Raw genomic sequence first — 72,089 nt, forward strand, 5'->3', positions numbered from 1 at the left:
ACTTCAGTGAGGAATAACGCGCCTATAGAAGGGACTCTCAGGGCGTAGGAGAATTAAGTCTGCCTAAGTAGGCCGCCCTGTATTGAACATGTCTCCAGCTAAAACAACGGCATCTACCAGAGTTGACGTTGGCTGTGGTTGTTCTGGCTTTGGACTAGTCCATTTTCCATGTACTTAGTTGCACTGGGAGACTTTACATCACTTTGATGCAGAGATGGGGCTCAGCTGCATTATGAAGGAATTATGGCTGCCAAATTCAAACCAACACTCCCAGCCATGATGATAAGGACATGCTCTAGCCGTCTGCTAGTGGGCAAATATTTTTTTTATGTCTACAAACATTCTAATTGTGTAACACTGTGTATACTGTGGCAGCTTAGTACTCGCTTAGAAAGGACTGAGCTTTGGAAAGATCAGGCCCAGATGTGAGGTGACATCATTGTTGGCTTATTGTGATGACATTATGTATGCATCAGAGAGGTCTCTTATCCTTTGGGTGAGAACCGGAGGAGGGCTCTTCAGGGGTGCCATTCCAAGGACATTGATATGTAGGTGTAGGGTGCTATACTGGGAGGAGAGGAAGGGATGAGAGAAAGGGTTTACTAAGGCAGAGTGAGTCAACCCTAAGCCATATTGTTCCTTTAGTGCACCTTGCTTACTTGCCCACTAGTGACTCTCCAGCAAGCAACCACCCATCTGTCTCCAGGCCTCATGGGGAAGAGGAGGTGGGGAGGAGACAAAGAAGGTAGCCGCATCTGGTCAATGTCTTTCCCAAAATATCTTCACCTTGCTGTTTCTTCCCAGACCTCAACCATCTCTTCACTCTCAGTGTCACGTACCTGATGGGAGACTGAAATGACGAGGTCGGCCTCACTTGTGTCACTAGCCCTGACCCCCATTGGAGTTGGAACAGAGGGAGTCTAGGAACCAGGGGAGCAAGAGCGCCAGTAGATGTTGTTTGCAGCTCTTGCAGATGATGACCTTGGAAGACTGATGATCTTCTGATTCAGGCACAGTAGTAAGCAGAGTGGGTTTTGTAGACCGCCAGACGTGCACCAGAGCAAGGCAGGTAGCGAGGGTAAGAGACAGCAGCAGTGTCATAGGAATAGCCAGGATCATCAACAGGCGGACAGCACGGTACAGAATCAGAAGCAAAGCCAAGGTCAGGAGCAGAGCCAAAGTCAGGAACCAGTATCAATCAGGAGAGCAATCAGAGTCAGGTCAGGAACAAGCTGGGTCAGCAACAAAGGAATCACACAGGAACAAGCAGGACACGGGGGATCTGAAGACCAGTCAGCACCTATAATGGGCAGAGGTACTCTTTAAATAGCCCGTCTGGCGCCAATCTTCGCCGTGAGTGTGCACGTGCGTGTGCACGATCGCGCATTTCCACGATTCTGACCACTCTTCTCCGGCCGTTTCTATGCGCATGCGCATTCACGATTCGTCTCACCGGAAATCCCTTACACTCAGTCTGTGATCAGCTACTGTTAACCTTTTCTCTTCATCTTTATGTTGCATAAGCAGTAAATGTTAACAGAACTGTTGCTCATAAAACAACATAAATTGAGTCAGGTATCACAAATAGTGGCAACAACAAGAATGTTGTCTCTTAAAGTGTTACTAAACCCAGGACCCTGCATTCACTATATCTGGTCTCCCACAGTACACAGAACATGGAAATGAAATTATTTTAGAACATATAAACTGCTAAATACCTTTTCTAATCAGCAGTCTATAGCAGTCATGTGACTTCTATCAGTGTCCAGCTGAGCACTTGTTAATCTTGTAGGAGGAGTTTTCATTCTGCTCTGACTGACCTGTGAGGCTGCATGACCCCTACCCTTATGTCTGGACAGTGCACAAGCACCCTCCCAAAGGAAAAAAAAGCCATACATACTAAACTGTGCAGAGTGACTCCTAGGGCTCTGTTCTATCAGGAGATATATTGAGGACAGTAGAAGAAGGGGAGAATCAGAGAAGACAGGATCAAACAGCTTTTTTACACAATGCAAAGGATTACCCCTTAGGTTCCACAGAGAGTATAACAAGCATGCTTTACTGCATATACAGACTGATTTTACTATTGTGGGTTTAGTAACACTTTAAGGCCAGTGACTCAACACTATAGGATCTATAGAGGAGGCATGCTGGAAAACAATAGGGGGAATACGGTCAACTATGTCATATTTTTCTGGATAACGGAACCCCAACATCGATGACATAGCTACTTCTCATCCACAGAATCTCTCTTAACTGAGGAAATCCACAAATCAGAGAGAAAGAAGACCACATAGGGAACTTCTTTTGGGAGAATAATGACATCTGGTTGCAGATCCCTAACAGTTGCACAGCTGGATTTTGAACTGTACTGTTTACAAATTTCTATTATAAAGTATATGGGGTAATTTCAAACAAGTCCACTGATGTCCCACAAGGTCAACTTCTAGCTCTTTCCCTTATTCTTACAGCTTTGCAAAAGTCTTGATTTTGGACTCTTTCCTGGTAGCTTGTTAAGTAACAGGAATGCTAGCTGCGCATATTGACCAACTATCGTCCAATGACTCTCCTGGATGTGGAAGTTAAACTGTATGCCAAAATTTTGGGGATTCGCCTCTTACCCTTGATTCCTACACTCATAGCGCTAAGATAGATGGGCCTTGTCTCTGGCCAGGAGGCCAAGGATGATACTATCAAGAACATAAATGTACAACTCTGGGCACAACACTCAAAGACTAGAGGCCTTCTCCTGTCCTTAAACGAAGAGAAGGCCTTTGATCAGGTGGTGTGGGATTACTTAAACCCTTGTTCCATAAGCATATTTTGGCATTACACTGGACCCCATCGGCCAGAGTGAAGGTAAATGGCCACCTTCTGATGAGTTCATTTTTCACAAAGGCACGGGGCAAGGTTGCCCATTGTTGAACCTATCTTGCGGCAGTTGCATTTCCATCCAGATACTAAGGGCTTTAGAATAGCGTATAAAGATTATAAACTATGCACATGACATTTTGATGTTAGTGACCTATATAATTTCTCATCCCTTTCAAACCTACAGCATGCATTAATTTTGAGTAATCCTTGGCTCCTAATCCTGGACTAACTCCATGAGAAGTGTACTACTGCCAAAGGAACTTTCATTTTACATGGCAATAGGAGGCGATAACATATTTGGGGATTGAGATCCTGGTGGATGTCTCCCAACTCTGCGTCCAGAACTACACTCCACTATTGCAGTGTATACAGAATTACCTGAATAAGTGGGATCTTAAACCACTTTTGTGGGGCAGCATTGAAAATGAATGTGCTCCCATGCTTCCTGTATGTTATGCAAACTGTGATTATTTTTCTGCAACAGGGATTTTGCAGAACAATTTGCCACCTGTTCCACACCCCATCTGAAGGCAAAGGGGGTATAGACCTTCCCGATCTATGGAAATATTATTTATCTGGTTAGCTGACCAAAGTGGTAGATTGGATTAGTCATGTGGCATGCAAAGATTGGGTTGGATTAGAACCAGCTTTCTTTGAGATGCCTGAACATTGTAAACTGTCCAACATCGTCCATCCTCTGATTTAGGCAACCCTGCATAGCTTCTGGTCAGTGTGTTCCACTCATCAGATCTCATCCTGGATCCCTTAACACCACTTAGACAGAACCCCGCATTTGAACCGGGCATACCTGGGTCTTTCTTTTGAACCTGCTAGCCATTTGCCCACCCACATGCCTACAAGTTCTTTCATCGTGGGCCACTGATTGGCTGGGCAGCTCTGGGTAGCCGAGTGCCTGAGTTGGCTGTCTCTTTCTGGACCTACATGTAGCTCCAGCATTTCTTACAGGAGACAGGGTCACCTCTTTGCAGGGACCAGACCCCATTTTAATCGATGTGTACATGGACCACCCCCCAGAGACATTTGGTTTCAGACATCTACAGCCTATTGTTTAAGAACTATTCCCCACAGTCTGATTTATCTTGCATAGCATAGAAGAAACATCTGGGCTGCCACTGGTGGATGAGGAGCAGGAGCAGATCAATCTCTTGGCCCACAAGAGTACACTTAATGTGCATATTCAAGAGAATGCATTTAAAATTTGCTCCTGGTGGTATCAAGCCCTGATTTGCTCCATCGAATATTTCCGACGACCTTTGATTGCTGTTTGCAATGTGGGGAAGAAGAAACTTACTTTCGCATCAGGAAGAGTTGTCCCCACATTACCCATACTGCTCTTCAGTACATGAGATAGTCTGTCGAGTCACGGGCTACAATATTGAATTTTCCCTGGTTAAATATTTGCTACATCATACCAAACTTTCCATTCGACAGTATGGTCGTTCTTTATCACTCCACATGAATAATGCTGCCCAGCTGTGTCACCTTAAATTGGAAAGATCCTTCCCCGCCAGGGATGCGTGAATGGTGTAAGCGCTCAGACAGACTGGAGGAGATGGAGGAGCTAATTTATATTGCCCAGGATCGAATTTCTGCCTTCTCTACCACCTGGGCTTGTTGGCAACATTATAAAACAACAGATGACTATAAACGTCTTATGGTGTAGACTTGACTGCTCCCTGAAGGGAATATCAAGGGGGACCTACCTGGTTAGACCAATTATTATTGGTGTTGGATACTCCAGAGAACCTGAAGTCTGATGGAGATATTTTACCTGTAGCTGGAGTTCCTGGCTGGTGAGCATGGGTAGGCGTTGGAGGAGAGAGAAACACAATTTATGTCTTTCTTGGTACCACCTCCTCCTGTAGCTGCTTCATACTTATGTCCTTCTTTTCATCTTCCCTTTTCTATTGTCTGCTCATTCTATTTGTTTTTTTTTTATGCACTCTCCCTGGAGCCTTGGCCAGGGGCTGGTGGCAATGGGGGTTAGTCCTCCAGTACGGCCTGGACTCTTTTGTGGCAACGCTGGGCAGGTGCAGCTTAGTGGGGATGAAATACAGTATGGTCCTGTTGAGGAATCTTCAGCAGATTTCATAGAACAGGATTAAGCATGTACTACTAAGGTCCCAGTCACCCATCCAGGGCCTCCAGGAAAGCGCAAACAGCTCTCTCTTTCATGTTTTACTTTTTCTTGTTTCTCTTGTCCTGTTGTATATATTTGGTGGCAGCCTTCGCAGGCCTGCTGTTTTTGGTTTATCTGTTGAGTTTATGATTACCAAGATCTGTCTTGTATGATTACCATTTATTTAATAAACCTTTATTATGGAAAAAAATAACAGAATTGCCCTGTCAAAATGTCTTCTTTAGTGCACTATTTATGAAAACCCTGAATTTAAGATGACGTTTTTCATGTCGTTGTTCTGGTGTTGTTCTCATTTGGTGAGCTCAAACTTCACTTATGTTTAAAAACAGTCCTGAAATTGGCTCTACTTAATGATGGCTCCATTGCAGTTTATACAGTCATGGCCAAAAATATTGACTCCCCTGCATTTCTCTCAGATAATTCACCACTTCGCCCAGAAAATTGTTGCAATTACAAATGTTTAGGCAATCTCATGTTTATTTCTTTTGTTTGTAATGGTATGACACAATAAAGTGGAGACACAAAAAGCCAAATCTGACACATTCCACCCAAAATTCCAAAAATGGACTGGATAAAATTATTGGCACTTTCTCAAAATTGTAAGAAATAATTGAATTCTAAGTTTGTGATGCTCCTGTAATTTGGAATTAAACTCACCATATCAATTAACAGATACTGACAATATAGAAATTACATGGAAAAGAAAAGGAACAGCAAAGAATTTTCTGAAGATTTCAGAACAAAAATTATGGAAAAGCATGGACAATCTCAAGGTTACAAGTCTATCTGCAGAGATCTTAAAGTGTTACTAAACCCCGGACTCACTCTATCTGGTCTCCCACAGTACACAGAACATGGAAATGCAATTATTTTAATAAATATAAACTGCTAAATACCTTTTCTCATCAGCAGTTAGAGCAGTCTTGTGACTTCAGCAGAGCACTGGTTAAAGCTTGTACGAGGAGTTTTCTTTCTGCTCTAGGAGGATGCAAAACCCCTGACCCTCTGTCTGGACAGTGCTGATTGGCCCTTTGCTGATCACATGCACTCTCCCAAGAAAAAAAAACCTCTCTAGCAATACACACCAAACTGAGCATATGCATGTGGCTACGGGTTCAGTTTGTCTTATCAGGAGATAAGACGTGGGCATTTGAACAACAGGAGGGGCAAAGAAGAAAGGATGAAACTGCCTTTTTTACACAATGCACTATGTTCCACAGTGAGTATAACAAGCATGCTTTACTGCATATACAGACTGATTTTACTGTTGTGGGTTTAGAAACACTTTCATGTTCCTGTGTCCACTGTACGCTACATTGTCAAGAGGTTTACTGCCCATGGCACTGTAGCTAATCTCCCTGGATGTGGATGAAAGAGAAAAATTGATGAAAGATTGCAACAAAGGATTGTTCGAATGGTGGCTAAAGAACCTCAATCAACTTCCAGACAAATTCAAGTTGACCTTCAGGCACAGAGTACAACTGTGTCAGCTTGCATTATACATCGCCATCTGAAGGAACGCTATGGTAGGAAACTTAGGAGGACCCCACTGCTGACACAGAAAATAAAAAAAGCCAGATTGGAGTTTCCCAAAACTTACCCAAGGAAGCCAAAATCCTTTTGGTAGGATGTGCTGTGAAAGGATGAAACAAAATTACAGCTTTTTGGTAAAGCCCATCAGTATTCTGTTTTCAGAAAAAGCAATGAGGCCTTTAAAGAAAATAATACAGTCCCTACAGTCAAACATGGTGGAGGCTCACTGGTGTTTTGTGGTTGCTTTGCTGCTTCAGGCACTTGATGTCTTGACCGTGTGCATGGAATGATGAAATATGAAGACTACCAAAGAATTTTGGGGTGCAATGTAGGGACCAGTGCCAGAAAGTTGGGTCTCCGCAAGAGGTCATGGGTCTTACAGCAGGACAATGACCCAAAGCACACAATAAAAAGCACATAAAAATGGTTTAAGACAAAGCGCTGGAGAGTACTGAACTGGCCAGCAATGAGTCCAGATCTCAATCCCATAGAGCACCTGTGGAGAGATCTCAAAACAGCAGTTGGGAAAAGGAGCCCTTCCAATCTGAGAGACGTGGTGTCATGTACCTGATAGAAGTCTGAATAGACGAGGTAAGCCTCTCTTGTATCTCCAACGCAGGCCCCACTGAAGGTGGAACAGATGGTGCTGAGGGACAGGAGAAACACGAGTGCCTGCAAATGTTGATTGCAGAACCTGCAACTGGAGGTGTAACCTCATTGAATCAAGCAGGGCATCCAGTCAGGAACAGAGGAGATTCCAGAACGGCCAGCTGAGGTTAAGGAATAACTCCACTGGAACTGCAAGATCTGGGTACGTGGCTTGATGGAACTTCTTATAAGCGTGAGGCCGGAACACACCGTGACAACCGGAGCTGATATAATAGATAGCCAGGACAAGCCCTCGGCAGGACTGTAGAGCCAAACTAGAGCGGAAAGCGTAGTCAGAGTAACAGCCAGGGTCAGCAACAAGCAGGCAATGAGGTACCGGAACATCAGACAGGGACGAGGTCAGGAGGAAGCCAGGATCAGAAACCGATGAGCAGAAGCATAAACAGAATCCAAGAACAGGTCAATGGCAAGCCAGGTCGGTAACGGATAACACAGAGGATACCGCAGGACATAGGGAATTAGCTGAAGACCCGTCAGCACTGACAGAGAGTAAGAGCCTCCATTAAATAGTCCGTTTGGCACCAGAAACTGTGAGCATGCTCCTGCATGTGTGCACCCGTGTGTGTGTGTGTGCATTCTTTCGCGCATGCGTGAGCCTATGCTCATTTTTATTAGTAATGCGCCCATGCTCATTTCTGTGCACGATGTTGCGAGCATGCGCATTTCTATGCACCAGTCGCCGTACAGGAATTCCCTTACACCTGGGGCAGTTGGCGAAAAAAAGAGTTATCCAAAATTCCAGTAGAGAGGTGGAAGAAACTCATTGATGGTTACAGGAAGTGTTTGATTTTTATTTTTTCCAAGGGGTGTGCTACCAAATATTGATTTGAGGGTGCCAATAATTGTGTCCAGTCCATTTTTGAAGTTTTGGGTGGAATGTGTCAGATTTGGCTTTTTGTTTCTCCACTTTTTCTTGTCATACCAATAAAAACAAAAGAAATAAATATGAGAATGTCTAAACATTTGTAATTGCAACAATCTTCTGGACGAAGTGGTGCATTATCTGACAGAAATGCAGGGGTGCCAATATTTTTGCCCATGACTGTATTTGCTTTCCTTTTACTCCCCTGCTCTTTGTTAACTGGCAGAAGCTTACAGATAAATGAGGACTCTTTCCTCGCCCCCTTGTGGCCCTCCTTGGCAGACAGTCACCCAGCACAAGTAGTATCACACGGAAATAATGGGGATCACATGTCTCCGATACCTGAAAGTACCATGTATGCTTTCTCTTTGGATGAGCAAAGCACAATTTCTCTTTAAAAACCAACATATTTAAAAAGTTTCAAAACTTACTTTCAAGACAATTTTTTAAAAACCAACATATTTAATGCATTAAAAAATTACATTGAAAGTAAGTTTTGAAACTCTTTCAAAATGTTTTTTACATCTGTCTGTAATAACCAAATATTCAATTATCTAAGGAAACCTGGCATGCTCCAATATTTTTCATGCTATTTCATTCCTACCACTTGCAGGGTGTTTTTGCTGTGTGTGGCGGTGGCAATGGTTACTTTGGAATTAAACTTCTCTTTAGCCTTATAATTTCCTAACTGAGAGTGAGAGCTGGCTCGTAATCCATCTTTCTTCTGCGGTACCTCAGTATGCTTCACTCAGCTCCGGCTGAAGTCCTTGGCAATACTCTTTGGGATCAACAGACAAAGATCTTGCGATTGGCTGTTGGTTCTTAGTTATGGCCTATTTATGGGGTGCCCACCAGCGGAGACTAATTAAGGTACTGGAGGTCTATTCTGGACATGTTCCCTTTTTCTGATCTGTGGGTCAGACGTTGGGCAGTAGACCAAACACTTTTTTCTTTTTTTACTAGGGCTCTAGTTTTCTGCTGAGAAAAGCAAAGACCATCTTTTATAACCCTGAAACCAGCACTTAAACCAAGGTGGAAAATAATGTTTTTCTGACCACGTATGGCGGCTTGGAGTCTGTCTAAGGGGGGGGAAGTTTGTATAGAAATTGTGTCTAGTACAGCAGAGGAATCTTGGACTCACACCTAGAGTGTGAGAGAGCTGAGAGCTCAAAATGGTTTTCCGCTCATAACAGGTTGGAAAGGAATTTGAGGACAGCGAACCTAAAGAGAACCTAGGCTTATTTAAAAATTGAATCTAAACTATTGTAAAAAATCCTGCAACACTACACTAATACAAGGTTAATGAAGCCATGAAAAAATGTACCTGTGTACTTGATTCAAGAAAAAAATGGCAGCTGTATTAAGTGATACAATCCAGAAATTTGAGAACATATGGTCTCCCTGGGTAGAATTCTATCTTCCTGCTAGCTTTGCCGGGTCTTTGTTACTTTTATAGGTTTATATCATTGAGGGTATCGCTTCCATAAGTGTGGTCTTCCGTGGGATCCCATCTTCGGTGTGTTTTCTTTTTTCTATCTCTTTCTTCCTTCTTCTTTTTATCCCCAAACCCCCCTTTTTTGTTTTCCACATAAGTCTAGTAGTACTTTCCTTCTTATTCAGGAATTTGATATGGCATTACTATCATATCCACTATTTTACTTGCTACTTTGTAACATTTTTTCCACTCTGTGAATCCATGCTGAATCAAGAGGAGGTTTTTTCGGGAGATTATAAGGCTTTCTTTTTACCTTCTACACATTGCCACTTATCTATTGGAGCTCTGGGGTCATACTTTGGATACTGTGTGTTCATTCTTGCCATCCCAATATGTGAATCAATCTTGAAAACTTGTGACTGTTTGACTGTTACTAATTGCTCTATGGATAATGAATACCAACTGGATTTATCATATCTTTATACATTATGCTATATCGTAATTTTTTTCTTTTTTTCCTTTTAGTACTGCTAAAACTAAAATAAAAATGTGTTTAAAAAGAAAAGAAAAAGGCATCTGTGCCCCTGATAAAAATATATGGAGCTGAAATCCGTAGAATGGGTGATGTCTGTGTTTGCTGTTGAAGCAGTTGCAGGCTTTTGCCTTTTACACTGAAGCTGGCATTCATAGTGCTGTTTATGTACTCAATGAATTAACCACTTGCCCTCCTGAGGATTTACCCCCCTTCCTGACCAGTCCATTTTTTGCATTACGGAATTGCATTACTTTAACTGACAATTGCGCGGTCATGCAATGCTGCACCCATATGAAATTTACGTCCTTTTTTTTCCCACAAATTGAGCTTTCTTTCAGTGGTATTTGATCGCCTGTGCATATTTTATTTTTTGCGCTATAAAAAAAAAAGACCGCCAATTTTGAGAGAAAAAAACAATATTTTTGACTTTTTACTATTAAACATGTCCAGTAAAAAAATGTAAAAAATCAAATTTTGTTATAAATTTTCGCCAAAATGTATTCTACTACGTCTTTGCTAAAACAAAAATCCCAATACATGTAAATTAATTGGTTTACGTGAAAGTTATAGCATTTACAAATGGCGGTATAGATACTGGAATTTTTTTTTTTTCTAATGATGGTGGCGATGAGCAACTTATAGCGGGACTTCAGCGGGCATTCTGACACTGGGGGAACTGACTTGGTGTCACTGACATCCCCAGTGACACCAGTACAGTGATCAGTGCTAAAAAAAGCACTGACACTGTACTAATGGCACTGGGCAGGTTAACAGGAGGGGCGATCAAAGGGTTAACTTGTGCAAGGAGTGTTTTACTGGGGGGGAGGTGTGTTGGTGTTTCACTGTAAGCACACTGCTCTGGATGGCTGTGATGTACACAGCCATCCAGAGCAGTGTGCCCGAGCCGACACGGAGGAGGACTGTTAGTAAACAAAGGAGCCCTCCTCCCCGTCGGAGATCCTCAGTAATCACCGGGTGCTGGCAGGGAATCATCGGCTGGGACCCGATGATTGACAGCCGCTAATGGCAGCACAGGTAGGGCGCGTTAACGGCTCGCACGCACCGCCTACCCGGAAATCACATATATATATATATATATATATATATATATATGTGATTTTGCTCACCACTGCCACCCTGTAGCAGTATATCTGCTACAGGGCGGCGGTGAAGCTGTTAAAGCGGTATTAAACCCAAAACCAAAATTTTATATATTGCAGCTTACCAATCATTAGATGTGGTGGCTGCATCTTTTTTCTTTTCTTTGACTTTTTCCGTCTGTTTTCACCTGGTGATCTGGCCAGTAATACACCTGCTGTATTAGTGAGACACCACTCTGGAGGAATGAGCCAGAACTCAGCAGACAGAGGCATTGTCAGTTTGCAAGGAAGGTTATGTGAATTTTAATACCAAATTTTAATATAAAAAACAAATTGAAGCCAAACTTCAACTAACACTTTATAATCATTTAACAGGTTTTTTTTTCTTTTTGGGATAAATATTTTACATGAATAAATAAAAGTTGATCTTTTTGATCACCCTTGTGAGTGGTAAACGGTTTGTTTCTTCCATGTAAACTGATACATTCTGCTGGAGAGCTTGTTTTTCAAATGCACAACTGACTAGCTGGCTGACTTATTTGAAGAAGATAAAAGAAAGAAAACCTAAAAAAATAAAACAAATGCAGTCATCACATTTAAAAATTGATGAGCTGAAATATAATAAACGTTTGCTTTTTGGTTTATTACTACTTTAATGTTTTTTTATTGATGATATTAAATTAGATTATAGTACAAAGCATTCTATCCTTGTCTGAGCCAATTCATTATCAATATGTAGCTTTTGTGATGGGGAATCTATAGCATATGAGGAACTTTAAAGTGATTTTGAAATACTGTTGGTTGTAAGGAAAAGTGAACTTTATTTGCTGTTGAGTTGAGACTCTATACCTATAATACGGAGATCAGTATATCAGGTGCGTCTGTTTCCAGCAGACTAAGGGCTCATATTATGAAAGTTTGTTGCAGGTGGATATATTTCCTAGGAAGTTTCATATTCAGCTGACATTTCTGATGTGCACTATATACACGTTTTATGGGTCATATATGTGAAAATACGTTTGTGTAATACATGTGAAACTTTGTTAATGTTAATTTTGTTCTGGATAAAAGTGATTGCTACTTAATTTTTTAGAATATATCACTTTAAAGTAAACCTGTCATGGGTGAAACATTCTAATACATGAATATGCTTTGATCTAAACCATTCCATTGCAGCTCTGGCTGTCTGTTTAGGGTCGTTTGTCCTGCTGGAAGATGAACCTCCGCCCCAGTCTCAAGTCTTTTGCAGACTCCAACAGGTTTTCTTCTAAGATTGCCCTGTACTTGGCTCCAACCATTTTCCCATCAACTCTGACCAGCTTCCCTGTCCCAACTGAATAAAAGCATCCCCATAACATGATGCTGCCACCACCATGTTTCACGGTAGGGATGGTGTGTTCGGGGTGATGTGCAGTGTTAGTTTTCCGCCACAGAGAGTGTTTTGCTTTTAGGCCAAAAGTTAAAATTTTGGTCTCATCTGACCAGAGCACTTTCTTCCACACATGAATTCTCGCAAACTGCAAATGGTGCTTTCTTTCAGCAATGGTTTTCTTCTTGCCACTCTTCCATAAAGGTCAGATTTGTGGAGAGCACGACTAATAGTTTTCCTGTGGACAGATTCTCCCACCTGAGCTGTGGATCTCTGCAGCTCCTCCAGAGTTACCATGGGCCTCTTCGTTGCTTCTCTAATGCTCTCCTTGTCCGTCCTGTCAGTTTAGGTGGACGGCCATGTCTTGGTAGGTTTGCAGTTGTGCCGTACTCTTTCCATTTTCAGATGATGGATTAAACAGTTCTCCGTGAGATGTTAAAAGCTTGGGATATTTTTTTATACCCTAACCCTGCTTTAAACATCTCCACAACTTTATCCCCGACCTGTCTGGTGTGTTCCTTGGTCTTCATGATGCTGTTTGTTCACTAATGTTCTCTAACAAACCTCTGAGGGCTTCACAAAATAACTGCATTTATACTGAGATCAAATTACACACAGGTGGACTTTATTTACTAATTAGGTGACTTCGGAAGGCAATCGGTTCCACTAGATTTTAGTTAGGGGTATCAGAGTAAAGGGGGATGAATCCAAATGTACGCCACACTTTTCATCTATTTATTTGTAAACATTTTTGAAAGCCATTTATCATTTTCCTTCCACTTCACAATTATGTACCACTTTGTTTCGGTCCATCACATAAAATCCCAATAAAATACATTTACATTTTTGGTTGTAACATGACAAAATGGGGAAAAATTTAAGGGGTATGAATATTTTTTCAAGGCACTGTACTTTAAATTCTTGATAGGCCTAATTTGAGTTATTTGCATACACCCAAACATACAAAACAATTTTTAAGGTCATTTTGTCAATGATCAGGATGTAAGGAAACTTTATAATATATATAAAGTATAAGACAAACTCCTCTAATGGAGACTGATGTCCATTCAGATAAAAGATGAAAAATCCAATCGAACTTTGACAGCATCTGTTAGCATATGTAGTGTATGACTGTTTCTATTGTCCTTAAAGCATCCTGGAAGTTTGACACACGTGGTAAGTGTATGAATGTATACATTTTTCAATTTTGATAAATTGTTTCTTGGAATTGCCATGATGGTATAACTGTACATAAAAAACAAAGGCTCCATAAAATGTGTGTCTGGGACAGGAGCGCTGAGCAAGGGATGGAGAACTGGTGAACCTGCATTTTAGGAGCTTGGATTATCCAAATATAGATACCACACACTCAACACAATGTGGAGATTTATTACTAAAACCCTCATACAAAACCAGATCATCATATTTAGAGTCCATTCCCATCTCTCCAATGCATGGCCTTGCATTAATGCATGAATTAACATGCATGTTACTGAAACACACATTAACACATGATGCATGCAGTAGCGCATTGTAGTGCGATTGTGAAAGACACCCCAAAGCAGTAATTCAACGCACCTCTGAAGAACATACTTTGCAGTGCATCACAATGCAAGATAACACAACTATCATATGTTGTGGGGCACTGCATCTGAAAAATACAGTGCATGCCCATTTTTTTCATTCGTTCTGGTGTGTTGACAGCTATTATTATTGAAAGTCCAGAACAATGATACATTGACACTTAGGGTTCCCAAAACAATGACGCACTGACATTTGGTGGTCTCAGACTAATGAAACTTGGGTGTCCTAGAACAATAACATATTGACCCTGGGGGTCCTAGAATAAGGAAATACTGACACTGGGGGTCCGAGAACAATGACCCCTACACTGGGGTCCCAGAATAATGATACAGTGACACTGGGTTTCTATTGTAGAATAATGACACACCAATGTTCAAACTCCCAAAACAATGTCATGCTGACAGTTGGAAATCCCCAAAGGCACATTGACACTTGAGGGTCCCAGAATAATGACACACTGAGATTGCCAGTTCCAAAATAATGACACACTGACACTTAGGGTCCTAGAACACTGAAACACTGACACTTGGGGGTCCCCAAACAATGACTGCCTGACACTCGGAGTCTCAGGACAATGACACACTGACACTCAGGGTTCCAAAACAATGACACACCGGCACTTGGTAATATGAAACCTTGGCTTTTTTCAGTCAGAACGTAGTGGAACTGAGTTCCACCACTCCTGGCACTAGCCCCTTGCATCGCCGCTCACTATTGTCCCATATAAACACAGAAGTCTGACAGCAAACCTCTCACATAACCCAACCTACTTTACACATGACATCAGGGGGGGGGGGAATATACACAGATGCACTATCCTCCAGGCTGCTGTCCTTGTGATGCCCACACCCGCTGTCTGCACTCTTACTGTAAGTTGAAGTTGTTCTTCTGCAGCAGCTCCTCTCTGATACTCTGTAGGTGGTGGAAAGAGTGCACCCTGTGTATAGCGCACTCCTGAACTCTGCACCCTGTGTATAACACACTGCTGAACACTGCACCCTGTTAATAGCACACGACTGAACACTGCACCCTGTGTATATTGCGCTTCTGAACCCTTAACTCTGTGTATAGCACACTACTGAACACTGCAACCTCTATGGGCGTGTTGATGGCATGCGGTGCAGGCGTGTTTGAGTTCCTGCATCTATTCTATAAGAAAAAAAACCTGTTTGAAACCATTGCAAATATGGCGTTCTAATTCTGCTGTCCTATGCATAGGACCCCGGGTGAACACAATCCCGACTGGGGGTAACCTTTTAAGCTTTTTCTGTAGGTGGATCACACCCCGACATCTGACTCCTGCAATATTAGGGTTTCAGAAAGTAAAAACACTGCACTCTACCAACGATGGTATATTAAGCATATATTTCAAACTGGCATGCTGCAGGCCTGTTTTCTATGTGAAATGTATATTTTAGTTTTAAATTCAGTGTATTATACAGCTCAAAACTGGCTTGTTTTTTTCTGACTGTTTTAATGCAGCAAAACACACATTGTGACTGCTCTGAGTTCAAACTTCTCAAAAATCTTGTTAATAAAAAAGTTGCAGAGCCAAAACCCACAAAAAATAAATTCTTTCTTGGTTTCTGGCAGAAGGATTATTTTTTTATTTATAGACGCTGGACTTCACGCCTGTTCAGAGGTGGTGGCAGAAATTTGTGTTTGTGAAGAACGGCCCACCTCTTTGGACTGAATAATAGAGCCGTTGATGAATCTCGTACCAGTACTGGGAGCGGCTGTGTTCCCAGAATCCTTTGCATGGCTGATCTAGTTTGATATTAATACTTAGGGTGGGTACAGGTTGGGGATCTTATGAGAGTTAATAACACTTTTAAATTAATTTTCTGCTTTATTTCTCATCTGGTTGACAGTTTCCTTACACTTTCTAGGTTTCTCTAGAGATGTGAAATATTTACACAGTATGAATTCTGCAGTAAAGGCACACTGATACTTTGGATATCAGAACAAAAGAACAATGATTCATATTAATACTGCGTTCTCAGTATTTCAAAGCATATGGCGGTGAATAATAACAAATATACATATGCAGTACATCTCTGAAATACATGTATATCTTGACATGTTTTATCATTTTTAGACTCTGCAAGTACAGAAAAATACTCATTGATCTGTCAAAAAAGAACTCAGCTTTTACTTTCTTTTTATTAAACATGACTAAATGCCTTTTTGTGGACTGAAATCCCAAGACTTGGTGTCAGCCCTGCCCAGTTGTCTGTTGCTAAATTCCTAATTAGGGATGAACGTTGGCTCAGGCTGAACACTGGCTGTTCAGACATTCGACTTATCTTTTTGAAAGAGTGCTTTTTAATTACTTTTCACGATGATTGAAGTGCATCTACATTTAAAACTTACACTGATCAACCATAACATTATGACTATTCACCATATTGAATAGCTCTGAAGAAGTCCCGGAAGTGGGAAGGACGAAACGCGTCAGCTAACACGTGCTCTCCGCTCCCCCTGACATCAACATGCTATCTCCACACACTGTGGTGCATACCTAGAACTTCTGAATTTGAGGACTGGCAGCCATCCACAGGAGTGCAGGCAGATTCTTTGCTGGACTTGGAGGATTCACCGTTATTTCAACCGTTATCATCACAGGATTCAGGGGTCTCATCGAACTGTGAGTACTAGTGATTTGTGATGCAACCTTAGTCATATCAGCTGTGCAGATCACAGGCTGGACTGGTCATACACATTCATGTCGCTGATTTACTCCTTCAATATCCTCTATCACCTAGGCTGGCTACCGTGTACTATAGTACTGGACTCCCAGTTACCAGCTGACAGTCCTCATCCCATTGCTGTCATACCTTCTTTGGCTATTAGCTGATCGATTTCAGCAGGCTGCACCAGTGTCATCCACTTTTTCACAGCTTTTCCATGAATAATCTTTCATTGCCTTAACTTCATTATTGCCTCCATTCATCTGGCTCTGGTCACACAAGAGGTAATTTATACCACGTCTTGCAAGAACTTTGAAGCTCTTGCCCTGTACAATGACTTTATACCTTGTTATCCTCTTTGGCCAGTGGCCATGGCCATACTGGCCTTTGCATATTGCTATATATACTAATGCTCTATGTATATGCGTTTATGTCTGTCGTTTAGCTGTGTTTAATATCTGTATGGTTGGCTCATCTAGGAACCTCTGGTGTGTGCAGTAGGCTCATTTCCATCTAGTGGGTGTTGGGGGGTTGGGGGTGTCAGTGGGCTGGTATTATCTCCCTCAGTACCTCTATCTCCTTTGTGAGGGGTGGCGGGACGGGAGGGTCCTCCATCTAGGGGAAGGGTTTCTTGTGGGTCCATGTGGGGGTATTGGGGGGTTGATAGGGCTGGTGGGGTGGTTTGTGTCAGGGGTTGGGTGTTGGAGGGTTGGGTCAGGTCAGTCCTTCTATCCTTGGTCCATCCTTGAGGGTTTCCTCTTGATATCTCGGGGGGGGGGGGGGGTAGAGTCCTCTATCATGCAGGATTGTCATGTCTCCGATGGCTTATAACTGCTTGTGGTGCTTAAAAAAATTCCTATGAGTTTAGCCTTTTAGGCGTACAGCCTTTTTTATTCCTCTCTTTTTGTTTTTGCATATTGATTAGGTAGCACCCTTCCAGACATTCTGGTGGCACCTTTACTTTCAGACACTTACGTTGATTCCCCAAAGTTTCCAGAGTTTCCTAGTCATCTAGCCATTACAATTTGGCCCTTGTCAAAGTTGCTCACATCCTTACATTTGCCTATTTTTTTTGTTGCTTTCAACACATCAGCTTCAAGGACAACATGTTCACCTGCTACCTAATACATCCCAAACAAACAAAATATTTCCAAGCACACAAATTGATCCTGTATAACAATTCACATTAAAAACAGAGAGATTTGTTTGCACACATTTGCAAATATATATGTAAGTCGTAGTATTCATGTCAAGGCTCCTCTGTATACTGCAGTCCTAACTCTATAAATTTCAATCTCTTTAAAGGCAAAAGGACGCATGTGATGCCCAGCAAAAGCACATTGGCAGCTGAAGGTGTCCAGTGAGTCCCTGCACCCATTTTAACCAACTGTACAAAAAACTGGCAACCACCCAAACCTATAACTAGCTTTTGCAGTAAGGTCAGGGGCGTACTTACAGGGGCTGCAATTGTGACAGGACCCCATGCTGCAGGGGGTCCATGCGGCACCTCTGTACATCTGGATAGGAGGAACGGCAGGGTGGCTGCATACAGGGGAACTTATCTCTACACTTTCTTCCTGCAGCTGCTTAATACCAGCTTCTCCTCCTCCCCCTCCTGCAGGCAGTGTATGCAGCCGCTCCTCCTATTCAGCTTCTTTCTGCTGCCCTCCCTGCCTGCTCTCCGCCCCTGTGCCTTACGGCTCCCCGTTATCTCCGCCCCTTGTACTCCTCAGTCCCTTCGGGCTCTCAGAACCCCTCTGCTGTACCGTGTTCCCCCCTCTCCCACCGGCTGCTATGGGGGATCTGTCAGGATGGAAAGCAGGGAAAGGGGCAGTAAATGTGTCATTTACTGGTCCCTTCCATTTCTGAATGGACAGTGAGTAATTGGTATCGATCACTGACTCTTTCCATTCATAGCTGAAACATAGTAAACTGTGTTTACTATGCTTCAGTTTATGAATGGACAGGAAGCTCTGTACAGAGCTATTCCTGTTCATTCATTCTGTGCAGCTGAGGATGCAGAGAAGGAGATTGAGGGCCGTGTCCTCAATTTCCTTTCTCTGTCCCAAAGGTGGAATATCAGATGCCTGTTTAGACCCCTGATATTTCACCAAAGCCTCCCAACGGGGCTCCTAAAAAACTGTAAAGAAATATTGTAAAAAATAATGGTTAAAAAAAAGAATAAAAAATATAAAGTAACAAAAATAAAAAAAACTACAGACACCAGTGGCAGAACAACTAGGATCACAAAGGTTACACTTGCGACTAGGCTCTGGCATTCCAAGGGAAGGGCCCTGCCTGGGGGTCAGGGGGGCCCTTCATGGTTCCTTGCACCGGGGCCCTGAAGGTTCTAGCTACACCACTGAGTAAGGTGCATATGGAAGGGCAAGGCATTGGGCGCGGGGATGCACTGGAGGGGTGGGCTCCCTCCAGGCACACCTGACCTTAGTCTTTCCACTGCTATATGTGCTCCAACTTGGGAGACTCTGAAATTGATAGAGTTAGGACTGCAGTATACAGAAAAGCCTTGCTGTGGGCACTGCGGCTTGCGCATTTACTTGTAATTGTGTGCACAAAAAACCCTCTGTTTTTAACGTGAATTGCTAGACAGCTCCAATTTGGTTATTTTGCAGGCTGGCTGGTAAGTGTGTATTTGTCACGTGCATTGGCCTTCCATGTGCACCTTACTGCAAAGGATATTATAAAAGAGAAGAAAAGATGCCACTCACAAACCCAGTGTCAGGGCTCCAGGGTATGACCAGAGGTATGTGACTGACGCAGGGAAACGCAGGCTTCAGATAAGTTGTAAACAATATAATTTATTAAAGACTAACAATACAAACATAAACGCAGTGCAATACTAAAACATAACACAGTGCAAACGAACCAAACCACCGACAGTTAATACATACAATGCAAGCGTCGTCAGGCAGGCCGGGTCAATAACAATCGGACAGGTAGGTACAGGGGGAGCAAGCGGAGAATGGTCGGGGTCACAAGCCAGGTTCAGCAGGTAGCGGGCAGCGTGGTACAGAGGGTCAGGCAGAGGGATGGTCAGGAACGAGCCGGGGTCAGAGCAGGAGAGGGTCAGCGTAATCAGAACACGCAGAGTTTGGCAACAAGGAAACGTACTAGCAGGAACACAGGAACAGGAACAAGAATGCAGGATTACAAGATACAGGGCCCAGGAAAAACACACACACCAAGGCAAAGACTGCAGGTCTGGCCATCACTTAAATACACCTGCCTAAGCAGTTTCAGGTGTTTGTCTGGCTGCAGGGTTGAGTCTCTGATTGCTGGGAGCACCCGCTGGCCAACCCTGGTACTACAGCCCACCAGGCAGGTGAGTCCCACCATTACTGGCAAGTCCATTCCTAACACCCAGTGTATTAGTATGTGGATGAACGTGGCTCAGCCAGCACTGCCCCAGCCACGCCCCCCCTCTGACATGTTTTGGCTTGGACCTCTGTGACTAGGCCCTGGTGAACAGCACAAAACATGACAGGGGGGTGTGGATGGAGCGGCCATTTGGAGTGGTCCGTACATTTGCATGTGGGGAGAGCCATGGCTGCGGTCTTCATCCTGTGGTGTTGTCCATCCTGGAGGTGAGTGGGTATTGTTCAAAAGAAACACCATCATTTGGGGTACTTATAATGTTGGGTGATAGATGTCATGACAAATTGCTTTGCACTGGAGTGTGTGTGTATGTATGCACTGCTCAAAAAAATGAAAAGAACACTTTGAAAACACATCAGATCTCAATGGGGAAAAATATAATGCTGGATAAGTAATGCCCGTAGCGTAAAAGAAAGAAAAGAAGTAGCGCAGGGCAGGCATGACTAGGCCTAGAGTGGGTGGGAAGGAAGACTAGAAAGGGTTAAGTCAGTGCCAGGGGGTTTGAAAATATATAGGTGGGAGCTGGTTGGTAGAGGGAGAGCAGGGGTGGTCACTTTGGCACCTTTGGGTGGGGTGTCCTGGGTGGGGGGCAGTCAGTCGGAGCTGGACGTTGGTGAGTGAGCTTCCCTCCCACCCTGCCTACACCAGCGTATTGTTCGGGCCTTTTCCCTGAGGGTCTCGGTGCAGACAGTGGGGCTGTCATGGATAGACTGGTGACCCAGCTGCTTGAGGCGGCAGCCTCACATGGGATAGAATGGCTGCAGAGCCGGGTCTCTGCCTTGCTGCAGGACCCAGGCTTGTCACAGGACCCGGGCTTATCACAGGGCCCGGGCTTATCACCAGAGAAAGGGGGGCGGGAGCGCCCACGTGCTCGGAGGTCTCGGCCTCCGGAGCGCTTTAGCCAGGACTCCCCCAGAGCTCAGCGCCGCATCGGAAGCCCCGCTCGGGACCCTCCGGCCCCTCAGGCAAGGTACTCTCTGGCCTCTGCTCGCGGGGGAGCCGGGAGGAATCCCCATCTTCGGCGGAGCTCGGTGGGCGGGGTTTTTCGTACGGAGGAAGCCCCTCCCCCCGCCCGCACGGCAACAGAGACAGGATGGCAACGGCTCCTCCACTGACCAGGTGCCTGTCAGGGAGGGAGCCCAACGTGGGAGAAGGAGCGCTGCGGCTGCCGGGCTGTCCCCTGCGGCAGTCAGCGGGCCCCCTGGGAAGCATGGAGCGGCGGCTTCGAAGAGGCACAAGGAGAAGAAGGGCAGCGCTGGGCAGAGCGAGTGAGTGTGCCGGGACGGAGACCAGGGACGTCGATGGGAGTGGCTGGTGCCGGGAGGCGGAGTCAGCAGCGGCACGGCACAGAGGGACCCGTGGCTCCTGGGATGAGGAGGCCATGCAGCCGTCAGGAGGAGGACGTGAGATCGGAGGGCAAGCTGTCGGAACTCGATGCGGGGACGACAGCTGGCCACTGGGCTTCGCTGGAGTTGGGACGCGTGACTGATGGGACATCTCCTGGGCAGCCTGGTGAGTTCCCTGTTTCCTTTTCCTATGCACTTCGGGACCTGTTGGGGGGCGGTGGGGGCATGGCCTCTGGGGAGAGGGCTGCAGGCGTTTCCGAGTCGGGTTTTAGGGGGGGGGTCTCGACGATTTAATGGTCAGTTTGCGGGATTTGTTGCGGCGATTTGAGCGGGGCGCTGGTGGGGGCCCTGGGCCTGCTTCGGCGTGGCTTCCGCCGCCGGGTGGGAAGGGTTCAGGGTCCTTGCGCAGGAGGGCGGGGACGTGCGGAGCTCGGGGGTTTCTCCTCCTCCGGGTTCTGCGCCAGGGGTGGTTACGGCGGAAACGGGTGCTCTGGGTTCCGCGGTTTTGGATGGGGGTGCTGGGGTCTCCGGGACGGTCGGATTAGCGGACTCGGCCAAGTGCGAGGTGTACGTATGCTTCGAGGGCCCTTTGGGTGCGCACTTACCGGCGGAGGTTCGAGAGAGGAGTTGGAGAGGGGAGTATGTGGAGATTTTCACGCTCTTGCCTTTGGAGCGTTTTCCTTTAGATGGGTCGCGGGTTGACGAGGGTCGGCGGGAGGAAGCTGAGAAGCGGCGTTTTCACTTTATCCCGCGTACCTTTGCGAATTGGACGCAGGCGTTTGCGATCATGGCTAGTGTCATTGGGGAGAAGACTGCTGAGCATTGCTCAGCTCTTTTTTGTTACCTGAACGCCATTAGCGAAGCTCACAGGGTTTACGGTGGGACTGCATGGCCTCGGTACGATGAGCAATTTCGGCAGCGGCGGGCTGTTCGCCCTTCGTTGCATTGGGACCATAAGGACATTGGCCTTTGGATGCGCCTCTTGACTCCCGCGAGAGCTCCTGGTCCGTTTTTTTAAGGCGGGGTCGGTGGTTCATTTTCTCCAGGACAATCGGCCTCAAAGCGCAGGGGTTTCTGTTGGCAGTTCCAAGAGGGCGCGTGTCGTTTTGGGGGGTCCTGCCGTTTTACGCATGAGTGTTCCGGTTGCGGCGGCTCCCATCCTTTATCGCGCTGTTTCATGCGGGGTAGAGGCCTTCCCGGAGAGCATGCGGGTAAGAGGGACGACTCCAGTGAGGGTGGAAAGGATGCGGCCTTTCCTAAATAGATATCCGGATCGAGCAACCGTTGAGCTGCTGTTGGCTGGGTTTTCGGAGGGTTTTCGTATCCCGTGTAGTTTGACTTCGATCCCCCCTTTAGCTCGTAACTTACGGTCAGCCATGCAGCATGCTGCGGTGGTTTCGGCTAAGTTATGTAAGGAAGTGGGGTTAGGACGCATGGGCGGCCCGTTTTTCTTGCGCTCCGTTTGCTGATCTGGTGGTTTCCCCCTTAGGGGTGGTGCCCAAGAAAGAGCCGAATTCGTTCAGGTTGATTCACCACCTGTCTTTCCCGAAAGGGGGGTCGGTGAATGACGCCATTGATCCAAAGTCCTGTTCGGTGTCTTACACATCGTTTGAGGCGGCGGCGGTTTTCTGGGTTCGTCGTTATGGGCGCGGTTCGCTTATGGCAAAATCGGATATTGAGTCCGCGTTCTGATTGTTGCCGGTTCATCCGGACAGTTTTCGTTTTCTGGGTTGCCATTGGCAGGGCTCGTTTTATGTTGATAGGTGCCTTCCCATGGGGTGTTCGATTTCTTGCGCGTTGTTTGAGCGGTTCAGTTCGTTCCTGGAGTGGGTGGTGCGGGATGTCTCCGGGATAAATTCGGTTATCCACTATTTGGATGATTTTCCTTGTGTAGGTCCGCCCGCTTCCAGAGTATGCGCGGTTTTTGCTGGCCATGTTGCAACACGTTGCGGATCGTTTCGGGATTCCGCTGGCTTTAGACTAGACAGAGGGCCCGGCTTCTGTGATGACTTTTCTGGGCATTGTTTTGGACTCGGACGCTATGGAGTGCCGGCTGCCAGGGGACAAGCTGTTGCCCCTATAGGGGGAAATTCGTGGGGTACTGCGTAAGCGCAAAATTCAGTTGCGGTCCTTACAGTCGTTGTTGGGAAAACTGAACTTCGCTTGTCGCATCCTGCCGATGGGTGTTTTGCCGCCGGCTGGCAGTGGCGACGGCAGGGATTACTTCCCCTTTGCATTTTATTCGTTTGACGAGGGAGCATCGGGAGGATTTGCGGATTTGGCACACTTTTTTAGATTCCTTTAACGGACGGGCTCTGTGGATTTCGGGACCAGTCAGTAATTTTGACTTGGAATTGTTCACGGATGCGGCGGCTTCCGGCGGATATGGGGCCTTTTTTAGGGGGCGGTGGAGTGCGGCTCCGTGGCCTCCTGCTTCGAGACCAGTGGTTGGCTTGCTTCGCCATTTAGTGTTGCGTTGCCTGCAGCTGAACGTTTTTCTCCATGCTGTGCATCTTCCCGGGGTTGAGAACACCTTGGCTGACGCTTTGTCTCGTTTTCAGTGGGACAAATTCCGAGCGTTGGCGCCGGCGGCGGAACAACGCGGGGTTCCTTGCCCCGACTGGCCGTGGGAGATTGCCTTGGGGTCGTAGCAGCCTGGATCCGGCGGTCGGTGAGTGAGGCGACATGGTCGGCATACTCTAAGGTCTGGCGGGAGTTGCTCGACTTGTTACAACAGGTCGATATTGATCCGTGGGGACCGGAGGTGGGGGTGGCTGGGTTGTATTATTTGGCAAGGAACTTGGAACGGGGGGTGTCGGCTGCAGCAATGGATCGGCAGTTGGCTGGGTTGGCCTTCTTCTTTAAGCTTGAAGGGTGTCGGGACTTCACAAAAGATTTTTCGGTACGACAGGCTCTTCGTGGTTACCGTAGGGCTTATCGCCGTAGGGATTCCCGTCGTCCGGTGTCATTCAAGTTGTTAGGAATTTTGTTTGAGCATCCGCGCTTTGTTTGTTCTTCGGACTTTGAGGTGCTTATTTCGAGCAGCCTTTGCGGTGGCCTTCTTTGGGGCGTTGCATATTGGGGAGCTCGTTAGTCCATCCAAATCCGTCCTTGGGGGGGTTGTTGGGGGATGATGTCGTGAGCTCTAGTGAATGGGTGGAGGGGGTCGTCCGCCGGTCCAAGACGGACCAATTGGGTCGTGGTGCACGGGTAAGGTTTTTGCCCTTCCGGAATCACTGGTGTGCCCGGTGCGGGCGGTTCGAGAGTTTTTGTCCCGTCGTCCGGTGGGGCGGGGGGGCTTTTTCATGCATGAAGATGGGTCCCCGCTAACTCGTTTTCAATTTGTGTCAGTTTTTCGACGATGTTTAAAGGTTGTTGGTTTGGATGCGTCTTTGTATGCTTCTCACTCATTTCGGATAGGGGCTGCTACTGAGGCCGCCCGGTGGGGTTTGTCGGATGAGGCGGTAAAACGTATAGGTAGATGGGATTCCCAGCGATTTCGTTGGTACATTCGTCCGCATCTGTTGGGTGACTAAGGGCGGATCCCGGGTTTTTGTTTCTGGGCTGGGGGAGTTTGTCCTGTCTCTATGCCATTTTGTTCTTGTGGTAGTTATTATTCTTTTATTTCAGATGGAGCAGTGCGCCTGGTTTGGATCCTGGGGCACTCCTACGTTTTTTGGGGGGCCAATGTGAGGCCTAATGGACGGCAGCTGGGGTTGGCTAGGCAGGAGGCTTGCGTGCGATGGATAGGTGTGCGGGGATGTTGTGGGGTCGTGTGGTACCTGAAGTGCGGCATTTTGCTGGCCTGGATAGGCCGCCAGATGTTCTGGTGTGGCATGCAGGGGGTAACGATTTGGGAGTTCGGTCCATGCGGGAGTTGGTGAGGGATGTAAAGATGGACTTTCTGATATTGCGGAGGGATTATCCAGAGATGGTATTGGTATGGTCGGACATGGTAGCCCGTGTTAGGAATGGACTGGCCAGCAATGGTGGGACTCACCTGCCTTTTGATCTGCAGTACCAGGGCTGGCCAGCGGGTGCTCCCAGCAATCAGAGACTCAACCTTTCAGCCAGCTAACACCTGGAACTGATGATACTGGTGTATTTAAGGGATGGCCAGACTTGCAGACTCTGCCTTGGTGTTGTGTTTGTCCTGGGCCCTGTATCTGTCCTGCATCCTGTTTCTGTTCCTTTGCTGACTTCTCCTGCTCTGATCCTGGCTTGTGACCCTGACCATCCCTCTGTCTGACCCTCTGTACTACGCTGCTTGCTACCTGTTCTGATCCCTGGCTTGTGACCCGGACCATCCCTCTGCCTGACCCTCTGTACTATGCTGCTTGCTACCTGCTGAACCTGGCCTGTGACCCCGACCATTCTCCGCTTGCTCCCCCTGTACCTACCTGCCCAATTGATATTGACCCGGCCTGCCTGACGACGCTTGCTTGTATATACTGTTATCTGTGGGTGGTTTGGTTTGGTTTGTTTGCACCGTATTATGTTTTAGTATTGCACTGCGTTTATGTTTGTACTGTTAGTGTTAATAAATTATATTGTTTATAACATATCTGAGGTCTGTGTTTCCCTGCTTCAGTCACACACCTCTGGTCATACCTGGGAGCCCTGACATTACACCAAGGCCAATCCTGACCAGAAGTGGCTGCACAGGGAAGCCATCTTGGCTTGTTGATGGGAAGGATGGATCTTGAGGAGGGTGAGTATTTATATCTGCTAGTGTTTGATGACAGGGAGTATGCTTATCAAACTCTGAAGGAGTATACCCGGGATGAACTGCTAGAATGTATACGGCTCGCTCATGTTCTAGTAGATCAGGGCACAGTGTTCTCTGAGGTGCAGCCATTGATTGAGGTTTGTGCTGAGTTGGTTTCATCTGGTTCCCCCGAATGCAGGGATGAATTTTTGCCACCATTTAGTGCAGACCAGGTAGAGTCCCTGGTGTGGTTATTAGAGGATGATGTGGGTTACTTTCTGGAGCGTTATTCCACATGTTCACCACAGACACTGAGAGATTGTATAAACGCAGTGCAGTCATTGACCAGACAGACTTTGTGTAAGCTCAGCTTTGTTCAACCCCTACTGCAGACATGGACAGATTTGTTGCACCCAGCCTCAGTCAGCTTACAAAGACCCAGTCCTGCTTCTAACTCTACTCCTGTATTCCCACCAGCTCCTCCAGTTACAGCCCAGTATACTTGGCTATCTACCGCATGTCAGTACCCTGTTCCCACTCGCTGCACCTATCCTGCCTTTAACCCTGTAAAAAAGCCCTCTGTAGCAACTGCTCCCTCTCCTGTTCCATCCTCTAGTTCAGCGTTTTTCAACCACTGTGCCGCGGCACACTAGTGTGCCGTGAGATATTGTCTGGTGTGCCGTGGGAAAAATTCCAATTTCATCTGTAACATGTGGCTTCGGCTCACAAATAGACCAATCATTAGAATCTAATGATTCAGTGGTCGGCAAGCCGCGGCTCGCGAGCCACATGCGGCTCTTTACCCAGTCTAATGCGGCTCTTCTGTGTGCCGGGCGCCTGCTCCCCTCCCTCCTCTCGGTCGGCCGCTCCCCTGCCTCCTCTCGGTTGGCAGCCCCAAAAGTCCGCGCGGACCTTTTAATCCGGCTTGCGGATGTGGCTGTCAGGATGTGTGTAGGCGGGGCAGCGTGCCGAACGTGAGGGGAGGGGAGCTAGGCTCCTCTCACAGTCCGCCCTGAAGACCCGAACGGCGCGGGAAGACAGCGAGAGGAACGCAAAAGGTAAGTGAATTGACACGGGGGACTTGGCTTACTAGAAGGGGGGGGGGGGGAATAGTACTGTGGGGGATGAAATACTATATGAGGGATGAATTACTTTATGAGGGATGAAATACTATATGGGGGGATGAAATACTATATGGGGGATGAATTACTATATCAGGGATGAATTACTATATGAGGGATGAAATACTATATGGGGGGATGAAATACTATATGGGGGGATGAAATACTATATGGGGGGATGAATTACTATATGAGGGATGAAATACTATATGAGGGATGAAATACTATATGAGGGATGAAATACTATATGGGGGATGAATTACTATATGAGGGATGAATTACTGTATGAGGGATGAAATACTATATGGGGGGATGAAATACTATATGAGGGATGAAATACTATATGAGGGGATGAAATACTATATGGGGGGATGAAATACTATATGGGGGATGAAATACTATATGAGGGATGAAATACTATATGAGGGATGAAATACTATATGAGGGATGAAATACTATATGGGGGGATGAAATACTATATGGGGGGATGAAATACTATATGGGGGGATGAAATACTATATGAGGGATGAATTACTATGGGGGATGAATTACTATATGGGGGATTAATTACTATGGGGGATGAATTACTATATGGGGGATTAATTACTATGCTTACTATGGGGGAATATTACTATACTTACTATGGATGACACATACACATCATTCATCTACTCTTGGTCCGGCCCCCGGGTCCAATTATAAAATACTTTATTATTTCATAATAAAGTAATTATAAAATAATTTCTTTGTGTTTGATTCCTATTCAAGAGAATTACTTTATATATAGTCAATATAGGCACAGAGGTAAATTTTTTTAACATTTTCTAATGGTGGTGTGCCTCGTGATTTTTTTCATGAAAAAAGTGTGCCTTTGCACAAAAAAGGTTGAAAAACACTGCTCTAGTTCTTCTCTGTCTCCAGCTGCTCCATTCGTTTGCAGACCTGCGTTTACTTGCAGTGCTCCAGTAGTTAAAAACAGAAAAAAGCGAAAATTCTTTCCAACCAATACCATCCTGCCAGTATCCAAACCGGTGAGCCTGCCTTCCGTGGTTCAGACTGATGCCTGTACGCAGCCTGAAGCCTCTACTCGGCCTGAAGCCTCTACTCGGCCTGATGCCTGTACTCGGCCTGAAGCCTGTACTCGGCCTGAAGCCTGTACTCGGCCTGAAGCCTGTACTCGGCCTGAAGCCTGTACTCGGCCTGAAGCCTCTCTTCAGCCTGAAGCCTCTACTCGGCCTGATGCCTCTACTCGGCCTGATGCCTCTACTCGGCCTGAAGCCTCTACTCGGCCTAATGCCTCTACCCAGCATGATGAACTGATCCAGCCTGACGATCCTATTAGGCCAGTTGACTCGATGCCCGCCGTTGATCCAGATGATCCGGTACCTGATCCGGTGCCCGCTGTCGTGCCAATTGACTCAGAGCCCGCTGTCGTACCTGGTGACTCGGTGCCCACTGCCTTGCCAGATGACGCGGTGCCCGCTGGCAAGCCAAATGACCTGATGCCTGGTGACCTAGTGTCCGCTGTCATACCTGATGACCCGATGCCCGCTGTCGAGCCAGACAATCCGGTACCTGATGACCCGGTGCCCACTGTCGTGCCTGTTGACTCGGAGACCACTGCCTTGCCAGATGACGCGGTGCCCGCTGTCGAGCCAAATGACCTGATGCCTGGTGACCCGATGCCCGCTGTCCAGCCAGACGATTCAATGTCTGCCCCGGTGCCCACGGTCATGCCAGTTGACTCGGAGCCCACTGCCTTGCCAGATGACGCGGTGCTCGCTGTCGAGCCAAATGACTTGATGCCTGGTGACCCGATGCCCGCTGTCCGGTCAGACGATCCAATGTCTGACCCAGTGCCCGCGGTCATACCAGTTGACTCGGAGCCCACTGCCTTGCCAGATGACGCGGTGCCCGCTGTCGAGCCAAATGACCTGATGCCTGGTGACCCGATGCCCGCTGTCCAGCCAGACCATCCAATGTCTGACCCAGTGCCTGCGGTCATACCAGTTGACTCAGAGCCCACTGCCTTGCCAGATGACGCGGTGCCCGCGGTCGAGCCAAATGACCTGATGCCTGGTGACCCGATGCCCGCTGTCCAGCCAGACGATTCAATGTCTGCCCCGGTGCCCGCGGTCATGCCAGTTGACTCGGAGCCCACTGCCTTGCCAGATGACGCGGTGCTCGCTGTCGAGCCAAATGACTTGATGCCTGGTGACCCGATGCCCGCTGTCCGGTCAGACGATCCAATGTCTGACCCAGTGCCCGCGGTCATACCAGTTGACTCGGAGCCCACTGCCTTGCCAGATGACGCGGTGCCCGCTGTCGAGCCAAATGACCTGATGCCTGGTGACCCGATGCCCGCTGTCCAGCCAGACCATCCAATGTCTGACCCAGTGCCTGCGGTCATACCAGTTGACTCGGAGCCCACTGTCGTGCCTGGTGTCTCGGTGCCCGCCGCTCCGCCTGGGGGCCCGAGACCTGTCGCTCCGCCTGGGGGTCCGGCACCTGCCACTCCGCTTGAGGGCCCGAGACCTGCCGCTCCGCCTGGGGGTCCGGCGCCTGCCGCTCCGCCTGAGGGCCCGAGACCTGTCGCTCCACCTGGGGGTCCGGCGCCCGCCGCTCCGCCTGAGGGCCCGAGACCTGTCGCTCCGCCTGGGGGTCCGGCGCCCGCCGCTCCGCCTGAGGGCCCGAGACCTGTCGCTCCGCCTGGGGGTCCGGCGCCCGCCGCTCCGCCTGAGGGCCCGAGACCTGTCGCTCCGCCTGGGGGTCCAGCGCCCGCCGCTCCGCCTGAGGGCCCGAGACCTGTCGCTCCGCCTGGGGGTCCGGCGCCCGCCGCTCCGCCTGAGGGCCCGAGACCTGTCGCTCCACCTGGGGGTCCGGCGCCCGCCGCTCCGCCTGAGGGCCCGAGACCTGTCGCTCCACCTGGGGGTCCGGCGCCCGCCGCTCCGCCTGAGGGCCCGAGACCTGTCGCTCCACCTGGGGGTCCGGCGCCCGCCGCTCCGCCTGAGGGCCCGAGACCTGTCGCTCCGCCTGGGGGTCCGGCGCCCGCCGCTCCGCCTGGGGGCACGATGCCTGTCGCCCCGCCTGGGGGCACGATGCCTGTCGCCCCTCCTGGGGGCCCGATGCCTGTCGCCCCTCCTGGGGGCCCGATGCCTGTCGCCCCTCCTGGGGGCCCGATGCCTGTCGCCCCGCCTGGGGGCCCGATGCCTGTCGCCCCGCCAGGGGGCCCGATGCCTGTCGCCCCGCCCGGGGGCCCGGTGCCTGCTGCTCCGCCCGGGGGCCCGGTGCCTGCTGCTCCGCCCGGGGGCCCGGTGCCTGCTGCTCCGCCTGGTGGCCCGCTGCCTACTGCTTCGCCTGGTAGTCCGATGTGCCTCTGCCCGGAGTCCTGCCCGATGTGCCTCTGCCCGGAGTCCTGCCCGATGTGCCTCTGCCCGGAGTCCTGCCCGATGTGCCTCTGCCCGGAGTCCTGCCCGATGTGCCTCTGCCCGATGTGCCTCTGCCCGGTGTGCCTCTGCCCGGTGTGCCTCTGCCCGGTGTGCCTCTGCTCGATGTGCCTCTGCCCGGAGTCCAGCCCGGTGTGCCGCTGCCCGGAGTCCTGCCCGGTGTGCCAGTCTTTGATATCCCGCCAGTTGCCAGACCTGGGCGGTGGAACATTTTGCCCAGCTAGGACTGTTTGGAGCGTCCTGAGGCCGCTCCTTGAGGGGGGGGGTACTGTTAGGAATGGACTGGCCAGCAATGGTGGGACTCACCTGCCTTTTGATCTGCAGTACCAGGGCTGGCCAGCGGGTGCTCCCAGCAATCAGAGACTCAACCTTTCAGCCAGCTAACACCTGGAACTGATGATACTGGTGTATTTAAGGGATGGCCAGACTTGCAGACTCTGCCTTGGTGTTGTGTTTGTCCTGGGCCCTGTATCTGTCCTGCATCCTGTTTCTGTTCCTTTGCTGACTTCTCCTGCTCTGATCCTGGCTTGTGACCCTGACCATCCCTCTGTCTGACCCTCTGTACTATGCTGCTTGCTACCTGTTCTGATCCCTGGCTTGTGACCCGGACCATCCCTCTGCCTGACCCTCTGTACTATGCTGCTTGCTACCTGCTGAACCTGGCCTGTGACCCCGACCATTCTCCGCTTGCTCCCCCTGTACCTACCTGCCCAATTGATATTGACCCGGCCTGCCTGACGACGCTTGCTTGTATATACTGTTATCTGTGGGTGGTTTGGTTTGGTTTGTTTGCACCGTATTATGTTTTAGTATTGCACTGCGTTTATGTTTGTACTGTTAGTGTTAATAAATTATATTGTTTATAACATATCTGAGGTCTGCGTTTCCCTGCTTCAGTCACACACCTCTGGTCATACCTGGGAGCCCTGACAGCCCGCGCCTCTTGGCGATTGGCGCGGTCTGTGGAGCGGCTCAATAAAGCGCGGATAAAGGTCAACAAGGAGGTGGGGCGCTTCTTCATTCGTAATGGGGGTTGGAGGTAGATACCTGGCGGTATCTGCAGAGTGATGGGGTACATCTCAATGCAGTTGGGACGGATTTGTGGTCTCTGGATTTACAGGATGGTGTGCAGAGAGCAGTCCGTTTGTAGTGGGGCACGCATGGGTAAGGGCTTACCCAGCGTGTTGTGGCGGTTTGTTGGTCTTTGGAGGCGGGTATTATCTTGAAGGTACAGAGAATGGTGTGGGACCCATCGGTGGTATGGTGTGCCCGGGGACACTCCAGTTAACTAAGGTTTAACTGGAAGGTGGTGGTGCTGCACTGCGGACGGTAAGGTTGTCTCCGAGCTGGTTGGTTGCGGCTGGAGGCCTGGTGTTATATGGGGTCCGCAGGTGCATTTCAGATTATTTTTGGATGGTGCCTTCAAAGACCAACAACATATCTGTATGTTTTCTGTTATAAGGAATGGTTTGGTGTTTAAAACGTGTTGGTTAATAAAAGGCCGAGTTGGCCATTTTACTCCAAAATGGGTGTCATGTTTTTCTTTAAGTGGGAGTTATAGGTAGGATGAACCGATCTCTGGTGCACTAGTCATGTATACTGATATGGAATGGGTAATATGTTAGGAACGTAAGGATGCCCCATCGTTTGATGGAAATTAAAATTATCAAACTACAGAGGACTGAATTTAAAGACACCCCGAAAATCAAAGTGAAAAAATGATGTAACAGGCTAGTCCATTTTGCTGAAATTTCATTGCAGCAACTCAAAATAGTACTCAGTAGTTTGTATGGCCCCCATAACTTGTATGCATGCCTGATGATGTTTGGGCATGCCCCTAATGAGACGACGGATGGTGTCCTGGGGTATTTCCTCCCAGATCTGGACCAGGGCATCACTGAGCTCTTGGACAGTCTGAGGTGCAACCTGGCAGTGTCGGATGGACCGAAACATGAGATCCCAGAGGTGTTCTATTGGATTTAGGTCAGGTGAGCATGGGGGCCATTCAATGGTATCAATTCCTTCATCCTCCAGGAACTGCCTGCATACTCTTGCCACATGAGGCCGCGAATTGTCGTGCACCAGGAGGAATCCAAGACCAATTCTGGTGTTCAATGGCAAATGCCAATCAAGCTTTATAGTGCCGGGCAGTGAGCACAGGGCCCACTAGAGGACATCTGTTTCTGATTGTTTGGTCAGAGACGTTCACACCAGTGGCCTGCTAGAGGTAATTTTGTAGGGCTCTGGCAGTGCTCATCCTGTTCCTCCTTGCACAAAGGAGCAGATACCGGTCCTGCTGATGGGTTAATGACCTTCTACGGCCCTGTCCAGCCCTCCTAGAGTAACTGCCTGTTCCTTGGAATCTCCTCCATGCTCTTGAGACTGTGCTGGGAGATACCTTCTGGCAATGACACGTATTGATGTGCCATCCTGGAGGAGTTGGACTGCCTGTGCAGCCTCTGTAGGGTCCAGGTATCGCCTCATGCTACCAGTAGTGACACTGACCCTAGCCAAATGCAAAACTAGTGAAAAACAGTCAGAAAAATGAGTAGGGAAAAAAAATGTCAGTGGCCTCCACCTGTAAAACCATTCCTGTTTTGGGGGTCGTCTCACTGTTGCTAGTGCACCTGTTGATAATTTCACACCAAACCAAACACCAAAGCAGCTGAAATTAATTAACGACCTCCTCTGCTACTCATCTGACCAGACCAATAGCCCAGGAGTTTAACTGACTCTAATTAAAAAGCGTTCTTTTAATTTTTATGAGCAGTGTGTGTATATATGTGTGTATATATATATATATATATATATATATATATATACAGTATATATATATGTGTGTGTCACTTGTAGGTTCATCTATTGCCCTGGGTTGAGTACATTGGTGTTAAACGCTGTGTGACCTCTGGATTTATTATAGCTCCACACACTTGGGAGGTACAGTACATTTCTGCAAAGAATGTTATTTCTGTAATTGTTTTTAACAAGTACATCAATGGATTTAATCTTGATTTGTAGTAAGAAAAAAAACTTTATAGGGGAAAATACCCTGTTTTTTAATATATGTTGTGCTGTGTGAGTATTTGATGGGCACCATTAAAGTCCCTTTACAATTAAACTCATGTTATTACTGGTGTATATTACACTTCTATATATTTTTCCCTTCCTTGCAGGAAACAAGCATTAATGTGTTGTTTCCAGCCAAACATGTTTTTCCAGTCTTTGTGTAAAATGTGGAAAGGTGAGAAGTTAGAACCTCTGTCTGTTTTTCAGCTCTCTGTGGCCTCATTGGGTAGATTTACATGTGCTTCCTGTTCTGGTGACAACATGTTATTAGGGCAGGAAGCAGTATAAGCGGTAGACAGCTGGAGCATGCACAAAAGCGGTGGTAACACTGCAGAGGGTACATGAGCTGCAGATTTTTGCTGCCGTCAACAAACAAGAAGGAGTCACTGGAAGGATCAAGGGTTTTTTTTCATATAAAATTAAATGAATTAAAAAAAATAATAAAACACACAATGTTACTGCTATTTTGTGTACTGTAATGTTTTTCGTGGAGGTTTACTGAAAATTTAGGGTATAGTTTTGGCTCTAAAGCGGTAATAAACCAAAAAAGCAAACATTTATTATTTTTCAGCTTAACAATTCTTAGATATGATGGTTGCATTAGTTTTATTTTTTAAGCTTTCTTTCTTTTATTTTTACCTGGTGATCCAACCGGTATGTTTGTTATTTTCCAACAGAACAAGCTGTCCTGCAGATGTAGAAGTTACAGGGTTGAGACAAACCATTTAACAGTGACATTGCTGCTTACAATGATCATCTTTTATGTATTTATGTAAAATCTTTATCCCAAAAGGGAACAAAACTGTTGCAGTTACTGCTTAAAATGTGTTAGCTGGAGTTTGGCTTCAATTTGCTACTGTATCTAAATTTGCAAGTACATCTAATACTCCTCTACCCCCAGACAATGCTGCTGTCCAAAGGTGATCCCTGTGCTCCTTCATCCAGAGTGGGGGCACGCTAATACTGGAGGTGTGTTACTGGCCAGATCAATAGGTAAAACCAGAGAAAAAAATTACTAAAAAGAGAAAACTAATACAGCTGCAGATGATTGGTAAGCTGCACTATATTACATTTTTGGTTTTCGGTTTAATACTGCTTTAAAATGATATTAAAGGCATTTTTTAGATAACAAACATGTTATACTTACCTGCACTGTGCAGTGGCCCGCCTCTTCTTGGGTCTCCCGCCAGTGCTCTTCTCCCCTCCCTCCTGCCTAATGCCCCCAGAGCAAGCAGTTTGCTATGGGGGCACACAAGCAGGCTCACTCCCAAGCCTCTGATCTGTGTGTCCATTCACACACAGAGCTGTAGCTTGGCTCCGACCCCTCTCTTTCCTCATTTGCTCACTGGCTGTGATTGACAGCAACGGGAGCCAATGGACTCCTTGAGACCTCTCTGAAGGCTACAACGGAGATAAGCAATACAGCCTGGTCTAGGACTTGCCCCCACCAGGGATTGGATAATGAAGGAGCAGCATGACTCTGCTGTGGTCATCATTCCTGTCTCTTCAGGAGCCAGTGTTACACAGACAGCACTGTGCAATGCAGCAGACCCCAAATGGCTCCCATTGCTGCCCCCTTCCCTGTCATTACATGACCCTGATGTTAAAAAAAAAAAAAAAGATTCAGGTACTTGTTCCAGTTGTATATAAAGTTTTTTTTTCATGAATCCATACCTGGGTTAAATTACAGTATGGCTTTTAATTATCGAAAGTCCCAAGAAGTTTCCCTTTCTGTCTGTAAAAAGGAAAATTCCGCATTTTTTCATTGCTCTATCACATGACTCATGCCAAGGTGACTTTTGGTTACAAAATGATGATTATTGCTAATTTCTACTCATTTTTGCAGCTGCGACAACTGATTCAGCAAACCTGGTAATCACAACGTGAAGGCTACACACGGCCCTGTTAGGTATTTCTTTGAACCTCATAAACTATGGCCAACGATATCCGGGAATCATCTCAGTTACTGGTCTTTCAGAGCCGTCGCTGAACCGCGCAACTCAGAATTCCATCATCGCCCTGGCTTTTCATTATGTTAATCTTGCTTTTAACCTCCTTCTGCACCACTAGAAATGAGCTTTGCAGACCAATAGGCCAACTGCGGTGTATTGAATTACTCCGCGAGGTCTACAATTATTACTCAATGAGTTCAGCTGTTCAGAATTGCAGATGATGACTCGTTGGTCTGGAATTCTGAAGGACCACAGGTTATCCAACTCCAAAATCCCATCTCCGGAATGGTTAAGGTAAAACTCTAGTTTAATTTAAAATAAAAAAAAATTAGCTTTATGCTTTACGAGGATTTTAGCAAACTTGATTGCCAATCTTTACCTGCTTCTGTCCTGCAGATAATGATCTAGGACTTTCTAAATGGGATGATCTATCTGTGTTGCAATAGGATCTCAGCATCACTACACGTGTTGCCACCCTCCTGCAGCAATGTTTTACTGACAAAACATGGAGAATTTACTGATGGAGCAATTTCTTTTACTGACAACCTGAATATGACATTAAAAACAAAGATAATCAATATTTAAACACTTGCCCTCCAGATGATTTACCCTCCTTCCTTACCCCCCTTGCCCTCCAGATGATTTACCCCCCTTCCTTACCCCTCTTGCCTTCCTGATGATTTACCCCCCTTCCTGACCCCCCTTGCCTTCCTGATGATTTACCCCCCTTCCTTACCCCCCTTGCCCTCTAGATGATTTACCCCCCTTCCTTACCCCTCTTGCCCTCCAGATTATTTACCCCCCTTCCTTACCCCCCTTGCCCTCCAGATGATTTACCCCCCTTCCTTACCCCCCTTGCCTTCCTGATGATTTACCCCCTTCCTTACTCCTCTTGCCTTCCTGATGATTTACCCCCCTTCCTTACCCCCCTTGCCTTCCTGATGATTTACCCCCCTTCCTTACCCCCCTTGCCTTCCTGATGATTTACCCCCTTCCTTACCCCCCTTGCCCTCCAGATGATTTACCCCCCTTCCTTACCCCTCTTGCCTTCCTGATGATTTACCCTCCTTCCTTACCCCCCTTGCCCTCCAGATGATTTACCCCCCTTCCTTACCCCTCTTGCCCTCCAGATGATTTACCCCCTTCCTTACCCCCCTTGCCCTCTAGATGATTTACCCTCCTTCCTTACCCCTCTTGCCCTCCAGATGATTTACCCCCCTTCCTTACCCCCTTGCCTTCCTGATGATTTACCCCCTTCCTTACCCCTCTTACCTTCCTGATGATTTACCACCCTTCCTTACCCCCCTTGCCTTCCTGATGATTTACCCCCCTTCCTTACCCCTCTTGCCTTCCTGATGATTTACCCTCCTTCCTTACCCCTCTTGCCTTCCTGATGATTTACCCCCCTTCCTTACCCCTCTTGCCCTCTAGATGATTTACCCCCCCTTCCTTACCCCTCTTGCCTTCCTGATGATTTACCCCCCCCCCTCCTTACCCCTCTTGCCTTCCTGATGATTTACCCCCCTTCCTTACCCCCCTTGCCCTCCAGATGATTTACCCCCCTTCCTTACCCCCCTTTCCTTCCTGATGATTTACCCCCCCCCCTTCCTTACCCCTCTTGCCTTCCTGATGATTTACCCCCCTTCCTTACCCCCTTGCCCTCCAGATGATTTACCCCCCTTCCTTACCCCTCTTGCCTTCCTGGTGATTTACCCCCCTTCCTTACCCCCCTTGTCTTCCTGATGATTTACCCCCCTTCCTTACCCCCTTGCCTTCCTGATGATTTACCCTCCTTCCTAACCAGGCCATTTTGTGCCATATTTTAGCTGACAATTGCGTGGTCATGCAACGTTGTATATAAATTAAATTTATGTCAATTTTTTTCCCCACAAATAGAGCTTTTGGTCATATTTGATTGCCTGTGCATTTTTTATTTTTTGCGCTATAAACAAAAAAACAATATTTTTTACTTTTTGCTATAAAACATATCCAATAAAAAAAATGCAATTTCTTTATAAATTTAGGCCAAAATGTATTCTGCTGCATGTCTTTGCTAAAAAAAAAAATCCCAATACATGTATATTAACCACTTGCCCTCCAGAGGATTTACCCCCCTACCTGACCAGGCCATTTATTGTGATACGGCGCTGCATTAATTTAATTGACAATTGCGCAGTCATGCAATGCCGCAACCAACTGAAATTTACATCCTTTTTTCCCACAAATAGAGCTTTCTTTTGGGGGTATTTGATCGCCTGTGCGGTGTTTAATTTTTGCGCTGTAAAAAAAAAGCCTGACAATTATGAGGAAAAAAACAATATTTTTTACTTTTTGCTACTAAACACGTCCAGTAAAAAAAATAAAATTTCATCATAAATTTAGGCCAAAATGTATTCTGCTCCATGTCTTTGCTAACAAAATACCAATACATGTAAATTAATTGGTTTCGTGAAATTTATAGCGTTTACAAATGGCGGTACATATACTGGAGTTTTTGGGGGTTTTTTACTAGTAATGGCGGCAATCAGCGATTTATAGCTGAACTGCATTCTGACACTGGGGAGAACTGACTTGGTGTCAGTGACATCCCCATTGACACCAATACAGTGATTAGTGCTAATAAAAAACACTGACACTGTACTAATGGAACTGGGCAGGAAGGGGTTAACATCTGGGGGCAATCAAAGGGTTAACTGTGTGCTGTTTCGCTACGGGGGCTGTGTCCGTGCTTCACTGTAAGCACACTGCTTTGTATGGCTCTGCTCTGCGGTGTGCAGGAGCCGACAGGGGAGAGACCTGTATTGTTTACATACAGGCCTCTGCCCTGTCGGCGATCACCAGGTGCCAGCGAGTAATCACCGGCCAGGACCCGGTGATTGACAGCCGAGGAGCGAATGGTGGTGCGGGTAGGGTGTATATATACAGTACATGATTTTGAGCACCCGTGCCGCCCTGTAGCAGTATTTCTGCTATAGGGCAGCACAGAACTGGTTAATTAGTTTATGTGAAAGTTATAGTTTGTACAAATGGCGGTATATATTCTGAAATTTTTATATATTTCTTTATACTAGTAATATCAGCAGCTTATAGTGCGACTGCGGGACTTCGGCGGGCATTCTGACACTGGGGGGTAACTAACTGCCACTGGCATCCCAATGACACTAATACAGTGATCGGTGCTAATAAAAAGCAGGAAGGAGGGCATTCTGACAATGGGCAGGAAGGAGTTAACATCTAGGGTGATCAAAGTTTTAATTGTGTGTTAGGGAGTGTTTTTATTGTGTACTGTGTTTTACTAAGCAGACCTGCTGCTTTCTATCTCTCTGCTGTGGTGTGGTGTGCTGTGCTGTGCTGTGCTGTGCTGTGCAGAGAGATAGAAAGCAGCATGTCTAAGCTGACAGGAGTGAGATTTGTGTTGTTTACATACAGATCTCTCCCCTCTCATGTATACTGTATTTATGTGATTTTGCACAGCAAAGCCGCCCTGTAGCAGAACATCTGCTATGAAGCGGTTGGCAACCTTGACATGTGTGCATCATTTTTTAGTATCTGCTAAACATGAAACTCTATTAAAACTCTACTATTCCTGGGGATGTCAGTAACTTGAGTTCAAGCTCTTTTGAAGACTTCACGGAAAAGTCATTTACATGAGTAGGGGGATGAACATTCTGAGAAATCTGTATACAAGCAGAGGCCTGGTCTATTTTTTTTTTTTTACATTGAAGTCAATAAAGTTTTTTGTATTCCTTCCAGGGGGAGACTCATCATTTCTCCTGGTGACTGTTGTCACTGTTTAAAGAGTGATGGTAATGCCAACACTTGACAGATGTCACCAGAACAGGTAGCATCTGTCAAAGTGAGATTTACCATCACTCGCCTTCAGTTGTGTCATCAGGACAGGAAGTGAAGGGAAATCTCCCAATAGGGACACATGCAGTAATAAGAACAAGACAGAGGTTATAACCCTCCCATGCTAAAAAAAAAAATAGTTTCCACTAAAATTCTACTTTAATCACTTTGAGTGGAGGTCTCCTTTAAGAGGCCAAGGCTATTCAGAATGGAGGGGGGGTTCTGTTTGGCTTTCTCTAATGAATGAATACCAGAATTATTTGATCCCATTCCAGGCCTTGTGTTATTTGGTTCGTATTACAAATATTTGCATTCACAGATCAAACTGCTTCAGCCTTGGAATTTATTTTAGCGTAGAGCTGGGGGTGAGCCGCACGAGGGGGAGAACGCGCCTGCCTGGAGGGAGGGGCTCAGAGACCTCCATTATACAAAGCTGCTTTAAATTCCAGCCATCCCTTCCTTACTAACAGCCACTATTATCACATTTCCAGCTAGGGAGTAGATAGGGATTAACTCGTCAGTGAATGAGAGATGCCGTCATGTTACTTTGGAATTCTGGACACACAGTCCCGATTTACGGAGGTGTTGCAACAGATCTGAGTGCTGGGAACCATAATCTGGTGTCTTACATGTTCAGCGTCAAGATTTAATATACCAATCACTGATTGCGGACAAAGGTAGAACTTTTATATCGCTTTACATGTAAAACAGATACAAACCCAAGGAACAGGATTGAAGTGGGATTCATAAAACTCAGCTACAGCCGAAATGTTTTATTTTCTTTTGGATCCTGCAGTAAGGGGTTACAGTCTCTGTCAGGTTTATATTGCCATGTCACTGGATACAAAGAAAAACAAACATACAGCGCACCGGCCTAGTGCATTATGGTAAACTATTTCTTTGAAGGATAAAAAGTAAGTGTCGTACTCACAATAGGCAAACAAGTCAAAGGCACATCACACTAAACATCCACATTGCATAAGTCCACAAAAATGGAACCCTGGACTTCCAACAGGCTAACGCATTTCAAAGTCTCAACCTCAAGGTCAGCCCACCAGGTGGCTCTGAGGAGGAGCCTGTTGGAAGTCCAGGGTTCCATTTTTTTGGACTTATGCAATGTGGACTGGACACCGCTGTTTAGTGCGATGTGCCTTTGACCTATTTGCCTATTGTGAACAATACTTACTTTTTATCCTTCCAATAAATTATTTACGATAATGCACTAAGCCGGTGCGCCCTCTGTTTGTTTGTTTTGTATCCAGTGACATTGGACTACCCCGGTCCGTTGAGGGAAGCAAGGAGTGCATTTTCCAGGATATCTGTGATGTTACCATAATCCTAGCCAAGTCCATCCCGAAGCGCAGGAGTACAGAGTTTGCTGTGTTTTCGTTATATTGCAATGTGCAGGGTTGTCTTAAGAGCATCATGGGCCCCTGGGCAACGTAATGCTCTGGGACCCCTAACTGCCTGCCCCAATTTACGCACCCACTCTTAAGAATGAAAGTATAAATAGTTGATAGAATTAAACATATATTTATTAGTATTTTCAATAAAATTAAAGAAAAAATGCCATAAATAAAGGACTATTCAACACAAAGAGTACAGTATGGAGAAAAGGGAGGGGGGGGGGGGCAGAAGGGCACAGTACAGGGGGAGTCAGGAGGTCACAATACTGGGATCAAGAGGGCACAGTACAGGTTCTGAGATGCTGCCAGGGCCATGGGACAGCTTAGTAAAAAGCATAATCGTCCCAGCAAATCCGGGACAGTTGGCAAGTATGATGTAATGCAAGATTATTATGGGGCCGCCATGCACTTGGGGCACCTGGGCATTGCACAGGGGTACCCATGCATTAAGACAGCCCTAGCCATGTGTCGCCCTGCAAATAATTGCAACAAAGATGCGACAAAACAATTTAGTACAGTTAAAGCGGTATTAAACTCAAAACCAAAAATGTAATATATTACAACTTACCAATCATTAGATGTGGTCGCTGCATCCATTTCCTTTTTTCCCTCTGTTTTCACCTGGTGTTCTTGCCAGTAATACACCTCCTGTATTATTGTGCCCCCACTCTGGATGAAGGAGCACAGAGGGCACCTTTGTACAGCAGCATTATCAGTCTTGGGAGAGGGGAGTGTTAGATGGCCTAGCAGATTTAGATACATTAAACAAATTGAAGCCAAACTCCAGCTAATACTTTATAAGCAGTTACAGCAAACAGTTTTGTTCCTTTTAGGATGAAGGTTTTACATAAATAAATAAAAGTTGATCACTGTAAGCAGTCCTGCCAGTGGCAAATGGTTTATCTCAACCTTGTAAATGCTACATCTGCAAGAGAGCTTGTTCTTTTTAAAAACAACAGACTTACTGGCTGAATTACCAGGTGAAAATAAAAGAAAGAAAGCCTAAAAAGAAAACTAATACAGCTACCACATCTTAGAATGGGTAAGCTGCAATATGGAAAATGTTTGCTTTTGGGTTTCATGTTGCACTACGTGGGGCTAGAGCAGGGATCTCCAAACTTTTCAGTAGGGGGGGGGGCACAATGTATATTTTACAAAAAAAAAATCTGATTTATGAATGAATAACATTTAAATGAATGAATACGTTTTACTTGGATTTTTTTTGTAATCAGCATGATATGCTTCAGAACAACAGAGAAAGCTCTATTCTGCTATTAGAGCTAGTTCACACCAGATGCAGTCCAGTGCCTTTTTTTTCTGCATCAAAAATGCATGCACAGCGTTTTCCATGTATTCTAATGGCCCTAGTTCACACCGGTGCAGTCAGTTCCAGTCAGTTTCAGGTGCAGAAAAAAACTAGAACACGCTGCATTTTTTCTGCTCAGAACTGTACTGGAACATAGCAAAACATATAAAAAATACACTGGAATGGAGTGTGGTGTGAACTGTAAGCAAAAATGCACTCAGAACACATTTTTGTGGTGTGAATTGGCCCTTAATCAATTTTATCATTCAATTTATTTATTTCAGGTACTTATATAGCGCCATCAATTTATGCAGTGCTTTACATATATATTGTACATTTATATCAGTCCCTAACCCTCAAGGGGCGTACAATATAAAGTCCCTAACTCACATTCATACACATACTAGGGACAATTTAGACAGGAGCCAATTAACCTATCAGCATGTCTTTAGAGTGTGGGAGGAAACCCATGCAGGCACAGGGAGAACATGCCAACTCCAGGCAGGTGGTGCTGTGGTTGGGATTTGAACCAACAACCCTAGTACTGTCAGGTGGAAGTGCTAACCATTTAGCCACTGTGCTACCCAATGACCTTAAATGACCTTGGACTCTTGGACATTTGTTTGGCACTCTCAGTGGATTATATGCATGTGGATTATTCCCAATTCTGGGTCCATTCCCTATTTCCTGAGGGTAGTGGCTGTATTGTGGAGTGCTGCCAAAACAGAGCCAGTGTGCCCAGTGACAATTTTAGTGACCCTTAGAAAATCCAAATCCAACACTCCATTTGTTCTTGTGTTTAATAAATTTTGGGAGGCATTTACCACAATATGTATTTTTAGGGTACTGCTTAGATACAATTAGCCTTTATAAATATTTCCTATAACATAGCAAATCTTAACTTTTTGAGTTCACTTCCATCAAATACACACATATGCATGTCCCACTATCTGATATACTCTACGTAGTGTCTGTCTGTATATGGCCTACAAGAAATTCACTTGGTTATTAAAGTGGAGTTCCACCCAAAAGGGGAAGTTCTGCTTTAAAGATTGGTCCCCCGCTCCCCATTAAGGATTGCCACCTCTGGGGAGCGAGTACCCGAAATTGACAGGTACCCACTCCCACTTCCGCTGCAATTGCCTAGGGGATCGGAAGTGGAAGTTGTCCTACCCTCCCTCCCCATAGTCTTCGGGGACACGTGACAGGTCCCAGAAGATGACGGGGCCATTCAGGAAGAGCAGCGCTACTCGTGCATGCGCAGTGGGCACCCGGCTGTCAAGCTGTCACAGCCGGGTGCCCAAAATGAAGATGCCGGCACCTGGAATACAGGACAGCTGGTGAAACGGGCTGCGGAGGGGGCAACGTGGGATCGTGGGACAGGTGAGTGGCTGTTTTTAAAATCAGCAGCTACAGCTTTTGTAGCTGCTGACTTTTATTTATTTTACAGAGTGAGTGGAACTCCGCTTTAACCAATTCAATACCGTGCAATTTTACACCTTCCTGCCCAGGCCATTTTTCAGGTTTCAGCGCTCTCACACTTTGAATGACAATTGCGCGGTCATACAACATTGTACCCAAACTAAAATTTTATTTCTTTACACAACTAGAGCTTTCTTTTGGTGGTATTTAATCATCGCTAGGGTTTTTATTTTTTGCTAAATTAACAAAAAAGCCTGAAAATTAAAAAAAAAAACCACGTTTTTCTTTGTTTCTGTTATAAAAGTTTGCAAATAAATAATTGTTCTTCATAAATTTAGGCCGAGATGTATTCTGCTACATGTCTTTGGTGAAAATAACCCAAATTAGGATGTATTTTTTAGTTTGTAGGAAAGTTATAGAGTTCACAAACTATGGTATAGATCTGAATATTGATCAATCCTGAAGTACTGACAGCCAATCTAATTTCTTGAGGTCCAAGAATGTCAGAATAGTACAGATATCCCCCAAATGACCCCTTTTTGCAAAGTAGACAGTCCAACGTACTTCATAAGAGGCATGGCGAGTTTTTTGAAGTTGTATTTTTTTTGTCATAATTTTTCGGAAAATGAAAAAATAAAAAAAATTATTTTCACTATTTTTTTTTTACATACTGTCACCAGTGCAGTACAGCGTCATCATATAACTGGCATGGCGGTGATCAGGGACCCTGACTGGTGACAGTGTGAAAAAAAAAATATATATATATTTTTTTTTTTTTTACATTTTTTATTAAATTTTTTTTCTTTTTTTTAAGATTTGTTTTTCATATTTCACTATGTCCAAAGTAGTACAATGTTACCATAGTAACATGTTTTTTTTTTTTTTACACAATTTGCTTATAGCAAAGAATTACTTTGCTATAAGCAAGCATTTACCTGAATGACATTGATTCATTCAGGGTTTTTTTTTTTTTTTGTGCTTAGCTGTGATTTAGCCACAGCTAATCACATGACATGCGGACGCCATTTGGCCATAGGCTGGGTGTCAAATGGTTAAGTGAACTCCCATTTGACCCAATGGTACACGTTTCTTAAGCCAGCCACAGGTGGATCAAATCTTGGCCCAGTTCAGCAGGGGCCAGTTGAGATTCAATTCATTTATGGGCAGGCTGATTGTACCCAAGGTGATCAAGCGATCGACTTGGTGCAACCAGCATGTCGGATTTTTGCATGCGACTATTGCCAGCAGCTATAAGCGCTAGCAATATTCATTGTGTTCTCCCAGCAGGGACAGCTTCCCGAGCACCCTTGCCGGGAGAATGCAATAGCTCCACAAAAGGGATTCCCTCATGGTTGCAGGAAAGAAAATTGCATCACCTATGGCCTGCCTTAGCAAATATATACTGTGTACTAATTCGGTATGTGGATAAACACAGGAGCTTCAGGGTAGACAATAGTAGTCATCTGGAAAACCCATCACAGACCCAAACAGGCAAAGCCAAGAGACATCAGGGAAGGTTTACAGACCTACCAAAAACCAATATCTAACTGGGGTGAGCAAAGGTTCTCTTGTGTCTGTAGGTAACATTGGTCAGCCTTATCCCAGCAGTTCTCTGAGTATACATAAGGCTCTTTCATTGTGGTACCTTCCCGTTAGCTCCATTCCCCATGTTGTTTCACACTCCTGCCAAAATACTCAGAAGATAAGAGATCGCTGATGTCTGCCTGCACAGTCTAGCCAGCATACTCATGTAAACTGTCTAGATGAGGCCTTTTCTGTGGAAATCTTACAGACAGATGTGTTGTAGGGTGTTTCCACTGGAGATCGGTCCTGTAAACATTTTTGACACACACTGTATGGTGAGATCTGGCTGACCCATCAACCCAAATATAGACTGTACCACTTATAAGTAACTCCAGCTCATGATGACGCTTATACATTAGTTTATATTTCTTTACAGTCTTTAAAGGGAAGGTGCAGTGTGTTCTCAGTGAGCTTATATTTTAAAGTGTTTGTAAACCCTTACATATACCCAGTGAAGTGACTGGCCTCAGGTGATACACACAGACAAAACAAATCCTCCTACATAAGTTGTACCTGGTTATCTGTGGTCTTCTCTTCATCTGATCAAAGTGCTGAAATTATAAAGTTTGTCTGAGAGTTTAGAAAACGGGGCAGAGAGCTGACGTTACACTCTGCAGAGGTCAGTGAGGAGAGCTCTGAGAGCTGATTGGAGGAAAGAGACACACACCCCTCCACACAGCACACAGAAACAGAGATGAGGCTGTCAATCTACTGGAGGTCCCTCCCCTGTCACCATTTTTCTCTTGGTGTCAGGAAAACTTGTCAGATGTGACTCATGTTGATAGCAGAGAAACGAAGCAGCAGACAGAAATGACACTGAGTGCTGCTGACTGAGACAAGTAAACACAATCAGCTGACAACCTATGCTGTCTCTGGTAATTTTGCAGCCATCTTCTTATAACTGAACTTCAATCAGAACAAAAGAGGATTTTTGACTTACCTGAAAGACCATTTTTTGGAATACAGTACAGGAAGCAGGATCTTTAGTCTTAACCTAGGGAAGGAGGATCCTGAGCAAGGCCATACACATTATCTGGCCCAGGTACTGCAATCAATGAGTTGGTTCTATCAATGAATTCTGAGGTCGAGGATCCATCCAAAAATCCACAGAGTTTGCACTGTCCATCAGACAATGGCTGACAAGGTTTGGTCGGACTGATCTGTTAACAGATCATCCAGGTATTCCACACTGTGGATACCCTGAGAATGGAGCTAAGACCGGGGAAAATATCTTAGTGAAGTCTTTCTGTATACAAGCCAAGGGGAAATGCAGGCCATAGACGGGTCGTTTATCGGCCGAATTGTCAGCAGAAAAATGAAAAATCAGTCGTTCTGTTGCCACCAATGCTTACGAAAGTTGGCCATTTTTCATAGATTTTCCAGCATGACCGATAAAAGAAACGAGAAGGAACCGTGAAAATCGGCAGACGATATTGCCCACTAATGGTGTGAATATCGGCCGATTATTCTTTCAGACGAAAATTCGGCCGATAAACGACCCGTCTATGGCCTGCAAAAGGCTACAAATTGGCAATGTTATCTACAACCGCAGATAGTGTTGATAAGGAGGAAAGGCAGGGATGTGCAAGCAAGTAGCCCTGATGTCCACTGAGGCCAGAAGGTCTTCTGGAGGAAGGGAGGCAACAACCAATCTGATCAATTCATTACAGAATGTTTGCACTGGCAGGAACAAGTGCAGAGTTCTCAGATCCAAAGTGGGCAGAATGCCTCAGGAACAGAGAGCAGGTCTGAGTTGGAACGTTAGAATGTTTTTTGTGAAAGAAGTCGTAGAATAGCAGTATGGCAATTCATCGGAGTGGGGAAGGTGGCAAGTTCAAGAGAATGGAGTGGGGAGAAAGCACAGTCTGAAACTTTGGTTTGAAGTTCCTGGAAATGGCACTCTGAACACACATGTCTGACATTGTTTTGAGACCAGGTGACCAAAAAGGTCAATCCGTTTCCTTTTTCAGGGTGCCATCTTTCTATTGCAGCATCTTATGGAGCGACTCTTGCATACAGGAATTAGAGCTGAGTCTCCCTAAACTGTGTACATTCATAGAAAAATATAGTCTAGCCATTTCCCAGGTCCTTCCTCCTCCTCCCCACTCCTTTCTCCAAACAAACAGACTGGCTGGAGACTGCACTGTCCACTGTTAACTATTACCTAGGAAGACCAGAAGTTAAAGTGTTACTAAACCCATGATCCGGAATTCACTATACCTGGTCTCCCACAGTACACAGAACATGGAAATGCAATTATTTTAGTAAATATAAACTACTAAATACCTTTTCTCATCAGCAGTATATAGCAGTCTTGTGACTTCTATCAGTGTCCAGCAAAGCACTGGTTGCAGCTTGTAGGAGGAGTTTTAATTCCTGTAGGAGGATGCAGAACCCCTGATCTCTGTCTGGACAGTACTGATCTGCCCTGTGCTGATCACATGCACTCTCCCAAGAAAAAAAAGCTCTCTAGCAATACACACAAAACTGAGCATGTGCAGCTTGCCCCCCCCCCCCCCTCCCCAGCCTCTGTTCTATCAGGAGATATTTAGGAGACTCTGGAAGAAGGGAAATATCAGAGAAGACAGGGTCAAACATCCTTTTTACACAATGTAGAGGATTAACCCATTAGGTTCTACAGCTTGCTTTACTGCATGTACAGACTAATTTCACTGTTGTGGGTTTAGTGACACTTTAAGGAAACTAGCACTGAGAGAGCCGGAGCCAACAGCATTGAAAGATGTAATTTTCAAGTGCTGGGGTAATCAAATATTTTATATGTTTGATATGTTTAATGAAATAGTTTACTGTGGAATGTTTATTTTATGGTGCTCAGTGTGTTAAAGTGCTACTAAACCCAGGACCCTGCATTCACTATATCTGGTCTTCCACAGTACACAGAACATGGAAGTGCAATTATTTTAGTAAATATAAATTGCTAAATACCTTTTCTCATCAGCAGTTGGAGCAGTCTTTTGACTTCTATCAGTGTCCAGCAGAACATTGGTTAAAGCTTGTAGGAGGAGTTTTCATTCTGCTCTATGAGGATGCAAGACCTTTGACCACTGTCTGGACAGTGCTGATTGGCCCTGTGCGGATCACATGCACTCTCCCAAGAAAAAAACCTCTCTAGCAATACACACCAAATTGAGCATGCGCAGAGTGACTCCAAACCTATGTTCTATCAGGAGATATTGAAGGGACAATGGAAGAAGGAGAGGATCAGGATCAAACAGCCTTTTTACACAATGCAGAAGATTAAACCTTTAGGTTCCACAGTGAGTATAACAAGCATGCTTTACTGCATATACAGACTGATTTTACTGTTGTGGGTTTAGTAACACTTTAGGCCATAAAACTCTAAGGGTTTAATACTACTGTAGCACCCTCCTAGTCAGCTAGACTCCAATTTGTAGCAAGGAGGGTTCAGTAGCAGCCTGGATGTGATAGCTAGTTGGTGTCTAATTGTGGTCAGCATTGAGAGGCTCTGCTAACCAGCCCTCTGGAATTTCCCCCTGCTCTAGAACTTTGTAGAAAGGTCTAGAAGCAATGGGTGGATCTGAGGAGTGGCTAGTCTGTACCTTTTAGAGAATCCTGCCCAATCCCCAACAGGAGGCTTGGCAAGGGACCAGGACAACCGTTAAAAGTGACAGCCTGCTCAGCAGAGGGAGTTGGAGCAGGAGGAGGAGGAGAAGAGTTCGGGTGGAAGTTGGAGATAGAGTGAGGCTGGAGAGAAGAACCAGGGAGGGGGCCCAGATGGAGAGGGGCTCATCTCAGGCAGTGGAGGTTGAAAGGAGGAAAGCTCAGACCTTCACCGGCTCCCCAGAGTGAGGACCACCTGTGTAGCAGGAAAGGAGCGGCTCAGCTAGAAGGCCTGGTAGCAGCACAGGAGAAGGACAGAGTGAGTAGACCTGCACCCCCTTGGCCAGAGAGGAGAAGGAGAAACTCAAGTGGGAAGCTGGATTAGCCTGCCACTCAGGACTGTTTCACTATTCATGTGGCAGGCTCCAGATTCCCTGCTCAGGGATTCACCCAGAACAGCTGGATAAGGATTATCTAGGATCTGGGGTGGTACTACAGGAGATGCTGGCTAGCTCTCCAGAAGAGATGGTTTGCTGTGACCACTTGTACATAGTTATTTATTATTTCAGGTACTTATATAGTGCCATCAATTTACGCAGCACTTTACAGATATATATTGTACATTCACATCAGTCCCTAACCCTCAAGGGGTGTACAATCTAAGGTCCCTAACTCACATTCATACATACTAGGGCCAATTTAGACAGGAGCCAATTAACCTACCAGCATGACTTTGGAGTGTGGGAGAAAACCAGAGTACCCGGAGGAAACCCACGCAGGCACAGGGAGAACATGCAAACTCCAGGCAGGTGGTGCTGTGGTTGGGATTTGAACCAGTGACCCTAGTACTGCCAGGCAGAAGGACTAACCATTTAGTCACTGTGCTGCCCAATTAATTGTTGGTGTTCAGCAGTTCCAATCTAGAGAGAACAGAAGGGAGGCTTTCTTTAGGATCACAGGCAGAATCTGGAGATCTGTCACTGACACCAGAATCAGACTCCGAACCTTGAATGCAGTATTTATCATGCATGGTTGACATTGAGTATGTTGTTTGCCTTATATAAGGATTGACTTCACTGTGGTTCCTTGTAGCTGTAGATGGTGGGATTGGTGGGATGTTGACACTCATTTCTGGTGTGATGGTCTTGTTAGGTGGGTAGCTACTGAAGTCCATCATGCAATTAGACTCTGTAGGCAGCCTATAAGATCGTCTGCTCAAGTCTATTGCCTTGGGTCTCATGACATGGGCCATGCTTTTGTACAAGTGCTGTTGGTTGTTAGATTGTGAATTTTGTTGCTCGCACATGTTGGGTGAGGCCTGGTGCATCATAAACCTCTCCTGGGGAACAGGACAGGAATAATGAGGATAGGATGTAGACTCTGAAGATTGGTTATACAAAACTTGTGGTACATTCAACATGGGCTGTTGTTGGGAAACCATGACCTGGGGTTGTTCACCAGCAGTCATTGGATGCTTTGCTGTTGATACTGTAGGATAGATATTTTCTGGTTGCTGGATGTTGGAATAGCTCATACTTGCATTTGTGAAATATGTGGATTTGCCCTTTTCACGTCTGGACTTTCCCCTTCTGTTTTAGAACCAAACCTGTATCCTGGAGTCAGGAATATAAATTAATTTGGCCAGAAAGTTGTCCTCGGTTTCTCAGTTTCATTGGGCATCCTGTACACCCCATACCTATCCAAGCAGAAATCTCCCTAATAAAATCTAAAAAACAAGCTCGAGGACTGGTTTACTGACTCCTGAATACAAGTCAGTGTGGAAATACGTGTTGCCTGGCTGTGCAGGACTATAGGGGGATAAAAAACTTCAATAATTAAATTAGATATGACATCACAGGTATAATACCTCACATACAAGGTAAAAATTCACATTTATTTTATTTTTAAAAGCTGTACTATCACTGCCTGACTGTTTTGGACTTTAATAATGTAATAAACAATGGCTCTTTGGTTCCCCAGCTCTGCGTGCTAGAAAACGGCAGCAGTGATGTCATTTTATGATGCATGGCGGTCTCTCTAGGGTATAATGGATAGACAGCAGATATCAAAAGCAACTAGGCCCCTGCTGTAATCTTTTGGAGGAACCCCAGCCCCAGACATCCTGCTTTTCCAGGCTGCGGGGTAAGTCCGGGGGAAGACGATAAGCAAGAGATAATATTCATCCGTACCGTCACCATACCGGTGACAGTGACATATCCAGTGACATATAACTGAATGAGGGATTAACCATTGAACAACTCTAAAATGCAATACAAATCAAAGGAGAGAGCTGACTGTGGTGAAAAAGGAATCACAACAAAGCTGGAAGGATCATTTTCATGGTGGCCCTTCTGGGGTGCTTCACAGAGAGGTTTGTAAGCTGTCATAGTCTAGTCTGAATAATAATTTTCAAGGGCAATTATAGTTGTTTTACTAGTCCCCTTTAAATTTTAACTCACTAAAGTTGGGAAGAATTAAAATTTATGCCAGATTTGTATTTTTTGGCAGTGACCCCACTGGGGGAATTTCTCCACAGTTCCTACATACAAGAAATAGGGGTGCAGCCATCACAAGGACAGGAAGGCTTGCACAGCAAGAAATACATTGTCAGTAATTCCAACCCTTCTCACTCTACTAAAATTGTGTTTTCGTCCCCATTGGAGGAATTTCAAGATCATATTGACAGGAAAAGGGGGGTGTTGGGACTCATATGGCAATTAAAACCTGACAGAAGGCTCTAAACCTTCCCCACTCTATCCAAAATTAAATAAAATGTTTTGGCTGGAGTTGGGCTTTAACAACAGCTCAGGTATTCATGCAGCTCACAATTAAAATCCAGATTCAGTAAATGCAACCTGATGTTATAAAATGTAGCAGTTATTTTTTATTTTTTCATCTGACTGCAGGTACAAAATGGCTTCCCTCGCGTCATCTTGACAGAAATGTAACAACGTATCTATCCCTTTCTGAGCTTTGTCTTGTGAGTGCATTAGGAAAAGAGATTGTGTCTTAGTCACGGTTTAATGTTAGAACATCTACCACTCAATTTCAGATTTTTTTTCTCAGTTGCCTTTGAAAATGGGCCTTTTAATTAAACAGTATATTTGAGCTGACAAGTCTGCAATTTGCATATCTGATTAGGAGTCGGCATTTCGCTCTGGTCCATCCTTTGAAGCGTGTCAAATTAACCCATGCAGATCAAGAGTTGGAGCCTAGATCCAGGATATGCCTACACAGAAAGTTTATTCTGAAGGGCTACACATCGGGGCTTGATCTTCTCCTGGCTGCAGGAATATTTACCCTAGAAGTGAGTTGAGTAGAATAGAACTGCCATTCAAGGGTATGAGCATATGGGAGATTTTTAGTAGCCGAGTCATGTCACGAAAATCATTAATACGTAAAGTATATGCAAACCTAATCACTAAAATCTTGTATAATCTTTAACATGTTAATATAATTCCAAAAGTAATTTCTTTTTAAAGCCCAACTCCAGGAATTAAAAAACACTTTGGGGCACTATTCCTCCCAGTGACACGAATTATGGGGCATTATTGTTCTCAGTGACTTCAACAATGGGGCACTATTCCTGCCACTGATACCAACAATGAGGCACTATTCCTTCCACTGATACCAACAATGAGGCACTATTCCTTCCACTGATACCAACAATGGGGCACTATTCCTGCCACTGATACCAACAATGAAGCACTATTCCTTCCACTGATACCAACAATGAGGCACTATTCCTTCCACTGATACCAACAATGGGGCACTATTCCTGCCACTGATACCAACAATGAGGCACTATTCCTTCCACTGATACCAACAATGAGGCAATATTCCTGCCACTGATACCAACAATGGGGCACCATTCCTGCCACTGATACCAACAATGGGGAACTATTGCTCCTATTAATTTCAACAATGGGGCACTTTTTCTGGCACTGATACCAATAATGGGGCACTATTGCTCCTATTAACTTCAACAAAGGGGTACTATTCCTGCCACTGATACCAACCATGGGGCATTATTCCTGCCACTGATACCAACAATGGGGCACTATTGCTCCTAGCAGCTTCAACAATGGGGCACTATTCCTGCCACTGATACCAACAATGGGGCACTATTTCTGTCACTGATATAAAAAATGGGACACTATTGCTCCTAGTAACTTCAACAATGGGGAACTATTCCTGCCACTGATACCAACAATGGGGCACTATTGCTCCTAGTAACGTCAACAATGGGGCACTATTCCTGCCACTGATACCAACAATGGGGCACTATTCCTGCCACTGATACCAACAATGGGACACTATTCCTCAAACTGAAACCAACAATGGGGCACTATTCCTCCCACTAAAACCAATAATGGCTTACTGCTTACTCCCTTTGACAGCAGGTCATTTTCTACTCCCTCCAGCCACAGTCTGGACCCCTAAAGTCTGAAGGTCTGGAAACTGGCCCTTTGTTTATAACGCTTGGAGACTCCTATGGTAGAGGAAGAGGCAAGTTTACTTACTGTATCCTAAAGTCCACCTGGCTCCAGTTCTGCCCTCTTCTTCCCAAAGCCCCAGACCTTATATTAAATGTGGTTGGTGAGGCATGTGATTGTGCCTGTAAGCGACTTAAGCAAGCCACAGATTAATCAATTTTCTTCCATTCCACCATGGGCAGAAGAAAAGAAAATCACTTGCTTTCCCCATCAACATATTCATTGCTGATAGGGGAATGCCTCCCACAGTGCTATAGTATTCTGCTGGCGGGAGGGGGACAAGGGGAGCTTGCCCAGCCGGCAGAATACAGTGATTACCGCCAGCGGCTATAGTCACGGTCAGTAACTAAATGCTAAAAACCCAACAGGTTGGTTGTACCCAAGTCAATTATTGGATCGACTTGGGTACAATCAGCCTGCCCATAGATGGATCAAATCTCGGCAGATCACTGCTAAATCAGCTGAGATTTGATCCATCTATGGCCAGCTGTAGAGAGAAGGTTGCCAGGGACCATTTACACCACTGGAGGGAGCCTGTTGGAGGGCAGAATAAGGTACGTATTTGGCTTTATTCTGGCACCCCTATATATAATGAGTATGTAACCCTAGCTGGGGGAGGGGGGCCCAGAGCAAGTGTGTATTTTTTTCTCATTTCTGGACTTTGTCTTTAAATTTACAGTTTTCATCAAAATACATGCTTAGGAAGGTCTTTGTTTAGGCACTTCTTGCTATAGGATGACAAAACTGTCTACCAGTTGCTATCCTACGTTGTCATTCTGTCAAATGCACTTCAGATAAAGACTATAAGGCCTCATTCAAAGGGGCGCTGAGACCAGAACAGCTGAAATGAGGTGTTTGTTTATGGGGCTGGAGCCTCCAAGCAAGCAGCCAATGTAAGAAATGGGATGCAGTGGCTGTTCGGACACATGTCCTAATGTGACAGGCCTGCAAAGGTGGAGTCATCTTTGTTCAGACATCATCCAGGGTCAGCATCTGCTTCCTGGACTGATGATATTTAAATATGTTTTTTTACATACATCTAGCTAGATGAACCTTTCTTGATCATGCTCATCCCCTGCACAGCATCACTCATGGAGAAGGAGGGGAGGCACTAGAAGCTAATCAAGCACTGCAGAATGTGCAGGAGGAGAGAGCAAAGTGAGAAGAGTTGATCAGTGTGTTGCTGCTCCTTCTTTGTGCAATCAGAAGGCAGTGAGTGGGAAAGTGACAACGCAGGATTTGTTGGGATGGCATCAGAAAACAATGTGTGCAAGTGTGCTGTCTGACATGTTGGCAAAGGCCTAGGCTTGTAGAAAGTTGTTTGCGTGTGCAATACACTTCATGCAAACACATGCATGTTCATTAACACAGGAATACTGTACAGCCCCAGTGGTGTGTAGGCACACACACCTAATTGTAGTCTTGGTCTGAAGGCCATTTTAAGGAGCAGAGCTGAGATGGGAAATTTGTTGGATAGTCTTCACCTGCTGTGTCCTGAAGCTGTTTTCTACTTATCCATTGTATTCCAGTTTGCCTTCGGACCTGTCTATTCTGCCTTCCCATTATTGCCTTTGGACCTGCTATTATTCTGCTCAAGAGCTGCTGACCTGGCTTGCCCTTTGTCCTGTCTTTTTTTCTATGCCTGTTGCTGACCAAACCTATCTTGGACCTGTTTCTGTTCATTAATTGGCCAGTTATAGCTTGCATCTATGGATTCCTCGTTGTGAACTTGGCCTTGACCACAGCTGTTTTCATGTCTACCGACTTCAGTTTCGACTCAAACTATTCTTTCAGCCTGCAAGTTGCTACTGTCTTCCTGCCAGCTGGTGTATTTCTCTATGTCCCTGTGGTGACTATAGGAAGCTCCAAAAATGAAGATGGATGTACCTTTTAAAAAAAAAAATTCACTTTCATTAGCACCATAAAATACCTGAGTACAGCACCAAGACATCGTAGGGACAGGAAAAAGTGACTGTCGTGAGTAAGCACTGAGCACGAAACGCAACGATTCTTTCCTCTGTCCACACGATGTCTTGGCGCTGTACTTGAGTATTTTATTGTGTATGTTTTTTGCAAAGTGCAGCCATCTGGACCTTTGGAGCTTCCTATGTATTCAGTTACACAAACTGGGCTTGCACCCGAATTTATAGTGGAAGGTGTGGGAAGGATAGTAGCAGCAGACCTACCTGGATTGGTGGCTCATTGTTCATTACACTGGATCCTGTGGTGACTATGTTTGCAGCCCTGCTCTTCGGTGACATCTATTCAAGTGCATCTGGCACAGGCAGGGGTGTATATACCACAAGGCAAACAAAACATTTGCCTAGGGCGGCATTTTTCAGGGGGGGGGGCAGCACTGCCCCTTGGAAGAAGGACAGAAGAAGGGACACACGCGGCATGGGGACCTAATGGGTTCCAAGAGATGCTGTGGGTTTCATGACTGTGTATGTACAGCCCGACTCATCTCCTGGGGATGTCCGGAGCTGTGAAGGTGAGTGTCTTTCTCTCTCTCGTCATGGGAGACATTGGCTGGTGTACGGGGGGCAGTGGTAGTTAAAGGCTTGGATGGAGGGTAGGGGTGTTCTTGGTCAATGTCAGGCTCTTTCTGTGGGGGGTGCGCCAATTTTTGTGTTGCCTAGGGCAGCACAAAACCTAAATACACCACTGGGCACAGGTATCTACCAGAAATGAGTACCTGTGAATTGGACATTTGGAACCCATCCTAGTCTGTGTCCTGTCCTCTATTCCAGGGGCACTTGGACCAGAGGTGTAAGGGAAGCCCTCTTGTCACTTTAGTCTCTAACCAGGTAAATGTTGTAGTAGTTGTGCCACCACCCTGGCTGTGCTATCTGCAGAGATGTATGAATAACAAAAAGCAGGTGGACAGCATCACAAATATACAGTATGTCTTAACAAATGTGTATTTCCACTGTGTGTTTAGCTGTTTGCCTGAAGATTAGCTTTAAAGCTGAAATCAAGTTGGGGGGGAAATGGCTGCAGTAGTGGGTCTCCATCGCCACTGCAAGCCTGTTCCATTCACTGCCAGACTAATCTCAGCTCTCTGACATCAGTCCTGCATTGTATGGGGCCCCTCCACAACCCAAGACATTGAACAGAAGAGGAGAGCGCCAGCTGCTGGAAGAGTGAGAAATAAGGTAAGTGTATCATTTTATTCATCATCTCCAAGGCAGATGATGCAGACTCTGCAATGGTAAGTGGGGGGAAGGCACATTTGGGGGTAAATCTTTTTCCTGGAATCAAGTCTTAAATCTCTTCAGGACCACGTTGGTGAGATATTGTCACCAGGATCTTCAGTTCTGAATACTGTAATTTCTCCTAACGTAGAGTCAAATAACAGTGTCACTCTTCTCTCGCCAAGTGACACCGTCATAATGATCTTGTGAGAGCAGACAGAGACAGAAACTCCCACAGGACAATCTCGCTATTCAAAGAGCTGCAAGAAGCTTGGAGGTAATTCAGACTATCGCTTCCCACCCATAACCAAAATCTCCGTTTTTGGATGGGGTTAGGTTTGTAAATCAAGCGTTTTCTTTAGTATTCTTGGGGGAAAAAAATGCGGCTGCGCAAAAGATCCAAGGCCTGAGTTCTCATTACTAATTCCGTTCCAAAAATACAACGCAGCTAATTCATTTACAGTTTTAATTAGTTCTTGTCTGAGGGATGGGAGGGGGCACTTTAGCACAGAGGGGCTCGCAGCGAAGGAGGGGAGGGGTAGATTTAGAAATGTTGCCGGTGAAAGCGCGCTTTTTAATTACTACGCTGGGGCCCAGGCCCGGATCTGCTGATGTCTGGGGATCGAGTTAATTAAAATCCGCATTATTTTACTTTTAATTAGTTTCCCTCTTTTGTTTCCTCCTCGCCATATGGCCGTGTCCCGTAGTCAAATTAACTTAATTAAGCTAATTACGCTGATCAGTTTAATTATTCACGAGACTCTGATTGGGTGAGAGGGGAGTTTTTTTTCATACCCTGAAGCTTTTTGATTTAAGCTGTCTTCTCCCTCCTCTCTCGCAGACATGCAGCGGCCATTAACCCCCAAGATGCTGAAAGAAGTATGATTCTGGGGGACAAGGGGGGTTAAAAGCATAAAGAGTATTTCACTGTGCTGACTCTGCAGTCAGGGATTTATAGGTATATCTATAGGCTGGCTTGTACTGCAGAATCTTTGTGAAGATGGAACAGTGCAGAACATCCTCATTACAGTATTCAAAGTCCCATGTACAGTAGCTTGAAGCCTATGGGGCATATGACACACAATACAGATGAGTGTCTGGTGGTTTTGGAGTCTTGGATTTGGCAAGAAATTGAAGAACGTGGATACCTCCAAGCTGTTTTTTTTAAGGGACTGTCCTGTTACACACAAGGGTAGGAATAAAAAAAATAATAAAATTTTGTATAAATACAGGGGTAACTGGATTGGTAAAGTCTGAAACAATTAAGGAAATCTGTTCTGGGAAATGATGTAGGCCTGGTGTATCCGCTCAATACAGCAGGGAGGTGGAGGTCAGCAGGAGGAACCAGTGGGCGCTGCAGGGGACCCGGGTGATCGACACTCCCTAGAGGAACTTCAGAGGAAAATGTAAGTAGTCCCTCTCTTGTTTTGCAGGTGTACTTCATTGGATTTAAGAATCAGGTCAGCAATGGCAGCCTACATAATACTCTACAAAGCAAATTAACTTTACGGTGTTCTAAATTTAAAGTGTATAATGCTGAAACATACAGTATGTTGAGAGATATCGGTTATGTACTGTTGCCCTCCATTCTATTCTCACTGATATTTTGTGTTTATGCTTCCATAGGTTAAACTGAATCTCACATACCAAGTTGACTGAGCTCCATTCACCACTTATTCAACAGAATTTAAAGTATATATACGTATTTTTTAGTTTTGGGGAAGGATCAGAAACCCTTTCAGTTTTTTATTACAGTCTTTGTTCCCATTGGAAATAATCACCCATTCTTTTTGCCATGATGAATATTGTCACTGGTATAGAACGTAATGGGAAAATCAAAAATTGTCACTGAAACCTTCCAATGGGAGGTTTCCCAACCTTCAGTTTGGGTTACAACTGTTTAAGAGGGGATTTACTCTTACATTGGAGAAATTTCCTCTCCCTTGTTTTGTCTCTTGGACAGGAAATTAAAGTGAATTTACCAAACACTACGGAGACAGCAAAAAGACCTGATGCAGGTTTTACTCATTCCCTACTTTTGGCTGTCATCAGCCACCGTTGGGTATCCCAAGGTGGATTGTGACACAAAACACAAAGCAAGCAGGACAGTGTGGTCAAGTAGGGAGCACTTTGAGTTGCTCGCTAATAAAACACCTGACCGGTAGGGGATCCGCATGGGCCATTCAACAGCTGGGGCCAAGTGTAAGGGTCAAATAATTACTCCTAAAGAGAATTTTATCCCTTTTCATCTAATAAATTTACCATTAAAAGTATTTTGTTATATCTGATCATTTAAAAATTCCAATTAGTGCTGTGTGTATGTTAGCCAACAACATAACATTATCATTTTAGAACGATACACACTAGAGATGCACCGATACCATTACCAGTGCAGATGCGAGTATTTTCATGAGTACTCGTGAAAATGCTCCTGATGCCCAAAACCGATACTTTGCGGTGAAATTTGCATCCATACACTATGTATGGACACAAATTGCACCACAAAGAATAGCATGCAATTTGAACAGGAATGCAGGGCAATTTCTGTCCAAACTGCACGCGGTTTCCACACTGCTCCTTTGTGAACCTAGGCTTGTCATAGCCTGAGTTCACACAGTAGCGGTGTGGGAAACCTCCCTGCACCAATCCCATGCTGTCACACAAGGAAAAGCCACTTCATTGGTTTGGGGATTTGAAATCCTCGTGGCTTTCTCTCCTCTCTGTGCAGGGATGACAGTATGGGCTAGACGGCTTTTGATTGGTCAGCACCGTGATCAGAAGCCGTCTAGCCCGTACTGTCATCCCTGCAAGGAGAGGAGAGAAAGCCGCTGAGATTTCAAATCCCCAGACCTGTGAAGTGGCTTTTCCTTGTGTGACAGTGTGGGATTGGTACAGGGAGATTTCCTGCACCGCTCCTGTGTGAAAACTATGACAGGCCTGAGTCCATTTCCCCACACTGGAGCAGTGGGGAAATGGCATGCGATTTGAACAGGAATTGCACCGCACTCCTATTCAAACTGCATGCTATACTTTGCAGTGCGATTTGCGTACATACATCTTGTATGGACGCAAATCGCACTGCAAAGTATCGGTACTCGGTATCAGCGAATACTTAACTGAAAGTATCAGTACTCATACTCGCCAATCGAAAAAGGGTATTGGTGCATCTCTAATACACACTTTCTGAGTTCTAGTCTCTCTCTTCCTCTGATTTTCAGTATAAGGGGGCACTTTCATTCTGACAATCAATGTATAGGGGCACTTTCCACTAATCCCCAGTGTAAGAGGAGTGTTTTCTACTCACCACATTCCATTGATCACTAATATAAGGGGACATTTCTCCACTGACATCCAAAGTAAAGAAACACTACGATTTTTTGCTGTCTCTGTTTCTATTCTGGCCATCATTATTTTTTCTTTCATTTCTTGATTGGTATAGAAAGTACTCTAAAGCTGTTATATGGTGTAGGAGGTTTAAAAAAATAATCTGCCCTGGGTGTCAAATATGCAAGGTAATGTGCCATGAGCTGTAAATAGAATTTTTAGTAGGGATTTCTTGAGAGCCATAAAATATTTTAAGGATTCCTCTGTGGTAAGAAGGTCAAGAAAGTCTGATTTATGCAGTGGCATTACTGTAAAGGCAGCGACACAGGATGCGGATCTCTAAAAAAAATTTTTCAGACATTAACAATTGTATTTTTCTGCCATTGACCACCAATGCTTTGGAGCAGGGGTACCTTATTACCACTGGCCACCAATGCTTTGGGGAAGGGTTGAGGAATTTTAGTGCCACTGACCACCAATGATTTGGGAGGTATAGTTTAAAGCCACTGACCAGTTATATAAGGGCTTTGTGTATATCCTCCTGACTCCTGCTCTCTATAAGTATGTTGTGTAGCACCCTCCTAGTTTAGTTAGGGGGAGCTAGATCCTAGTGGTTCGTCAGGAGCTGTATAGCAGCTCAGATGAGATAGCCTGGGGGGTCAAATTCTGATCAGGACTGAGAGACTCTGCAGGCCAGCCCCTATGAAATTTCCCCTTGCTCTGAGGCTTTTGGAGGAGGGCCTTGGAGGCAGTGGGTGGATCTGAGGAGTAGCTGGATGCACTCTTGAGGGACCTCAGCCAAACCCCAACAGAAGGCTTGGCAAGGAGCTGGGACTCCCTTAAAAGTGGAAGATCCTGCTCAGTAGCAAGAGTGTGGTGGTGGGAGAGGAGTGTGTAGCAGGGAGATGTGAGGCTGGAGGAGGAAGGCTGCCAGGAGGCCTAATGGGATGGGGCCTGCCTGTGAGCCTGGAGCTGGAAAGGAGGAAAACTGGGGACTCACTGACCCCCTGAGAGAAGACCACCTGTATGGGAGGAAAGGAGCAGCCCAGTTGATAGGCTTAGTAGCAGCAGCCATCCCGCAAGCTGTACAGGAGAAGAACCAAGTGAGTATACCTACACCCCCTGGGCAGATAGGGGAAGGAGCACTCTGGTGGGAAACCAGATTAACCCTCCACTAGTGACTGTGCACCCTATTTAAAGGAACAGGAGCCAGATACCCTGCTCAGGGAGAAAGTCTCCAGATTGTGGGGTGAAGAGGAGTTCATCTAGGGTCTGGGGTGGTACAACTAGGAGCTGCTGGCTAGCACTGCAACAGAGACTACGTTTCAGAAGGAAAGAAGCTGTGAATAGTTCTGGAAGTTGTCCTCAGATATCGGTTCCCTTGGGTATCCTATATCCCCCTTACTCTATCAAATTTCTAATCCCCTCAATAAAATAAAAAAACAAATGATTTCTGTCTCCAGATGAAAGCTTGTGCGGGAAATGCTAAGTGACTGGCTGTGCAGAACTATAGGGGGACCCAAATTCATCATCTAAGAGGGTAGTGTTACATGTTGTTTGTTACTTTTTAATGTTAGTTGTACTCTGTATGCTGTGCTGTATATTACACACTCCCAATCCTTGAACTTTAAGCAGTATTGTACATTACAAACTGCCCTGTAAACACTATGTTGTATGTTACATTCTTCTGATTCACACGCTGTATATGATGTGTAGCACAATGCATAATCCTAACCAAAGTTTTCATTTTTATAAGTCACTGGTTTGCTAAATAGTTCCCAACTGTTTTATTAAAGTTCTTCCTTTGTCAAAGCCTAAGGCAGGCTTAGACAAAGGGGTTGATTTAGTAAAGGTAAATAGACTGTGCTCTTTGCGAGGACATTAGCTCCAGAACTTAGTAAATGAGATGATGCTTCACTTTGCAAAGAATACCAAATCAAAGGGAACAAAAACATAATTTTTGCTTGCACATAATTGGATGGTAGAAGTCAGCAGAGTTGTCCCTTATTTACTAAGATATGCAAAGTGCACAGTCTATTTATCTTTTGTATATCCACTCCAAAGTGTTTTCTATATTCTCTGTGCAGAGAAGCACAGGAAGAGAACAGAAAGAATAGGAAGAAAAGGGAAAAACCTCTAACACACAGCAATATAACACTTTTTTCTAGTAGAACTAGGAAAGTTTAGACCTTTATTTATTTATTTATTACTGTTTGTGTCCCTATAAATGGAGATTTCCACTGACTTCCTGTCCATTATATTGGGTGGCAACCAAAAAAGGAAGTGAAGGAAAATGTCCTCTATGGGGGCACAGACATCATTCAATGGATGATACTAACCTTCCCCTCTACAGCTGAGAATCAGCTAAAGCGTTTTATCTGAAATTTTATATCAGAATGGAAAAACTGCTCAAACGAATTTTAACAGTTTCTCTAGATAACAGCCCAGACTCAGAAGGAGCCGTACATCCCGTTCCCCCCATGTTCTGCAGTCCTGGCTGTAGCTTAGGTTTCCAGAAATTTGTATATTTATGTGGAGCCTCCAAGCAGGCGGAAGTAGGCAGTGCAGAGGTCAAGGCGAACGCTGGCAGATTGATAACTTACATGAGGATTAGGCTCTCCGCAGGTGTCTGCAGACAAGCAATTGTTAATTTAGAGCTTGGGTTTCCATGTACCCACCTGATGTGACCAGCATGGGTGGTCTGAGAGGACATTGCACACTCACAAGACCTCACTATTAAAACGTCTAAAAGGAACAAAACCTGTGTTGTCAGTAGCAACCAGATTCTCCCTTGTGTGTTACAAGTGTATAAAAAGATGAATTTGACTTTTAGTTCCAGTGATAAGCATGCTTGGCTGGAGTACTTGTGTAAAGTGCCTTCAGAATCTGCGCTGGTCCATACAAACATAAGCTGCCAGCACTATACTCTGATGCAAAGCATACATATAAAAGTGCAGTGCTAAAAATGTGAATACGATATATTATCTTTGTTGATATAATAAAAAGATAAGATAAAAGCAAAAAAAGAACACACAGTGAAATGAATAAATAAGTCCCAGTGCAAAAGGACACCGTGAAAAGTCCTTAAAATACATTCATATGTCTTCAATCACTAGGATGATCATACTGTATATGGTCACGTGCGGCACATATCACCCCACTCCGTTTAAAATATTCTTAAAGCGGAGCTCCACCCAAAAGGGGAAGTTCCGCTTTAAATACTGGTCCCCTGCTTCCCATTAAGGATTGGCACCTTTGGGGAGCGGGTACCCGAAATTGACAGGTACGCGCTCCCACTTCCGCTGCAATCGACTAGGTGATCGGAAGCAGAAGTTGTACTTACACCCTCCCTCCCCGTAGTCTTCTGGGACACGTGACAGGTCCCAGAAGACTACAGGTCCATTGAGGAAGCGCAGCACTACTCGCGCATGCGCAGTGGGCACCCGGCTGTGAAGCCGCAAGCTGTAGTTTCATAACAGCTGGAGGGCCGCCAGTTTGACACCCCTGTGTTATAGAGTGGTCAAATATGGCACAAATATGATCAAATGGCAACCGCTCCAACCTTCTCCACAGCCTCCAAACGTAGGTCAGACAGCGTACACCCACCAGGGGTGGACTGACCATTTGGAAACTCGGGCACTGCCCAAGGGCCCGGGGTCAGTAGGGGGCCCCATGAGATGCCTCTGGTACTTTTTTCATAGGCTTTTTTGAGTTTGGGCAAGGACACAGGGGCCCCATGATCCCCCATTGCCCGGGGGCCCAATGAGTTGTCAGTCCGCCCCTGACACCCACCGTTCATGTACACTGGGCAACCCACAGAGAGCCAAGCAACCGCCGCTGCAAACTTTTTGGCCGGTCCTGTGCTTCTTCCCAGGATTAGCAACATGCAGCCTCAGATGTTTTGTCAGGTTCTTGCAGCACACGTACAAATGAATGTATTTTCACGGTGTCCTTTTGCACTGGGACCTATTTATTCCTTTCATTGTGTTCTTTTTGCTTTTTTCTTTTCTTTTTTTATATCAACTAAGATAATAATACAGTAGTATTCACATTTCTAGTGCTGCACTTTTATATGTTGGCTGGAGTACTACTTTAATATTGATTCTAAACTCCATATAGAGCATGAATATAAATGTGTAAGCTCTTTGCAATCTGTAAACATAAAGGGCCCGTTTGCACCAGATCGTGATGCAGAAAAAACACTTTCCATGTGTGTTTCCTGCACCGCACCTGAACACGATGCCCTCATGGGTGCCAATTAAATGTTATTAGCTTCCCAAACGTATCTCGCAAACACAACACATTTGCAGCCACCAAACCGCATGGTACTGCAGTACCATACATATGATGAAGTGAAATTTGCAAAAGTAGTGTCTTGCAGCCCATTCAAATGAATAGGCTGTCAAAGCTGGAATGCAAGAGACTGCACAAGAACGCGCACTTTCCAGTGTGAACCAGCACTAATGTTGACTTCAATTCTGTATGTTGCAGTATGGCAAACCACAAATTATTTGATTTTCTTTCTTGCAACCATGGGTTGCAGGACAGAAAATCGCTTGATTTGCCCCATCAAGACAGGCAGTGTTGATGGGAGAATCCCTCCTACAGCACCATTGTGTTCTGCCGAAAGGGAGCCTTCCCAGCCGGCAGAACACAATGATTAAAGCTAGTGGCTATAGTCGCTGACAGTAATCATATGTAGAAAATCCAAACGGCTGCTGGTATCCAAGTTGATCAATGGATTGACTTGGACACAACCAGGCTGCCTATAGATGGATCAAACCTCGGCAGGACCATGCTGAATGGCCAGAGATTCGATCCATTTATTTTCTCCTTATTGGCTGACCTTTGGGGCTCTGCATTGTCGGTCTTTTCTGCGCCCCCATATCTGGCCCTCTGGATGGCCCCTCACCTTGTGGGAACGTAGAGGAGGCCTGCCCTTTATGATTGGAGGGTTTATCGCTGCATGGTGCATATTAACATTATATGTAAGTCTTATATTGTTGTATGACCTTTTCTGTGTTTACATGATGTAATTTGGTATATTCAACATATGTATATATTTTCTAGATTTTACTACTAAGCCCCTGAAGAAGCGATTGTTGTCACGAAACATGTTGGGCCATTCTTCCAGCGGCTTAATGTCTCTCACCCCCCCAAAGGACCTTTTGGTGGTTACTGTATGCTTTATCACTAGTTCTGTCCCATTCAATATGGTGGGTTGTGGGACATTGTCTGCGGGGACATTGTACAATGATCTTTTTTAATTTAAAGATGTGTTTTCATGACTTATTGTCAAAATAAAGTACAAATGATTTTACTAAAATGTGTATAGAGTTTCTGTGCCTCTAAAGTCCATTTGCACTTCTTTCCCCCTTCCTTTTCATTCCCCCTTTTTTGCCTGGTATAACTAGGACGTGGCACTGGTATAATATTTTTTGGGGAGTGATCTGAAACCCGAGTACACTCCAATCTTCCCTTCCTTTTTTGCTCGATCCATTTATCCATCCATCCAATGTACACTTTACTGCCCATTGGCCAATGGCAGTTCATTTGAAATAAATAGGCTGCATTAATGCAAAGAATGTTAATAAGAAAAATACTACACTCCAATCGAATTGATAGGTGTGAAGGGACCCTAAAATCTAACTCTAGCCAAGAAATAAAAATTCAATCAGATTTACTCCCTCACTTCCTGTGTCTATGATGTCCATATAAAAAATGGGGGGTTGTAGTCCTCTAGGACTGGAAGGCACATGTAACGCCCATACAAGAAATGGGGGACTGTCATTACCAGGACCGGAAGGCACAGACCGAAATAAATACATTGTCAGAGGCTCTAACGCCACTCCAGTCTGCTGAAATTTTATTTCTCTCACTGCATCCCCACTGGAGAGGGAAAACTCAACAGGAACACAGACAGCAATAAAATCCCAACAGAAGTACTAACCCCTGCGTGCTCTATCTAAATCAAAGTAAAACACTTTGGTTAGAGTTGGGCTTTAACTGGAGCTCTAGTACAGCTTTTCTTTTTTTCATTGGGTAACTTCTGGATTTCTAAGGCTTCCGGTCATGTGATCAATGTCAAGGCATTGGTCACACGACATTTGTGATAGGATCTTGGAAGACTGATTTTCAAGATGAGCCAGCCAATCAGAAACTCTGCTTGACTAATTTATTTATTTCAGGTACTTATATAGCGCCATCAATTTACGCAGCGCTTTCCCATATATATATTATACATTCACATTAGTCCCTAACCCTCAAGGGGTGTACAATCTAAGGTCCCTAACACACATTCATGCATACACATACTAGAGCCAATTTTAGACAGGAGCCAATTAACATACCAACCAGCATGTCTTTGACGTGTGGGAGGAAACCAAAGTACCCAGAGGAAATCCACGCAGGCACAGGGAGAACATGCAAACTCCAGGCAGGTGGTGCCGTGGTTGAGATTCGAACCAAGGACCCTAGTACTGCCAGGCGAAAGTGCTAAACATTTAGCCACTGTGCTGCCCATAATCTCCTGATGTGTATCCATCATAATCCCCCACGTCCACAGAGATCATGTGACCAGTCCTGCAATGTTGTTCATATGCATAGTTGTCAAGTGTCCATCTTTAGTCCCCCCATTGTTTTTCTAACTGTCCTGTGCATCAGAGCAAATTAGAAAAAAGATAAACTTTTCTGATTTGACGCCAATGTTTAATTACTGCAGGTAAATTCAGTTTTTACATTTACGCAATTACAGTTTGCGTCCACTTTAACGAAAAGCCAGCAGGAGGCTGGTACTTGTAGTTTAAAAAAAAGGAGACGCATCGCGTGAATGTTGGAATATGCAGTTCCTGAACAGCAAAGGCATGCTGGGCTTTGTAGTTTTTGCACAGGCGGCAGGCATCAGATTTATGTGTGGTTAGTGAAATCTTGGAGGTCCTCTCACTGCTTGAGCTTGCTGTAACCTCAGTATCAGGCATTGAAAGGGTCCACGCACTAACATCTGCAGCGCAGACAGACAGGCTGGGAGCTGGGCGAGGGTGGTGAGGCTCATTAGTTTCAACAATCTGAGCTGCAAAAAAGATGAATGCCTCATTAATCCGTGCTAATGAACACCTCTCCATTAACGAGCGCAGACACAGTGCAGGGCCGGGGGCCTGGCATTCATACCTAGCTGTGTTTAGCCTTCAAGAACTGACTTACTGCACACAAGCAATTAAGTTCGAGTTTCACTGCAACTAAGTGTTGTCTCCTTCCACAGGCTCAGAAAAAGACCATCTGACAAGGGGGCCGAATTTCCCCAAGATCTCCTAGTCAGGCCATAGGAGATCTGTAGAGACAGTTTTGTTCATCATAACACATACACTTTTAATCAAACACACATAAGCAAAGGTGACCTTCACTGGAAACCTCACATCAAAATAATCAGTAGGACCAGCAATATTTACAGCTAAAGTTCTCTGCAAATCCGGAATCTTTGTGTAAAAGTAAAGCTTGGCCTGCCCGTCCCATCCTTTTTATTCAATAAGACAGCCTCTCCGGTATTGGAGGCTAGAGTTAGAGTAGGGGGTTAGGGGGCTTCATCAAGCTTTGACTACAGAAAAAAATCAGGACTTGCATATACATTTTACAGATCAAATTGACATTTGTTCATAACTTCAGCTGCTTGTATCTCTAGATTGTCTAATCACTTTGACATGTTGTCTTTATCAGGGGCGGACTGACCATTCGGGCATGAGGTCCCGGGGTCAGTAGGGGGCCCCATGAGATGCCCCTGGTACCTTTTATAGGCTTTTTTGAGTGTAGTTTGTGTGTGGGCGAGGACACAGGGGCCCCATGATCCCCTATTGCCCTGGTCTTTATTAAGGCCACCCTCTCATTTTATCCTGAGTGTAATTACCCCAAATTGTAACATCTTTTTTTAAATTTAAAAATGGTTTTATAAGGACAATTCTGTTTCTGAGGACTACCTGACTGTGTGTGTAGGAGAAGATCAGAAAGGAACATACAAGTTAATGTATAAAAAGTAGTATAAGCGCCTTAGTAATATTCAACAAGCTGCTATGCACAGAAAAACGGTACCAATGACCTATGGAGAAGACAATGTATATAAAGAGTGCAGCGCTTATAAACAACAGGTGAACAAAAGAGAACAGTAAAGTCCTTAATGCTAGAATTATGGAATAGTCCAGCAAATATATAGATAAATATAAAAAAATTGAGTTGACTTGGGTATCTGTGTGGTAGTGGTAATGAAATTCGCACTCACCGGACGCGCATATTAAATGCGCCTTATGTGTGATTATCCTGATGTTAGGTAATAGGTGGTCCTCCCTCTATGGGGTCCGAGGTAGGTGGTCCTCTTCCTCAAAGGGGTCCCTCTGTGTAAACCTGATGGATGCTGTCCCTCCGGATAGTCTGGGTAGTTGGTGGTATTCCTTCCGCCGGAGCTCCACGTTGCTCTGGCGGCGTGACGTCACGGCATGGTGTGGCTCCTCCTGACGCGTATCGTGCTCCAGCACGTCTTCAGAGGGGGGACACCAACTTTTACTGTTCTCTTTTGAACATACAAGTTAGTTCATTGGTAAAATAGACCTGCATAAGGAGAGGTCTACCACCAACTTAAAGGGTATGTAAATGAAATTAATGTATTTATTTATTTTTTTATTTATTCATTACAGGTTATATAGTGCCATCAGTTTACGCATCGCTTTACATTTATATTGCACAGTCACTCAATACAAGCATACAATCTAAGGTCCCTAACTCACATTCATATCTAGTGGAGGAAATTAATTCTATCTGTGACTGCTGTAACCTGCTGACTTGCATCTCCTCTGAACCCTGACACTTGCACAGTGAGGAATTGCAGCCCCTCCATTCTCCTGTCAGACTGTAATAGAGAGAGAGCCAATCAGAAGAGCCATTAAAGGAGCCAATGACAGGGACTTTCTCAAGCAGGAGGTTCAGCTGCAAAGCATTGTGGAATATGCAGTCTTGAACAGAAATGGCCTGATAGGCTTATATGAGGAATAGAACTACAGAGACCAGCTTGCTTCGTGAGAGCAGAGTGAAGGACTCCATCTTGTTTTTCCTGAGGGGAGGCAGTCTGCATGTGGCAAGTTAACAGTTTGGACCTAGCAGAGAAGTGCTTAGGGTCAGTTCACTGCCTGTCTAGTTATCTGCATCAGTCAAACTGAGAGATGTGGGCCTACAGTACAGTGCCCACACCGACAGTGTGAAGTGCTCATCGTGAGGTGACCAGAGGAGCCTGTCATTTCCAGGACGATCGTTTGGGCCTTAGTCACAGGATCTGGTGAGAGGGATTTTGCCCATTGGCAGATGACAGGAACACTGCACACATACAGAGCCATTACACTTCGCCCACACTCACCAGGCACTGGGTTGTGTAGATGGCCCTGCTATACAGACACAGTGTTTGCTTTGCTATTCAAATACTGCCATGGGATTACAATTATACTTTACCATAAGAGTTTAAGTGCACCAACGAAAGTGGCTCCCTGAAGACCCCAAGATTCATCCTGTTACCAAGAGACTGAAGTTACTGGTGCCATACGTGCACGCGCATGCGTATTCAGGCCTCTATATTCCATGGTGTGTGAGGGAATAGCTTTACCTTGGAAAGTAGCTATTAAGCATCAGTTGGGTACAGTGTTGGTACAGTGTTTGCCTACTGGGCTTATGGTGTCGGGGGTTAGAAGGGAGAAGTCTGACCCAACAGAGTCATTCTTCTGCTCTCCTCCTGCTTGGACATCATAGAGCCAAATTTATGTAAAGGGGTTTAGACCAACTCTGAGGTCGCCATGTAAGTGTTTCCTCTGCTCTTGGGGTTATTCACAGTTGGAATCCCCTGAAAGCAGCCTGAGTATAAAAGTGAGCTATATTGCTTTCAATCACAGTATTTGCTGTTCTCTTGATTCACCTAACGTATACCTGGTGTTAATGTTTATTACTTCCCATAGAGGTCTTACAGTAAAGCTGATCTCTGTGTTTTATTATAAAGTGTGTGCTTTTCATTGGTCCTTGCACTTACACTATTGCCAGGTGTGTCAGTTGGGGCTGAGACAGTTCTTGGGGTTGAGAGGCAGAGTGGCGGAGTGAACCAACGTAAGCAGCCCCTTTGGGGGTATCGCTACACATACATACACACACTAGGGCCAATTTAAACAGGAGCCAATTAACCCACCAGCATGTCTTTGGAGTGTTGGAGGAAACTGGAGTACCTGGAGGAAACCCACTTAGGCACACAGAGAACATGCAAACTCTGTGCAGGTAGTTCCGTGGTTGTAATTTGAACCAATGACCCTAGTGCTGCCTGGCGGAAATGAATTAACTCTGAATATCCTGGCCACCTCTCCAGATCCCATTGCACATAGCCCCATGGTGCCCCTTGTCACCAGTGTAGTGGTCTGCCACTGCACAGGGCTTGGTAATGTTCGCAATGGCAAGCACTCATTGGTCAGCTTGGCCACGTGACTGCGCTGACCAGTGAGAGCACTTAATTTTTTTGTGACACCTTACTGTAAGAAGAAGCTTCAGATGCTCTTCTCATTAATCAACGCAGTGATATGGCTGCACTGACTAATGAGTACTGACCATTGCAAGCATCATGATGGTATCCAGGGGATGGGTATTGCAATGTACATTGTAGGGACTGCTGCACCAACAGCACATGGCATCACAGTGACCATATGCAATGGGGTCCGGGGGGGTGACCAGGATATTTAGAGTTTGTTCACCTTTTAATTTTTCAAGAAATTGTTAACTTAACCTTTAACCTCCCTAGCGGTATTCCCGAGTGTAGCTCGGGGTAGAGTTTCAGTACCAAAAGCGGTAACCCCGAGCTACACTCGGGCTTACCATGCGGCGTTGCTCAGGGAGTCCCTGCAGCGCTTACCTTGTCCTTCGCTCCCGCGATGCGTCCCCTGCAGCGTCCCCGACCATCTCCTCCGGCCGATGCCGGCATTCTGCTTCCGTGTTCCGGTCCCTGTGACGTCGGGACGTACGGGTGCCGGAACCGGCGGCAAATTTGAAAATTTAAAAAAATGACATTTTTTTTAAAACGATTATTTCATAGCAAAACATTGCTGTTTCAAACTATTTCACATACATTTTGTCCCTAGTGCTTTGACTGTTCTTTCTGCCTGGAAACTTAGAAAAGTCCATGGCGTCCAAAAAGCGTCCCTTTATGTCAAAATCGGTTTTAGACCAGCTAGAGAACAGCGATAGTAAATCAGAACTACTTGCAGAATTGAGTGATAATAATTTGTAGGGAAATTGGTCATCAGACACTGAAAACGATTCTGCGACTTTGCTCAGTGATGTGCGAACTTGGCGCTATATTTCAAATTTCAGTGTTTTTGGTTTGATTATATTATTGAATTAAATTTATTATTAATATTATATTATTATTCTTTATGAGTATTTATTAAATTATAATTTATGATTTCGTGTTTCAAGTTTTATCATATCCGGAATGTTTACTAGACTCTTGTTCGTACATATTTCAGTGAGTTATTCCTAAAAATTACAGGCCTACAATAAAAAAACTACATATTTCCATGTGAAAAAATGTACCGCTTTCAGCACCAAAAATCTGAAATAATCATACCGCTAGGGAGGTTAAGGTGAATTGAGTGTGTTTAGGGAGATAGAAGGAAGAGACCTGAAAAACGTGAATGTACATTATATGTAAAGCTGCACAAATTGACGTCACTATAAATACTAATAATAAACAAAAACCTTTACATTGTTCTTTTTCCATCAGCAATCAATACCCAAGCTTCACTGACACCAGTTAGTGATCACCAACACCAGAAGGATGACTTCCTTTGCCGCTAATTGGTTGAGGTGCCACCAGAAGTTGGGCACCATAATTATGATCTGGAGGATGCAGCAGCACAAGGGACCATTAAAGGTAAGTAATGTTACTTGTGCTTGTGTTTTAGTTAAACTTAGGCTTTAAAGTATAGGAAAAGGAAAAACATTTTTTAGTTTTGGACAGAATTAAGAGGGGTTAGAACACCTATTAGGTTTGTATTGCTGTCTGTGCCCCCGTTAC

General features: G+C 45.4%; 1 pseudogene; it reads right to left on the reverse strand.

Moving 5' to 3' along the window:
* Positions 1-49,888: 49,888 nt before the first annotated feature.
* On the reverse strand, positions 49,889-55,753 carry LOC149463630 (homeobox protein Mix.2-like; annotated as a pseudogene).
* Positions 55,754-72,089: the final 16,336 nt, after the last annotated feature.

This window comes from Staurois parvus, unplaced genomic scaffold (assembly GCF_062004578.1).
Source record: "Staurois parvus isolate SC_StPar_1 unplaced genomic scaffold, SC_StPar_1.0 ptg000154l, whole genome shotgun sequence".
NCBI classification, from domain to species: domain Eukaryota; kingdom Metazoa; phylum Chordata; class Amphibia; order Anura; family Ranidae; genus Staurois; species Staurois parvus.